This window comes from Somniosus microcephalus, chromosome 5 (assembly GCF_052327205.1).
Source record: "Somniosus microcephalus isolate GS21.2 chromosome 5, FLI_Smic_1.0, whole genome shotgun sequence".
Taxonomy (NCBI): domain Eukaryota; kingdom Metazoa; phylum Chordata; class Chondrichthyes; order Squaliformes; family Somniosidae; genus Somniosus; species Somniosus microcephalus.
Window position 1 is genome coordinate 15,637,126 of NC_140991.1, and position 71,027 is coordinate 15,708,152.

The following is a 71,027-nucleotide window of genomic DNA, read 5'->3' on the forward strand; positions in this document are numbered from 1 at the left end:
TTCAAGCCCCACTCCAGGGACTTGAGCACATAAAGCCAGGTTGACAGTGCAGTGCTGAGGGAGTGCGTGCGGCACTGTCGGAGGTGCCGCCTTTCGGATGAGACGTTAAACCGAGGCCCTGTCTGCATGCTCAGGTGGACGTAAAAGATCCCACGGCACTATTTCAAAAAAGAGCAGGGGGAGTTCTCCCTGGTGTCCGGGTTAATATTTATCCCTCAATCAACATCACCAAAACAGATTATCTGGTCATTATCACATTACTGTTTGTGGGAGTTTGCTGTGTGCAAATTGGCTGCCTCGTTTCCCACATTACAACAATGACTCCAATTCAACGAGTACTTAATTGGCTGTAAAGCGCTTTGCGACGTCCGGTGGTCGTGAAAGGCGTTGTATAAATGCAAGTCTTTTCTCTCCACACACATACATATTTAAAAAAAAATAAGCTCAACCTTTATTTTGAAAACTGTGTTTGCCATTTGCTGCAGTGCAATGTTTTAAAATGTCAAATGTTCTCTCAACCTTGGTGTTGAGCCAGTGTCTCATTAAAGGCGCAGTGCCTTCATTTAAAAAAAAAGTATGACCATTATTTTGAGGGGGAGGAATGGCCCCTTTGCCATTGTTACATTAACAGTGTATATCAAGACCGTTTATATTTGTTATGTGCTTGTAAACAGTTTTTAAAACGTTTTGACAGCTTTCGACGGTGCTACTTTAAGAGGATTGAGCTACCACTGTTTTCGGGATACAGCAGATACGGAAGAGCTGAACGATGTCAGCGTACTGCTGACACATGGTATTATCATGCTGCTCTCATCTTCCAGAACCAAGTGATTACTGATCACTTGCCGATTATAGTGACACTCCTAGTTAAAAGCAGCAAAATGTACATCATACTCCAGGTAAGTTCATTTTGTGTATGTGTTATTGTTCTGAGACAGTAGCTAGCTTGGCTGGTGGCTTAACTCCACCGATGCTGCCTGGCCTGCTGAGTTTTTCCAGCATTTTCTGTTATTTTGGCTGGTGGCTAATTGGGTAAATGAATTACGTAGTTTTTTAAAAATTTGTTCATGGGACCTGGGCGTTGCTGGCAAGGCCAGCATTTATTGCCCATCCCTGGCACTAAGCCAGTCAATATGGCCCAGATTATACCTCTAATCTCAGCTAACTTCGTCAATCTCAGTTGGAGATTGATGGGATGCTGCAGTTGGTTTTGGTGCCCCTGAACCGGGCAGGGGCAAAATCAGCCAGGGTTTCAACTATCCTAATGCCCTTGCTATAAGTCATACAGTACAGAAGGAGGCCATTCGGCCCATAATGGCTGTGCCGGCTCGTTGAAAGAGCTATTCAATTAGTCCCACTCCCCTGATCTTTCCCCATATAGCCCTGCAAATTTCCCCCCCCTTTCAAGTATTTATCCAATTCCCTTTTGAAAGTTATTATTGAACCTGCTTCCACCGCCCTTTTAGGCAGTGCATTCCAGATCACAACAACTCACAGCGTAAGAAACATTCTCCACATCTCCCCACCACCCCCGGTTCTCTCGCCAATTATCTTAAATCTGGTTACCCTCCCGCCAGTGGTAAGTTTCTCCCAATCTACTCTTATCAAAACCCCTTCTTCATTTTGAACATTTCTATTAAATCTCCCCTTAACCTTCGCTGCTCCAAGGAGCACAACCCCAGCTTCTCCAGTCTCTCCACGTAACTGAAGTCCCTCATCCCTGGTACCGTTCTGGTAAATCTTCTCTGCATCCTCTCCAAGGCTTAGCTGTCAAACTCTCCATAGTCCGAATTGCCTGCCTCCACTCACTGTCAGCTGAAGAATGACCGACTCTAGTGTGAAATCATAACTAAACGTCCACTGCTACCATCAGGAGAAGAAGGGCTGAGCCAGATTGACATTGGTAACCTCAGTTTGTGCACCGAGACCAAAGCATATATAGAAATACTTTTCACTCTAAATTATTAGAATTTTGCAAATAAAATATTTATGCAAATGTTTGCAGCTTTCTAAGAGGGGAATATTGTTTACCCTGTTCATGGCCAGTGATTATTTTTACCCATTTCAGTGGCACTGAGAAAGTGGAAATAACTACTAAAATAGTTTTACTGTTTTAGTTCATTTGTATGTTCTGCTATTTTCTTCTCTTCAAAACCCCTGCCCTTCCCCTGATTGCCAGCATCACACGCACACACTCAGCCATGGAGAGAATTGGACGTGCCCAGGAGTCACTCTTAATACAATTTTTTTTAATGTAATTTTTTTTCCCCAACTCATTTCAATTTTTCTTTTCTAAAGACACTGACTCAAGCTGGGGGTAGGAATTGACAGACACCTGCAGTTTGCTGGCACTTTGCCCAGTGGTTAGTCTTCATCCATTAGACTGATTGTTGGCAAGCTTTTCAGTTATGGGGCAATCATAAGCACGTCGATTGGAGACACCATTCGAATTTGATTTCTTCTTTAAATAAAAACAAAACAAGGCCTTTTTGAGGGAAGCGAGTGTCTGATGGGAAGGGGAAGAGGAAAACTGGTTGATTTGGGAGGGGGGGGTGGGTGTGGTTCTGGCCTTTGGGCACCCATCCTTCGGAAGTGTGTAGATGGTGGGTAATTGGGGGGGAGGTGAGTGATGGTGGAGGGGAGAATAAGGGGCTGAATGTGTCATTCATGGGTGATCAACTAATTTATCAGATATTTGGAGTGGGTTGGGACACATGCACACAGTTTCCAACGCAAGACAGCGAGCAGGAGTGAGAATTCTGGCTTTTTAAAAAATCATTCTTAAGGTTGGTGAGTCCAAGTGTAGAGCCAGTACTGCCACCCTAGCTGAGATTGCTTAACTCCACAAAGTCTTGTGGTGTATATGGATTAGCAGCACACTGCACAGTGCAGATACCCACTCATTCATTGGGGCACTGAGATGACTGCGAGTTGTGTATATAATTAAAAAAAGACTTTTTTTTACCAACTTCTGATAAATTGCAATTTCTCACGTCTGAACTACCCAAAAGTCTTGCATAAAATCATAATGATTTTAGATGGGGTTCTTTTCTCCTCTCCTGTAGAGACACATTAACTGATTGAAAGATTGAGAGAAACCAGTGCAGACAGCTGTTGGGAAATGGACCGATACAATGAGTTAAAACTTCTGCTGAAGAAGTGGGAGACTTCGTTCTTTCAGGAGCACAAGCGGAAGCCAAATAAGGTAAGTGCTGAGCACAAAGTGTCAACGGTTCGAAAACCCACCAGAAACGCTGTCTGATCAAGCTAGCAGCTCCTAAAGTCACTGGCTCCACAGCTTCCAGTAGGCATTAGTCCTAGGGAGGCGACCAACAAAAATAAACTGACCTATGAAGGAGCCCTTAGCTTGTGGGGACGTTCAATATTTTAAGAGAGAATTTGCATTGACATTCACATCCTCAGGATATCCCGCAGTGCTTCACAACCAATGAAGTACTTTTTTTTAAAGTATATTCACTGTTGTTCTGTGGCCACAGCAAGAGCCCGTAAACAGTATGTGAAAAGAATGAGCAGTTAATCTGTGGGGCTTTTCACTACATGTTTATTGAGCAGCTGTATTTATGCGGTGGCATAGTGGTTAGCACTGTTGCCTCACAGCGCCAGGGACCTGGGTTCAAATCCGGCCTCAGGTGACTGTCTGTGTGGAGTTTGCACATTCTCCCCGTGTTTGCGTGGGTTTCCTCCGGGTGCTCCGGTTTCCTCCCACAGTCCAAAGATGTGCGGGTTAGGTTGATTGGCCATGATAAAAATTGGCCCTTCGTGTTAGGGGGGATTAAATATGTGGGGTTACGGGGATAGGGCTTGGGTGGGATGGCTGTCGGTGTAGGGACCGGGTGTTAGGGTTTGGATGATCAGCCATGATCTCGTTGAATGGCGGAGCAGGCTCGAAGGGCCGAATGGCCTACTCCTGCTCCTAGTTTCTATGTTTCTATGTTTACTGTTTTGAAACCTGTAAATGGCTGGCCACCTAATCAATTTATGAGACACGTACAGTTTTTTTTATGTCCTCTTGTTCTGGAATATCTTCCAAGGAATTTGGAGCAATATCTTGGATTGGATTGCTCGATGACAACAGTCAATCTCAGGCCCTCAGGGGATATGAGGCAAATCATAGACTCTCTCTGGTACCAGAGTCACATAAGAAATAAGTGACAGTGTTTCAAGAATTGGTTTAATATTGAGGGTTAACACGGGAGACGTAACTTAATAGGCGAAAGTTGCTTAATTTAAATTACTCTAATACAATTTTTTTAAGTGCACAAATAACTTTTGGGTAGAAGATCATTGGTCCATCTAGCTAACCCTTTTATCCCACCTATCAGATTCCTTACTGTGATTCCAAAACTAATAGTCTTTTATTCTATTTACTAACAGGAACTCATCCAGTCCTCTTAAAACCTGCCATAGTTTCTGATCCTACCCCAGCTGGTTTTCCATATTTCCATCACGCTCATAATGAAAAAGTGTTGCCTGACTTACTTATCTTTTGAAACCCTTACCACTAAACATATTCCCCATGTCCTTCAATTCTGTACTCAACATAAACTTCCTGGATCTAATTCATCTGTACCACTAAAAACTTTAAAGGTCTTTTATCAAATACTCCTCCCCATTATTCTCTTTTGAAGAAAGTGACGTTCTAGGGTAAACAATCTTTCCTCATAACCCGGCCTTCTTAAGTTCAAGAGTCAGACTTGTCGCCCTCCTTGGACTCCCTTGAATAATTCTCTGTCACCTGTAATATGGAGATCAAAACTGAGCACAATACTCCACATGCAATCTCACCAAGGCCAGATGCAACCGAGTCCTGACGAAGGGTCATCGACCTGAAACATTGACTCTATTTCTCTCTCCACGGATGTTGCCTGGCCTGCTGAGTTTTTCCAGCATTTTCTGTTGTTATTTCAAAAATGACTCCTTTGACTTCTAAGTTACACCTTTAGCTGTGCATCTCCTCTACCCTTTTGGACTGCCCATGAGCACTGAACTGACTCTTTTAGTGACCTGTTCATTAAAATCCCCATATTGTTTCTGTTCTGATCCCTCAAGCACATTACAATTTAATGTGTATTCCACATTTTTGTTTCTTTTACCTAAACATAAGTTTTTACACTTATCTGCATCACTGGTAACTGCATCCAATTTGGTGTCATCTGCAAACTTGCAGATCATGCACAATACAGGAAACTTTGTGATATCCGGCACCGACGGGACCGGCGTGTTGCCGATCTATCAAAACTGCCGGACATACAAAGTTAATGTTGAAGCATACGGAGGTTTTCATCTCCGTATCTGACAACAAACACTGTTGCTTAGCAACAGCTTCTAAAGAGTCGGCTGCAGCTGCAAGCGTCTCTAGCTGAAGCTGTTGCTATAGCTACAGACCTTGCAGTGCCTGACTGGGATAAAAAAGAACAAGAACTAAAAAAAACTTATAGAAAACGGCTCCTGATTTTTGCCGTTAGATCAAGTATTCTGGACATACAACCTCCGGATAAACCAAAGTTTCCTGTATTTTAAAACTTTGCCAGTATGCGTATGGTTGTCGGTACTTGTTTCTGTGGAGGGAAAGCAATATGTGACAGCACAGAATGGCAGGTCCAGCTAATGCGGTGTATTGCCATGGCTTCAGGTAATCACAGGTTATAAAGTACGATACCGAAGTATAGTCTTTTTATTTTGTGGAGGGATGTGTGTGAAGAGGGTGCTATTGTACATGCTTGTGTCTATACAGAAAATTTACTGTTCCCCAATTTTCCCCTCGTTCAGGTGGATGTGGCTGGTGCTTCGGAGGAGACACAAAGTAAGTAATGAATGAAAGGCTTTTTCAGAACATGTGTTTCCTTAATTTAGAGGTTATTGTTGGGGGTGGGCGGGAATGAACGGAATCTTCTTTTTTTATCTACAACATCTGGGGGAACAGGGAAGAATGCATGCGGCACAGTTCCAGAGGAAAAAGTCGTCCTTGATATTTCTACTTGCAGCCTTTTCTGATTTCTTCTGTTTCTCCTATGTCATTCTGATCTCTTGGTTTTTGTCACTGAAAGCAAGACTCCTCAATGTATTGTGTTGCTTCGTATACAATAACTACAAACAGATGCCTCAGGTTGCTTTATAGGCAGTTATATTGATCCAGGGAGGGGAAGGAAGAGGGTCAGGAAAATTGAAGAGATATTAAAGAAGGGAGGGAAGTGGTAAGGCCAAGAGGCAGTTCCAGAGAGAAGGCTAAATTGTCTTAAAGAGCCACTGATGGTGAAGCGGAGGGACGGGGGAATGAACAGTAGACCTGGTATTGGAGGACTGGATGGTGCTCACAGGGACATGGGGCTAGAACAAGGTGTCTTGAGTTTGGCTTATCTGTCCCTTTTAATAATGGTGGTGTGTATGCAAGGGGGGTTTAAACATCCAGTCTGTCTTTTCCAACCACATGATGGGTCAGCGACCGGAGCCGTTGGTGCAGTGATATGTTTCAGAGGGAAGCTTCGTAGCGAGAGGGTTTACAGGAACAAGGATGTCTTACTGCAGTTGTACAGGGCCTTGGTGAGATCACACCTTGAGTATTGTGTGCAGTTTTGGTCGCCTTATCTGAGGAAGGATGTTCTCGCCATGGAGGGAGTGCAGCGAAAATTCACCAGGCTGATACCTGGGATGGCAGGAATAACGTATGAGGAGAGATTGGGTCGATTGGGCTTGTACTCGCTGGAGTTTAGAAGAATGAGAGGGGATCTCATCGAAACTTATAAAATTCTAACAGGACTAGACAGACTAGATGCTGGAAGGATGTTCCCGATGGCGGGGGAGTCCAGAACCAGGGGTCACAGTCTAAGGATAAGGGGTAAGCCATTTAGGACTGAGATGAGGAGGAATTTCTTCACCCAGAGAGTGGTGAACCTGTGGAATTCTCTACCACAGAGGGCGGTGGAGGCCAGTTCATTAAATATATTCAAGAAGGAGTTGGATATATTTCTTAAGGCTAAAGGGATCAAGGGGTATGGGGAGAAAGCAGGGACAGGGTACTGAATTTGGATGATCAGCCATGATCTCATTGAATGGCGGAGCAGGCTCGAGGGGCCGAATGACCTACTCCTGCTCCTATCTTCTATGAAGGATATGCAATCTGCTCAGTCTGGTGTGGATTAAACTAGTTTGTATTGTAATGTGTGGTAAATTAATTCTATAGTAATTGTGTGATAGATTAAATACATCGGGCCATACTGATAATTAGTATTTTCTGAATTCACAGAATTGTACAGAGAGTACAGAGCTATCAAGAAAACTAGGGAGGGACATGCTACAGAGAATGATCAAAGTACGCATTCAGATTCTACAAGGAGACCCTCACTGGACACTAGCCAAGATGAGGATAAAGAGAAGGTAGGTCTAGTTTTCTAGACGGATTTGATGGGCCGAATAGCCTCCTTCTGTGCTGTACTATTCTATGATTGTATGACTTATACACTGGGTATCACAGTAATTACAAACTGGAAATGTTCTGATCTGTAACTAGTTGGCAAATAGAACCTGACATAGGAACAGGAGGAGCCCATTCATCTCCTTGAGCCTGCTCTGCCATTCAATGAGATCATGGCTGATCTGTGCTCTAACTCCATATACCCACCTTTGCCCCATATCCCTTAATACCTTTGGTTAACAAAAAGCTATCAATCTCCGATTTAAAATTAACAATTGCTCTAGCATCAATTGCCGTTTGCAGAAGAGAGTTCCAAACCCCTACCATCCTTTATGTGTAGAAGTGTTTCCTAATTTCACTCCTGAAAGGTCTGGCTCTAATTTTTAGACTATGCCCCCTAGACCTAAAGTCCCCAACCAGCAGAAATAATATCTATCTACACTATTTGTTCCCCTTAACATCCTGAAAACTTCGATCAGATCACCCCTTAACCTTATAAATTCTAGGGAATACAACCCTAATTTGGCCCCAACACAGATCCCTACGGGACACCACTAGTCACATCCTGCCAATTTGAGTATCTACCCATTATCCCTACTCTCTGTCTCCTGCCGCTCAGCCAATTTCCTAACCAGGTCAATAATTTGCCCTCGATTCCATGGGCTTCTACCTTAGACAACAGTCCCTTATGTGGGACTTTATCAAATGCCTTCTGGACGTCCATATAAATAACATCCATAGACATTTCCCCTGTCCACTGCTTTAGGCACCTCTTCAAAAAAATGGAATCAGGTTTGTCAGACAAGACCTACCTTTCACAACCTTGCCAGCGACACTCACATCCCATAAATGAATATTTAAAAAAAAATCGATGCTGGCTCTCTCTGATCAACTGAAGATTTTCGAGGTGTTCAGTCACCCTATCCTTAATTATAGACTCTAGCAATTTCCCACAGCAGATGTTAGGCTAACTGGCCTACAATTCCCTGGTTTCCCTCTCTCGCCATTCTTAAAAAGCAGAGTGACATGCGCAATTTTCCAACCTAAAGGGACGGTTCCTGAATCTAGAGAACTTTGGAAGATTATAGTTAGGGCATCTGCAATGTGCTCACCTACATCCTTTAAAACCCTGGGATGGAAACCATCTGGTCCTGGGGATTTGTCACTCTTTAGTGTCATTATTTTCTTCATTACTGTTATTTTGCCTGTGTTAATTTTGGGGAGTCCCTGTCCCTGATTCAATATTAGTTTCCGTGGGATGTCCGGCATGCTATCCTCCTCTTCTACTGTAAATACTGACGCAAAGTAATTATTCAACATGTCCGCCATTTCCCCATCGTCATTGAGAGTATTACCGCTTTCAGTTTTCAATTCCAGTTGGTACGTATTTTTCCAATCACCTATTGGTCATCTTTTGGGACAGGCGAGAGCTGAGGCGGGAATCTGGTTTGGAAAAAAATAATCAGCTGATTTCTGTTTCCAGACTCCTGAATGTGACATTTGGGATCCCATCTAAATCGTCGGAAACAGATCGTCAAGGAGCTCGACTCAGAATCGGGGAGCTCCAAGGAGCACAGTACCCTCAAAGCATCGGCCCAGTACTATGGAATGAAATGAAGAGAAACTTGCCAGAAGCAGTGCTTGTTTCCACCCCCCCCCCCCCAACTTGACAGTGCTGACTTCTTCCTGAGATGTGATTTCATGGGTACCAGTCTCCTGCCCTTACCTCACCTCTGTGGGCATTATGTAACCCTTGATGGTAAATGTTGGGAGTTTGCTGCAGCTAAGCCCAGACCCGGCCTTGTTTAATGTCCAAGCTTGCACACTTCTATTGTGGGTTCCTGGACAACTATTGAGGGCACCTCATCATCCAACCTGACCAAGCAGGTTTCCTACTTTGCAGTCACAGCTGTTCTGTGGCTGTCTGTCTCTGTAGAACGTGTTGGTGACTTGCCCAGTGTATGTGTGTGTTTTTATTCCTCCATGGATGCTGTGTTTAACCTGGTATCATGGCTGAGATCAGGACTTCTGTATAAAGAATTAAAGAGCTTTGAAAAAATATCTTTACACAGAGGGTGGTTGGAATGTGGAATTCTCTGTCACAAACCGTTGTTGAAGTAGAGTCGATGAATTCTTTAAATATTCATCGGCGAATTCAAGGGAATTAAATAGTTGCTTGAAAAAGAGGAACATGAAGGGGGATAGGGAAGGAGCAAGAGAGTGGGATTAGACTGGGTGAATCGTGCCGAGAAAAACACCAGCACAGATTTGCTGAGCCATTTGGCCTGTTTCTGTCTTGTGCATTCTATGACTTGTGGAAGTGAAACCATGTTCTCCTGCTCTGCTGGGCACAGGAGCTGCAACATCAGTGAATTCTTTTTAATAATACTTCACAGACTTAGCAGCTTGGTTGTTGAATGTTTTGAACTTATAACAGCTGTACAAGTAAAAGACTAAAGCAAACAGCTGGTATGTTTTACAAATTCAACTTAAAAAAAATATGTTCTTTTTTGAAAGGAAAGGCCAATTTCCCTCCGTAAATCGTTGACTCCAAGAAGGCCACAGATGTCTAAAGAGATCAAGGACAGTGAAATCAACCAAGTTGTTGGGACAAAACCAGACACCCCCAAACCTTCACAAAATCTGCAGACTGCAACCAAAGAGTCTCATGATGGGTTTGACCAACTGGAATTACTGCACCCTACTCCATCAAAAATCCTCCTCGCTCCGGCACGGACTCCTCGATCTGTAAATAAATTACAACAACTGCAGCAGAATGTGGCAAGAAGGATGTCTTTGATTGACCCTGGCTGGTTAGACAGATGCCAGGGGAGAATACAACCAGGTGCAGAGTTGCCCATTTCAGGCAGCTGCTCACTACTAGCCAATGGGACAAATAGTGGGGCGTGTGATCATAGGAAGCCTTCACCTAAAGGGAAGCCTCTGTCTTTCAGTGACTCTACATCAGAAGCCAATGACAGGCCTCTAAGCTTAAATGACACTACACAGGTGGCCCGTGAGAAGCTTCTGCACCAAAGTGATGTTTTTCCTACAGTCAATAGAAGGTCCTGCCCAGTGAGTAACACTTGTACTTCAGCTGATGATGCTTCGTCATTATTGGGCAATGTCCCTTCAAAAGCTAATTGTGATGAGATTTTGCTTTCTGCTATTCCTGATATAACCAATCCTGGAAAGCCAGCAGAATCGGAGAATGATTATTTCCAGGACGCTCATACTTGCCGAACAAAGCTTGGTACAGGGAAAATACAAAATGTAATACAAAGTAGGCTGGAGTGCCAATTAAACACCGATTCAGTGACCACGGAAGAGAGAAGTTCCTGTTTGCGAGATCCTTCACGGGCGACTTGTGACGAAGTGAAACCAGACTTGGGCGCAGAGTTGAATAGGTTAAAGACTGGCTGCGAGAACTTTGCTGAAATGCTGAATCCTGGAAAAGGACAGCGAGATATAAAAACAAGCAGCAAAAAGAGACCGAGAGAGCCAAGAGCGGGCGTTAAAGAGAGTGCTGAAGCTTGTGAAGGCCTCGAAGGCAAGACCAAGAAACGTCGAAAGACGACCAAATCTTCAGACACTTCTTCAGCTCAGAAACCAAAGAAGGAGCGAACACTCAAAGCTGGCTCCAAATCTAGGGGAGATGAAAGCAGTCCCGCTGTGAATGAAGACAAGAATCCAAAAACTGAGATGCCGAGGGAGAATCTATATGGAGATGTGGAAGAAGGGAGCCTCAATTCAGAGGCGAGAAAGAGTAGTGCAGTAAGGTATGTACAGGTACGATAGCAAAATACTGCAGATGCTGGAAATCCGAAATAACAACAGAAAATGCTGGAAAAACTCCGCAGGCCAGGCAACATCCGTGGAGAGAGAAACAGAGTCAAGACAAAGGGTTTCGGAGAGAAACAGAGTCAAGACAAAGGGTTTCGACCTGAAATGTTGACTCTATTTCTCTCTCCACGGATGTTGCCTGGCCTGCTGAGTTTTTCCAGCATTTTATGTTGTTATTAAGGTATGTACAGACACTGGCCCAACCGGGTCAGATGGCAGATATATGAGAGAGGTATATCCAACTTTGCTTTTTCTTTTTTTAAAAAGCTTAATTGAACAGAACAAAATCTTACATTGGTTCTAGTTTTATCATCTCTGTTACTCAGCCAAGCGCTGGGATGGAGCCGCTTGTCCTGCTCGGGTTGGGGGAGAAATGGCACTGTATACGGGAGGGTGGAGGATGGTCTTTGAATGTGTATTTCAGTTCTTCACGGCTATCTCTCGAATGCTTGCTTTGGACTAACCTGAAGTTAATGCACCTAAGACCACCTGGGCTTATTGAATTGGACTTCCCCCATTGCTATGTTTCCCTTTCGCTGACTTCAAACCCGATTCCTCTTCCATTGGCACTCTGGCATCAACCACTAGAGGGTGCATGGGTTAACTTGCTTTCTCAATGTTAACATCCTCGAATCAGAACAGATTTCTGTATACAATCACTATATTTCCCAAAGACATCATGTGGGAAATCACATTGGCAAGCCCATTATTTCACAGCACATTATGCTTATATAACCATGTGCTGTGTCATTACACTGCAGTGCCCTCCAACATTATCTCTTTTGTAAATGCAATTAAGATTTCATGTAATATTTGGGACACTCATTGTAGCAAAGATCTTGTTCGGGTAGGCTTATTACCCAAGTAAATGTGGCTTAGCTATGTAAAATAATTGCAAGATTATAATCTAATTAAGAGTTTTGGGTGCTTTTTATAAGGAATAATGGAAGTGGTTTCAGGGCTGTTATTTGAAGTTTGTGTTCCTAAGATTGTCTGGATTGGCCTTTGAGGGAGTGCAGTGTAGGTTTACCAGAATGATACCCCGACTTCAAGTTACGAGGAGAGATTAAACAAATTCGGCTGTATTCCTTATAAATTAGACAGTTATGGGGTGATCTGATCAAAGTGTTCAAGATATTAAGGGGAACAGATAGGGTAGATAGAGAGAAACTCTTTCCGCTGGTTGGGGATTCTAGGACTAGGGGGCAGAGTCTAAAAATTAGAGTCAGACCTTTCAGGAGTGAAATGAGGAAACACTTCTACACACAAAGGGTGGAAGAAGTTTGTCACTCTCTTCCGCAAACGGCAATTGGTGCTAGATCAATTGTTAATTTTAAATCGGAGATCGATAGCTTTTTGTTAACCTAAGGTATTAAGGGATATGGGCCACAGGTGGGTATATGGAGTTAGGTTGCAGATCAGCCATGATCTCATTGAATGGCGGAGCAGGCTCGAGGGGCTGAATGGCCTCCTCCTGTTCCTATGTGCTTATGGATTCAAGTTACCCATCATTGGAGATTTTTGCTTTTAAAATAAAGCTTAACCTAAACACAGGAAATTAATTAGTTATATTATTTTTTTAAACTTCTTTGACCCTTTTAAATGTATAACCCAAACATATTTTAAAAGTATATTTTTTATTTAAAGTTTTTTTTTAAATAAAATTGTCCTTCAGATTAAAACAAAGGATTTGAATCCAGGAGGTCTGAATAGTGCTATCTTTGGATCTGACTTATCGAGCACTGAAGAGGCAATCTGTAGAGGGGAGGTGCAGACAGGCAGGCGAGTAGGGAACATCAAGAAGCATTAAACCATTGTGTTATGTTTTCTAAAGAATGCGCATGACTGTCTGTCTTAGAAACAGTGCAGCAAAGAGCGGGACTGAAGCCAGTAGTAACACAATCCATCTTGCTTTTATTTGAAAAGCACAGTTCAGCTCCATGTCGGTGGTTGTATAGAGGGTCCTGAGCATCTGGAGCACTCTTTCATAAATATAACAGCGAGTTACATTTCAAGTAGAAATCTGGAACTCTCTCACCCAAAAGGTTGTGGATGCTGAGACAATTGGAGCTTTCAAGGCTGAGGTCGACAGATTTTTGTTGGTTAAATTCTGGCCTCTTGCGCATCCCCCGTTTTCATCACTCCACCATTGGCGGCCGTGCCATCAACTGTCTAGGCCCTAAGCCCTGGAATAGTGCGGCTCATGTACACGAATGCTGAGCAGGTGGGAGAAAGGGAAAAAGTTAGGGTGGGGGGAAGAAAAGAAAAGGATTCTTTTGGATGATTCTTTTAAGACAGATAAAGGCGAAGTGATTTGGAGAGGTAGTTCCAGGGTTTAGTAGCTGAATGCAGCCATGGATGATAGAGCAGAGAACAGAGAGTAAGCCAGTGTTGGAGGAGCCTGTATGGGCATATGGTTTGAGCAGATCAGTAAGGCAGAAAGTGGAAAGGCCAAGATTGAATTAAAAGTGAGGTAATAATCCTGATAGCCATGCACCACTGGCACCCACTGAATTGATAAGACTGGGGGTGGTGGGAGTTCAGGCGAGAACACAGGCAGCAGCTTTCTGAACGAGTTGTCGTTTGTGGAGGTGGGGAGGGCATGAGGAATCGAACCTCGATTAGGAGGCTTCAGCCCTGGGAGAGGAGATCCAGGGAAGAGGCGGGTAATGTTACTGAAGTGAAAGATAGTAGCCTTGATACTGGAGTGACAGCTCAGCTCGGGGTCGAGAGGTGCACCAAGGTTCCACACTTCTGAATATAACCTGTGGCGGCAGCTGTGGGACCCAAAGAGGATGGATTCACCTCAGTCGACTTTAAGCTGGAATAAATTTCAGCTCAGCTACTTCTTAATGTCTGTTGGGGACCCTTTGTTCTGGATCATGTCTCTGAGGGGTAGCTGATAAATAAATACACCAGGATCAGACATTAACTGCTCCACTTGCATTGGATCCACAGCAGTCTATTAGTAAATAATCATGAACAACCTCTACAGATAGTGGTATTTGACACCAGAGCAGACCATAGTGTCTTGCCGATGACCAACACTACGTACTGCAAATAATCATCGACATTACAACACAGAAGGTGATAATTTCATCTGTTGCGCCTGTTCAATTGGAGCTTTCTATCCTAATCCCGCTTTCCTGCCTTTTCCCTTTATCCTTTTTATATTTTCTTATTTTCAATGTTTATCCAATTCTGTTCAAATGATTTTATAGTCTCTACTTTTAATAGTGGTAAAAGTATCATGTTGTAATAAAAAAGCAAAATACTGCAGATGCTGGAAATCTGAAATAAAAACAGAAAATGCTGGAAATACTCAGCAGGTCAGGCAGCATCTGTGGAGAGAGATTAACGTTTCAGGTCGATGACCCTTCGTCAGAACTGGGAAAAAGTTAGAGATGTAACAGGTTTTTAAGCAAGTGTAGGGGCAGGGAAAGGGGGGGAGGGGAGGAAAGAACAAAAGGGAAGGTCTGTGATAGGGTGGAAGGCAGGAGCGATTAAATGACAAAAGGGATGATGGTACAAGGCCAAAGGAGATGGTAATGGGACGAGTTAAGAAACAAAAGATGGGTCTAGAGGAGGTGTAAATGGGAATAACAGAATCATCAGCAACAGCTGCTGTCAGGAAACAAATGGGGGCAGAGATTATGATCTGAAATTGTTGAACTTGATGTTGAGTCCAGAAGACTGTAAAGTGCCTAATAGAAAGATGTTGTGCTGTTCCTCGAGCTCACGCTGAGCTTCATTGGAACAGTGTAAGAGGCCGAGGACAGAGCGCCAAGAGTGTGTGAGGCGGAGAAGTAATTCTTCCTTCCACCTTATCACAGACCTTCCCTTTTGTTCTTTCCTCCCCTCCCTCCTTTCCCTGCCACAGAATGGATGGATTCAACAGCCTATATCTGTGCTATAACATTCTGTGACTCATTGTATGATCATTAACTTTCTTGATACACAAGTGATTTCCTAAAAAAAAATTCAATTATATTAGTCAAGCTTCACCTCTGCTTTTGCAGACCCATGCAGACTGTACCTGATTAGTCCATTACTTTCCAAGTGTTCACTAATTTCATCCCAAATCATGCAGACTTTTTGAACCATGTTTCTCTAATCCTAACCTTCCTGGCTTTCGCAATACATGAGCTTCTAGAGATCACAATAGATAAGTGGAAAGGATTGCAGGGCTATAACTCCAACCTCTTGGCTTGAACGTTAACTTATGAGCCTGACTACTGAGCACTACTTTATAACATACATCCAACCTCCACTTAAATTGCTGCTTCAATCACTCCTGGTATTGGTTACTTTTATTATGAACTAGCTGGGGGGCCCGGCGTTGCCAAGGCTTTTTTGTAAAACGGCAGTTTGAAGGATTAGGCCCCGCCCACCCCGTAGGATTGGTCAACCATCAAGTCAATCAACGCTAATGAGCGGATTCCCCCGTAGGATTGGTCAGCGTTTTTTGTATACTGTCCGAACAATTTTTGTCTGACCAAAAAGTAAATACGCCTATGACACTCCCCTAATCATAAGCTTTCTTTTGGTCTAACATATGTGCAGGTACGCTCTATAACTTTTGAGTGTATAGCGGACATACACACAGAGACAGACGGGCGGATCCTTTTTTATAGATAACTAGCTGAAGTGCCCAGTGGTGCCAAGGCTTTTTCGAGGGCATGTTGTTGTTGGAAGAGAGAGAGAGAGAGAGCGACTGGGGGGGGTGGGGGAGGGAGGGAGGGCGGGGGGGGAAGGGAAGTGGGGGGAGAGAGGGGGGGAAGGGAAGTGGGGGGAGAGAGGGGGGGAAGGGAAGTGGGGGGAGAGAGGGGGGAAGGGGAGAGGGGGGAAGGGAAGTGGGGGGAAAGGGGGGGGAAGGGAAGTGGTAGAGGGGGGAAGGGAAGTGGGGGGAGAGGGGGGGGAAGGGAAGGGGGGGAGAGGGGGGGAAGGGAAGTGGGGGGAGAGGGGGGGGAAGGGAAGTGGGGGGAGGGGGGGAAGGGAAGTGGGGGGAGGGGGGGAAGGGAAGTGGGGGGGAAGGGAAGTGGGGGGAGAGGGGGGAAGGGAAGTGGAGGGAGAGGGGGGGAAGGGAAGTGGGGGGAGAGGGGGGGAAGGGAAGTGGGGGGAGGGGGGGGAAGGGAAGTGGGGGGAGGGGGGGGAAGGGAAGTGGGGGGAGGGGGGGGAAGGGAAGTGGGGGGAGGGGGAAGGGAAGTGGGGGGAGGGGGGGGAGGGAAGTGGGGGGAAGGGGAGGGAGGGGGGGAAGGGGAGAGGGGGGGAAGGGAAGTGGGGGGAGAGGGGGGGAAGGGAAGTGGGGGAGAGGGGGGGAAGGGAAGTGGGGGGAGAGGGGGGGAAGGGAAGTGGGGGAAGGGAAGTGGGGGGAGAGAGGGGGGGAAGGGAAGTGGGAGGAGAGGGGGGGAAGGGAAGTGGGGGGAGAGAGGGGGAAGGGAAGTGGGGGGGAGAGAGGGGGGAAGGGAAGTGGGGGGAGAGAGGGGGAAGGGAAGTGGGGGGAGAGAGGGAGGGAAGTGGGGGGGAGAGAGGGGGGGAAGGGAAGTGGGGGGGAGAGAGGGGGGAAGGGAAGTGGGGGGAGAGGGGGGGAAGGGAAGTGGGGGGAGAGAGGGGGGGAAGGGAAGTGGGGGGAGAGAGGGGGGGAAGGGAAGTGGGGGGAGAGAGGGGGGGAGGGGGGAAGGGAAGTGGGGGGAGAGAGGGGGGGAAGGGAAGTGGGGGGAGAGAGGGGGGGAGGGGGGAAGGGAAGTGGGGGGAGAGAGGGGGGGAAGGGAAGTGGGGGGAGAGAGGAGGGGGGAGGGAGGGGGGGCGGGTCGCGGCCCACCCCCCCACCCCGAGGGTCGCGCCCCCCCCCCCACCCCGAGGGTCGCCCCCCCCACCCCGAGAGTCGCCCCCACCCCGAGGGTCGCGCCCCCCCCACCGAGGGTCGCCCCCCCCCACCCCGAGGGTCGCGCCCCCCCCCCCGAGGGTCGCCCCCCCAAGGGTCGCGCCCCCCCCCCCCCGAGGTGAAGACCGCCGATTGCGGCTGTGCGAGACGGCCGGGGGCCCGGTTGCCAGGTTGACACTCAGCAAGCCCCGCCTCCCGGCCAAGCCAGAGAGAGACGCCGCGTCTCAGCTCCTGCGCGCGCACCCTAGCGGCGCTGGGCTGAGGCTCGGCCCTCCAGCCTTCGAGTGGGGCCGGGAGGTGCCTAGCTCGGGCGTGGGTGTGAAGGAGAAGCCGAGGCTTCGAGGCCTACCTGGAAAAACGGGGAAAGGTAGGAAAATTAATGAGATTAGATAAGTTAATTACTTTCTAAATCATTTTTTTTTAAAACAATATGTGTTTTAAAAGCAACGTTTTTTTTTTAAGACGCAGAAAGCGGGAAAAAGAAAGGAAAAGTTTGGAATCAAGATGGCGGCGACTCCCCTCGGTTCAGAACGATAAGGCCCGGCCACACACGCACCGATTGGCCCGGCGGCACACGCCAGCAACCCGGCGTACGATTGGTCGAGCTCGAGGTCACTCTGTCGCTAATGAGCGGATAATGAGATGCTAATGAGCGGAACGTTGAAGGTTTTTGGGATACCGCGGGCGCAATTTTAGCCCGGCCGAAACGTAAATACGCTTAAAACCGTCTCGGAAGCGTAAGCTTTCTTTGGCGGTAACGCGCGCGTAGGTACGCCCTGTAACTTTCGAGCGCATAGCCCGACAGACGCACAGGCGATGACAGACAGACAGACAGATGTACCGATTTATATATATATAGATAGATAGATATAGATGTGTTAACAATATGGGGTGGCTTTCTTTTGTGGCAGGTTTGTACCAGAAGCTAGTGTCAGTGCAGACACTGCCCATTCACTTCATGCCATTTACACATGATGATCGCAGGGCATTAACTAATAACTGACCTCATTAGTGAAAGCTTACTGAGAAATCATTTCTGTTGCTGACTAGAGGTTTACATTATCGGCGAATTGAGCCCTGGCTGCTTCATCGGTCTTCTCTGACGCTGCCAATTTGTCTTTGCTTATAATATATTTTAGGGTCGCGCCTCCTAAAAAGGATGGAAACTTTGTGAGGATCAACCTAAAGAAGAAATCACATGTCAAAGGTGGGGTGTTAAGAGGAGCATATCTTCGCAAACAGGTACTGTATTCGAATGGACTTTTGCGGCAGAATTTTTTGTTTAATTCATTTATGGAATGTGGGTGTTGCTGGCAAGGCCAGCATTTATTGCCCATCCCTAATTGCCGTTGAGAAGGTGGTGGTGAGCCGCCTTCATGAACCGCTGCAGTCCGTGTGGTGAAGGTACTCCCACAGTGCTGTTAGGGAGGGAGTTCTAGGATTTTGACAGCGGCAGTGAAGGAGTGGCGATATATTTCCAATTTCCATGTCAGGATGGTGTGTGACTTGGAGGGGAACTTGGAGGTGGTGGTGTTCCCATGCACCTGCTGCCCTTGTCCTTCTAGGTGGTAGAGGTTGTGGGTTTGGGAGGTGCTGTCGAAGAAGGCTTGACGTTACTAAGCATATAAGTCATGTCATTTGTTTGATGAATATAGAAGTAGAAACTTCTCCCTTTTGAAGTGATAAAGTTTTCACTGATGCAGAATTTGGAAACAATGCTCCAAATTTTTGATCTGCCTCTCTAGACAGCAGCTGCAATATTTTAGTTTTCTTTGGAATGCTGCAGAATTACAGTTCTAGAAAGATGTTTGTAAAATGGGCAAGGACCTGAATGTTGATAGTGTCAGACAGTGATGCCTACCAAAAAAAACTTCTTTTGGGTTATGTGAATGTTGCCTGAGATTTAATCAATCACATCACATGGGGAAGTAACCATTACTTGGTGATGCTAATGAACAACGTTAAACATTAAAACAATCGGTCTCGAGCGTTTAGTATGTTGTCAGAGCGTTTTGTGTTCTACCATAGTTCATTAATGTACTTTTTTCTGGTGCTGCGGCTTCCAAAGGCCTGGAAGCAGAAATTACAGATGAAAGGGGAACGTTTTGGTGGTGGAGGTGGTGGCGGTCGTTTTAACAGGAATGGAGACACGTGTTTCCGCTGTGGAGGAACAGGTCACTGGGCAAAGAACTGCAGGGGTCAAGGTAAGTGCTATAGTAGGGGGTGATTTACAGCCAAATACAGAGGGAAAAACAAGTCAGCTGGGAAGGCAGAGCAAATATGTGAAGGCAAAAGAGAATATGGCAGGGCTGGAAGGCATTTATTTTAATGCAAGGAGTCTTGCAAATAAGGTGGATGAACTGAAGTTGTTGTTGAACACATGGGAGTACGATATTGTTGCTATCACGGAGACATGGTTGAGGGAGGGTCAGGACTGGCAGCTCAATATTCCGGGATATAGAATCTTCAGGCGAGACAGAGGGGGGTGTAAAAGGGGAGGGGGTGTTGCAATATTAATTAAGGAGTCAATTACTGCTGTAAGGAGGGATGATATATTAGCGGGTTCCTCTAATGAGGCCATATGGGTAGAACTTAAAAACAAAAAGGGGGCAAGCACTTTGCTGGGAGTGTACTATAGGCCCCCAAACAGTCAGGGGGAGATAGAGGAACAGATATGTAGGCAAATCTCAGAAAAGTGCGAAAATAATAGGGTAATAATAGTGGGGGATTTCAACTTCCCCAATATAAATTGGGATAGTCAGAGTGTGACAGGCTTAGAGGGTGCAGAATTCTTAAAGTGCATCCAGGAGAGCTTTTTGAGCCAACATGTAGAAAGTCCTACAAGAGAGGGGGCGGTACTGGACCTAATTTTAGGGAATGTAGCCGGGCAAGTGGTGGAAGTGTCAGTAGGAGAGCATTTTGGCGACAGTGACCATAATTCGGTGAGATTTAAGGTGGTCATGGAAAAGGACAAAGACGGCCCGGAAATAAGGGTTCTAAATTGGGGGAAGGCCGATTTTAATATGATAAGGTAGGATCTGGCCAAAGTGGACTGGGAGCAGCTACTTATAGGAAAATCCACATCAAAACAGTGGGAGACTTTCAGAAGGGAAATAGAGAGAGTACAACGCCAACATGTTCCTGTAAAGGTCAAGGGTGGGACCAACAAGCAAAGGGAACCTTGGATGACAAGGGATATACAAAAATGCATTAGGAATAAAAGGGGGGCTTTTGGCAGTTACAAAAGACTAAAGACGGAAGAAGCCCTAGAGGAGTATAAAAAGTGCAGGGGCGTACTTAAAAAATAAATTAGGAGGGCGAGGAGGGGCCATGAAACAACACTGGCGAGCAAAATAAAGGAAAATCCTAAGATGTTTTATAAGTATATTAAGGGCAAGAGGATAACCAGGGAAAGGGTAGGGCCCATTAGGGACCAAAGTGGCAATCTGTGTGTAGAGCCAGATGAGGTAGGCGGGGTTTTAAATGAATTTTTTGCATCTGTGTTCACTATGGAGAAAGACGATGCAGACATAGAAATCGGGCAAGGGGACTGTGACATACTTGAACATATTAGCATCGAGAGGGAGGAGGTGCTAGCGGTTTTAGCAGGCCAAAAAGTGGATAAATCCCCAGGCCCGGACGAGATGTATCCCAGGCTGCTGTGGGAGGCAAAGGAGGAGATTGCAGGGGCTCTGACACACATTTTCAGAACCTCTCTGGCCACAGGGGATGTACCAGAGGACTGGAGAACAGCTAACGTAGTACCATTATTCAAGAAGGGTAGCAGGGATAAACCAGGGAATTACAGGCCAGTGAGCCTAACATCTGTGGTAGGGAAATTATTGGAAAAAATTCTGAGGGACAAAATTAGTCTCCACTTGGAGAGGCAAGGATTAATCGGGGATAGTCAGCATGGCTTTGTCAAGGGTAAATCATGTCTGACAAATCTGATTGAATTTTTCGAGGGGGTGGATGAGGGAAATGCTGTGGATGTGGTTTACATGGACTTCAGTAAAGCTTTTGACAAAGTCCCGCATAGGAGACTGGTCAAGAAGGTAAGAGCCCATGGGATCCAGGGTGCCTTGGCGCGTTGGATCCTAAACTGGCTGAGTGGCAGGAGGCAGAGAGTGATGGTCGAAGGTTGCTTTTGTGACTGGAAGCCTGTGTCCAGTGGGGTACCTCAGGGATCGGTGCTGGGTCCCTTGTTGTTTGTGATCTACATAAATGATTTGGATGAGAATGTAAAAGGTATGATCAGTAAGTTCGCAGATGACACGAAAATTGGTGGGGTGGTAAATTGCGAGGAGGAAAGCCTCAGGCTACAGGACGATATAAACGGGTTGGTCAGATGGGCGGAAAAGTGGCAAATGGAATTTAACCCTGAAAAGTGCGAGGTGATGCATTTTGGACGGACAAATAAGGCAAGGGAATACACAATGAGTGGTAGGACCCTAGGAAGTACAGAGGGTCAGAGGGACCTTGGTGTACATGTACATAGATCCCTGAAGGCAGCGGAACAGGTAGATAAGGTGGTTAAAAAGGCATATGGGATACTTGCCTTCATTAGCCGAGGCATAGAATATAAGAGCAGGGAGGTTATGATGGAGCTGTACAAAACGCTGGTGAGGCCACAGCTGGAGTACTGTGTGCAGTTCTGGTCGCCTCACTATAGGAAGGATGTGATTGCTTTGGAGAGGGTGCAGAGAAGATTCACCAGGATGTTACCTGGGATGGAGCGCCTCAGCTATGAAGAGAGGCTGGACAGGCTGGGGTTGTTTTCCTTGGAGCAAAGAAGGCTGAGGGGGGACCTGATTGAGGTGTACAAAATGATGAGGGGCATAGATAGGGTAGATAAAGAGGAACTTTTCCCCTTAGTAGGGGGGTCAATAACAAGGGGGCATAGATTCAGGGTAAGGGGCAGGAGATTTAGAGGGGATTTGAGGAGGAACTTCTTCACCCAGAGGGTGGTTGGAATGTGGAACTCAATGCCTGAAAGGGTGGTAGAGGCAGGAACCCTCACAACATTCAAGAAGCATTTGGATGAGCACTTGAAATGCCATTGCATACAAGGCTATGGACCAAATGCTGGAAAATGGGATTAGACTGGACAGGGATGGATGGGCGGCGCAGACACGATGGGCCGAAGGGCCTCTTTCTGTGCTGTAAAACTCTATGACATTGCGATGAAGTTCTTCTGCTTCAGAGGTTTGACATAATGTTTTTTTAAAACACTAGAAATTCGGTGCATTTGCGCATCACATTCGCACCCCCGGCTCGCACCGGGTGCAGCGCCCCGTTTTCGTCCCGCCTGCAAAATTGGCCCGTGCCCCCTGAATCTGCGCTGGGCGATTTCAGGGGGCGGGAATGGAGCGGCAGGAGGCTCGCAGGGTGCTAACTAAAGTGGAGGTGGCGGGCGCGGAAAAAACAAATCGACCGACTTACTTGTCGCGGCCCATTTCATCTTTGATCGCGGGGTCCGTGCTGCGATCTGGCAGCCCAGCACTCCTCGGGGCTTGGGCCCTCCTCCTTAAGGAAGGGAAGAGTCTTTCCATGCGGCAGCGCTACGTAGCCCAGTGCGCAGCGCTGCAGAACGCACCGCCCTGATATCCAGGGTTAGTGCTCTAAGAAGGAAGCGGAGCGCTAGTGCTCCACCTCCCTCTTGAGGTGCTAAAACTGAAGTTAGCGATTGCCGACGCTATTTTTCGCCCAAGCAATCTTAGCAACCCAAAATGGTCGCTAACGAATTTTTCCCCCAAAGACCCCGATATTTACAGGGATGCCGAGAGGCTGCAATCAGCAGCCTGACCTATGGGCGGGAGCACAAGCAAGCGGTAGGAGGCTGGTTATATTTCCAGCACCAGAATGCAGGCACAACTGATGATGTTTATTTGCAAATGGTTTTGAGCCAGTAGGTCTCGATTTTAACTGTCCCCACCTGGCAGAACCTGGGGTGAGGGGAGGTGAAGTTAAAATAACAGGTGTCAGTTACCTCCACCGAACCCGCTTCCTTCCTGCCATGTTGCGATAATAACCTGCTCGTGGGGCAGGAGGTGTTCTGATGTCTGTAATACCAAAGAGCTGCCCTACCCCCTCCCCAGTCACAATACAAGAAACACTTTTCCTCAGGACTCTGTCGTAGCCCACCTTAATTAATGTCACTCCTTATCTCTAAATTGAACATTTTACAGTAACCCTAGCCAATATAACTCCTTGTTTCTGGACTGGATATTTTACAATGCAGTAACGATGCTTAACATCACTTCTTATCTCTGGAAAGTGCAGTAATTTTGGTTTTGTCATTCCTTCCCTCAGGACTTAGCACTGGGCTTAAAGCAGTATCTGAGGAGAAAGTGGAAACTTCTGAGATGATGGATAATGATATTTCTCCTTTACCAACCCTGGAGGAGGTGGCACGTTTAACGTCTATGTGCGGCACTGTGAGGGGTAAGAGGACACTAGAGGGACTGCTGACCAAGACATAGAAACATAGAAGATAGGAGCAGGAGTAGGCCATTCGGCCCCTCGAGCCTGCTCCGCCATTTAATGAGATCATGGCTGATCATCCAAATTCAGTACCCTGTCCCTGCCTTCTCCCCTTATCCCTTGATCCCTTTAGCCTTTAAGAAATATATCTAACTCCTTCTTGAATATATTTAATGAATTGGCCTCAACTGCCTTTTGTGGTAGAGAATTCCACAGGTTGACCACTCTCTGGGTGAAGAAATTCCTCCTCATCTCTGTCCTAAATGGCTTACCCCTTATCCTTAGACTGTGACCCCTGGTTCTGGACTCCCCCGCCATCGGGAACATCCTTCCTGCATCTAGTCTGTCTAGTCCTGTTAGAATTTTATAAGTTTCAATGAGATCCCCACTCATTCTTCTAAACTCCAGTGAATATAAGCCCAATCGACCCAATCTCTCCTCATACGTCATTCCTGCCATCCCAGGTATTAGTCTGGTGAATCTTCGCTGCACTTCCTCCATGGCAAGAACATCCTTCCTCAGATAAGGCGACCAAAACTGCACACAATACTCAAGATGTGGTCTCACCAAGGCCCTGTACAACTGCAGCAAGACATCCTTGCTCCTGTACTCGAATCCTCTCGCTACGAAGGCCAACATACCATTTGCCTTCTTAACCGCCTGCTGCACCTGCATGCTTACCTTCAGCGACGGGTGCACAAGGACACCCAGGTCTCGTTGCGCTTCCCCTTCTCCCAATCTATTGCCGTTCAGATAATCTGCCTTCCTGTTTTTTGCCACCAAAATAAACTCTCATTTATCCACATTATACTGCATCTGCCATGCATCTGCCCAATCACCCAACCTGTCCAAATCATACTGGAGTTTCTCGGCATCCTCCTCACAGCACACACGCCCACCCAGACAAAGTCCTTTTTTAAATCGTACTAAGTAAAGGAAAAGGGTGGAGGAAAAAGCTTTGTGAAACCGCATTTTGTATGTGCGTTGGAGGGAAAGAGACTACTGTTGACCTAATTCAGTGATGTCAATACTAACAAAGTCACCTGTTAATTGCTCGTTAATTGGTGGCTTGCAGCTTGGAACAGAGCAAGGCTTGCCCCGCTGCAATATGATTGACTTTCCTATTTAAAACAATAAAAAGAAAGAATTTATATAGCACCTTTTACAACCTCAGGATGTCCCAAAGCGCTTTACAGCCAATGAACTACTTTTGAAGTGCAGTCACTGTTATAAGGTAGGAAACACGGCAGCCAATTTGCGCACAGCAAGCGCCCACAAACAGCAATGAGATAATAACCAGCTAATCTGTTTTTGTGATGTTGATCATTGGATAAATATTGGCCAGGACATTGGGGATAACTCCCCTGCTCTTCGAAATAGTGCCATGGGATCTTTTACGTCCACCTGAGAGAGCAGACGGAGCCTCGATTTAATGTCTCTTCTGAAAGACAGCATCTCTGACAGTGCAGCACTCCTTCAGCACTGCACTGGAGTGTCAGTCTAGATTTTTGTGTTCAAGTCTCTGGAGTGAGACTCAAACCCACAACCTTCTGACTCGGAGGCGAGAGTGCTACCAAATGAGCCATGGCTGACACCGTGGATTTCAAGGCACATTTCAGATATGGGAAGGACAGGTAAACCTTAGTAATGTTCTTCAGGATCCATGGGTGGATTGGCTCCCCCGAATGGGCACGGGATTTTTCCCGCCAAAGGAGGGTGCCGATAATACAGCACTATGGAACCGTTCATGGGGACACTCAGGAAATCTCCCGATTTCCCATATAGCCAGTCCACTCCGGTTTGGGTCATTTTCTTGGAGTTTCCCTTCTACGCCTGTAATCTAGGGAGTGAGTTAGAAAAACACCAGGGTCTATTTTAACTATTTTAACCTCAATGGAAAGGAATATTGGGTGGTGTGTAAATTGGGAGCCCGCTTCCCGTCAGACGAAAGCAGTTAAAATCAACCCCGTTGTGTTTTATTTTAATATAATTACAATTTAGGGCTGCTGACTGTGAAGTTATGACCAATATTTCTTTACCTAAACTGGTCCTTAATTAGTGACCCAGAAATATAGGGGTAGATTTTGCCGAACCTGTCGGGAAGAAGGCGGGACTTCCCCTTTTGGGTTTTTGACCCGCCTACTTCGACGTCTGGCCAATCCGTGCGATTTTCCATTGATTGACCTTGTTGAGCCCGCCCAGCGGGCTCAGCAGGCCAATTAAGGGCCACCCGGCAACAGGTGACGTCACAGATTGACATTTCATCTGTCAAGAGTTCTTGACAGATGAAATATCAGTGTCTCACAGCTGTTTGAAGCTGTCAAACACTGACACTCTGAGTTCTAAGCTGAGTCAGTCTGCACAGACTCAGAACTCTCACCGGCACTCAAAGCTGAAGGCTGTCACTTTTGACAGATCGCAGCCGTTCAGCTTTAAGTGCCGGCTGAATGATGCGCTCCCGACGGCTACAGGAAGAAAGGCTGTTAAGGTAAGTACAGGTAAGTAAAAGTTCTTTACACATTTTAGACACACCAAACACACTTACCTTTGCACTCATGCACCCATCACTCACCTGAGCGCCGACATCGCGATCCCTCCAACTCCTTCAACCCGACGGCCCGCCTGCTCTACCTGGCGTGGTTTGGAGCTGTCGGGAAACCCACACAAAACCCCCTCAAAATAGGGATTAGTCTAAAAACTGCCTGTTAACTACCTGTTAACAGGCAGTTAAGTGGCACTAATCCCTTCCCGCCTGGTTTCGGCGGGTCCCAGTGCGGGGTGGGTACCCGCCGCCCCTGAAACATACGTGGGGCGGGGTTTTGGGCAGGATGGTGTCGGGACCCCCAAATTCGGGATTTCCCCCCCCCCCCCCCCCCCCACACACGCCTGAAACCCCGCCTAACGGCTCCCCGAAAAACTAGCCCATAATGTTTAACCTTTGTTCTTACCTGTAACCAGGGGAATGTTTTTGGGTATCACCCCTTCATTGCAGGTATCTCGGCCCCAGAAGATTCAAGGAAACGGCTTGAACCGATGCCTGCTGCTGAGGTCCTACTGAACACCATTCGTCCCACATTTGAGCAGCCAGCAGCTCTGCCACCCATGGAACCTCTGTACAGCCTTGGGGAGGATGGAAAGGTCATAGGTACGACATCTAATTGAGTTTCAACAGCCCCCTGCAGTCTATGTAGGCTTTCCTTGACAGAACGTGCCTGTGAAACTTGCATAAGAACGTAAGAAATAGGAGCAGGAGTAGGCCATTCGGCCCTTCGAGCCTGTTCCGCCATTCAATAAGATCATGGCTGATCATCTACCTCAACTCCACCTTCCCGCCCTATCCCCTGATCCCTTGATTCCCTTAAAATCCCAAAAAACTATGTATCGCTGCCTTGAATATACTCAACGCCTGAGCCTCCACAGCCCTCTGGGGTAGAGAATTCCAAAGATTCACCGCCCTCTGAGTGAAGAAATTGCTCCTCATCTCAGTCCTAAATGGCCGACCCATAAACCCAGAAAAAGCCTTCACATTTTGCAGTTAATATGCAGCTGATGCTTTACATTGTGTAGTGCTTGGCTGTCTGGCTGCCTTAGCTTATTCTTGTTACTGGGTAGCACTAATTTAAAGCATATTCTGACTATTTCATGGAACAGTTATGCTGCTGTTCCTGTACATAGCCACCGACTAGTTGAAGCTATTGCAATGCAATAAAATGCAAGAAATTTGTTACAGTTTCTAACCAAACCCCTCCCCCAAAAATAACATGCAGCTACAATAACATGCACACTGAGGTTTATAGTGAGCCCATGGAAAGAAGTAAAGTCCAATATTATTGTTTCAGACACTTTGCTTCCATCACATTAGCTCTCTAAATCAATTCCCAGAAGAAATTGAGGTCGAGGAATGATTGCCGTAGCTCAAAGATTGAATCCTGCCTTGTTCATTGGCTCAGCGAGCTTAACCAGCTGAGCCATTTGGATCAGGATGGCCCGGAGTTTGAACACTAGCTGTGCTGACGTGGCTGATCACAGCCACAGCAATAGTCGGTACGCTACAATTGGCCTCAGTCCCTCAGGGGAAGTTGCAGTTCTCTTCCCACCCCCTCTCATCCATCGCCTTACTTCCCCCAACTTAGTCCCATTGCATTCCTTGCCCCTTTACCTTCTCCTTAACTTTTTTTTATAAATTACACTGCCTTTTGAAATGTTCAAGGCTCCGTTTAAGATCAGAATACATGCAGTGCTAGCTCTTCCCTGTCAATTCTCTCTGCACCAGGAGTAGGGGAGCAGGATAATGTCTGCTGATTCAGTTTGTTTTATCCTCTTGTAACAATGTAAGTTATTCAGTGTTCGTTCGGGTTCCAACGCAGGGAAAGAAAACATTTATTAGGTCTTGGATGTAAGAATCGTCAAAGCAAGAGCATTAACTCACACTCTATATGTGAGAACATTCAGGGTAAGTTAGTGACAACTTGAGGATTCAGCATTTTTATGCTGAAAACTATTGTCTAGAAAAATCTGAATTGCTGAACTACAAGTACTATGCATACTAAAAATGAAAAATACATTTTTATTACGAAACACAATCAAGGCTCAGTCTTGATCTTGTTGGTTGAGATCTCCACTAGTGGGACAGTCCTTCCCACCGAACCCAGGAGGACAGAATAGTGGATGGGGTGGAGTGATGCTCTTATTTATGGAAAAATATGAGGCAAAAGTAAGGAAGAAAAGACTTGCAATATACAGCGCCTTTCACAACCTCAGGACGTCCCAAAGCGCTTTACAGCCAATGAAGAACGTTTGAAGTGTAGTCACTGTTGTAATGCAGGAAACACGGCAACCAATTTGCACACTGCAAGATCCCACAAACAGCACTGTGATAATGGCCAGATAATCTCTCTTTTTAAGAGATGTTGATTTTGGGATATTGGCCAGGACACCGGGGATAACTCCCCAGCTCTTCTTTGAAATAGTGACGTGGGATCTTTTGAGTCCACCTGTCGGAGCAGACGGTTTAACATCTCATCCGAAAGACGGCTCTTCCCTCAGTCCTGCACTGGGAGTGTCAGCCTAGATTTTTGTGCTCCAGTCTCTGGAGTGGGACTTGAACCCACAACCTTCTGACTCGGGCGAGAGCGCTACCCACTGAGCCACGGCTGACACTAAAGTAAGGATTTGGGTTGTGCTTCATTTAGTAATGTTTATTACCCTCTCTGTCAGCTACTCCAGCAGAAGTTCACGAAGCCCTGACAGAGCTCGGGTACCGTTCATTCAGAGCGGGCCAGGAATTGACGGTTATGAGGATTTTATCAGGTACGTGAGTAAAGGAACTTTTCAGGCTGCGTGTTCACATTTCAGTAGAGTACTTACTAATGGTAATAGTATGTGCAGTCCCTCTCATCTCTTTAATTACTTAGAATCAAACAGCATAGAAGGAGGAGAATTTCCTTTTGAAAGTTCTTATTGAATCTACTTCCACCACCCTTTCAGGCAGTACATTCCAGATTGTAAGAACTTGTGTGGGGGGAAAAAATCGAATCTCCTGGCTGGTTCTTTTGCCAATGACCTTAAATCTGTTTCCTCTGGTTACCGACCCTCCTGCCAGTGGAAATGGTTTCTCCCTGTCTACTCTCTCAAAATCCTTCATGATTTTGAACACTTCTATTAAATCTCCCCTTAACCTTCTCTGCTCTAAGGAGAACAACCCCAGCTTGTTAAGAAATTACTTTGTGTACACCCCGTGTAGATTGCTTTTATGTGGTGGATGTTGTCTTCAACTCTCCCTTAACATACGCAGGCCAATTTACGGCGTGTAATCACTTCCCTGCTGATTGAGAAGTTGGTGTGCATTAGGAGGGTTGCTTGTGGACTGATTCTTCAGGCAGCATAGATATGTTTAGGGTGTTGTAAATGGACTGGCTTGTCAGGAGATAGCGTTTGTTTAATTTGTTCTCAGGATGTGGGTGATGCTGGCAAGGCTGTATTCATTCCCCATCCCCAGTTGCTTTGAGAAGGCCTTCCAATGAGAAGATTGTGATGGGCCTTCTGCTTCATAGCAGAGTTTGTACAACTGAGTGACTTGCTGAGCCGCTTCCAAGGACATTAAGAGTCAACCACATACATAATGTGGGATTTGAGTCACGTGTCGGCTGGCAGGTTCCCTTCCCTGAAGGGTGAACCAGTTAAGATTTTTGTGACAGTCCGGCAACTTTCATAGTTTGGTGCTCATAGAAGATAGGAGCAGGAGTAGGCCATTCGGCCCCTCGAGCCTGCTCCTCCATTCAATGAGATCATGGCTGATCATCCAAATTCAGTACCCTGTCCCTGCATTCTCCCCATATCCCTTGATCCCTTTAGCCTTAAGAAATATATCTAACTCCTTCTTGATTATATTTAATGAATTGGCCTCAACTGCCTTCTGTGGTAGAGAATTCCACAGGTTCACCACTCTCTGGGTGAAGAAATTCCTCCTCATCTCTGTCCTAAATGGCTTACCCCTTATCCTTAGACTGTGACCCCTGGTTCTGGACTCCCCCGCCATCGGGAACAACTTTCCTGCATCTAGTCTGTCTAGTCCTGTTAGAATTTTATAAGTTTCAATGAGATCCCCTCTCATTCTTCTGAACTCCAGCGAATATAAGCCCAATCGATCAATCTCTCCTCATACGTAATTCCTGCCATCCCAGGTATCACTCTGGTGAATCTTCACTGCACTCCCTCCATGGCAAGAACATCCTTCCTCAGATAAGGTGACCAAAACTGCACACAATACTCAAGGTGTGGTCTCACCAAGGCCCTGTACAACTGCAGCAAGACATCCTTGCTCCTGTACTCGAATCCTCTCGCTATGAAGGCCAACATACCATTTGCCTTCTTAACCGCCTGCTGCACCTGCATGCTTACCTTCAGCGACTGGTGCACAAGGACACCCAGGTCTCGTTGCACTTCCCCTTCTTCCAATCTATTGCCATTCAGATAATAATCTGCCTTCCTGTTTTTGCCACCAAAGTGGATAACCTCGTATTTATCCACATTATACTGCATCTGCCCAATCACCCAACCTGTCCAAATCATACTGGAGTTTCTCTGCATCCTCCTCACAGCACACACGCCCACCCAGCTTTGTGTCGTCTGCAAACTTGGAGATATTACATCTAGTTCCCTCGTCTAGATCATTTATATATATTGTGAATAGCTGGGGTCCTAGGACCGATCCTTGCGGTACCCCACTAGTCACTGCCTGCCACTCGGAAAACGACCCGTTTATTCCAACTCTTTGCTTCCTGTCTGCCAACCAGTTCTCTATCGAAGTCAGTACCTTACCCCCAATCCCATGTGCTTTAACTTTGCATGCTAATCTCTTATGCGGGACCTTATCGAAAGCCTTCTGAAAGTCCAAATACACCACATCCACTGGTTCTCCCTTATCTATTCTACCAGTTACATCCTCAAAAATTCCAGTAGATTAGTCAAGCACGATTTACCTTTTGTAAATCCATGTTGACTTTGTCCGATCCTGTCACTGTTTTCCAAGTGCTCTACTATTACATCTTTTATAATGGACTCTAGCATTTTCCCCACTACCGATGTCAGGCTTACCGGTCTGTAATTCCCCGTTTTCTCTCTACCACCTTTTTTAAATAGTGGGGTTACATTAGCTATCCTCCAATCCGTGGGAACTGTGCCAGAGTCTATAGAATGTTGGAAGATGACCAGCAATACATCTACTATTTCTGGGGCCACTTCCTTAAGTACCCTAGGATGTAGATTATCAGGCCCTGGGGATTTATCGGCCTTCAATCCCGTCAATTTCCCTAACACCATTTCCCTACAAATACTGATCACTAATTACCAGATTTATTAAATTTGATTCACATTTTGCCGTGGTGGGACTCTCAAATCTGGATTGCTGGTCCAGGAGCATAAGCACTGCTCTAGATGGGATTCCTCCCATTTGGCCAGTGAACTAATGGGTGTTCTTAGTTGCACAGCCAGTGAGAAGATTGCTGGTTCTATTCCCTGGTAAAGTGTGAGGTTACATCCAGTTAATCGCCAACAGTTTCCCTGTGTTCACTTGGGAGCCCGTAAACTTTGACTGTTGCCAACATATGCCTCAGTTCTTTTGGTTTAGGTAAAGGGATGTGTCTCTACAATGAGAGGATGTGTAATCTATATCTGGCTATTTTGTGGTTCTTTCAATCATTTCATGTGGAAAAAATTTCTGTCTGCCTGGATTTCATACAGTTCACTTAAGTAGCTTTTAAAGTAGATGCTATTCTTTTCACTTAACAGAAATTGGTGAAATTCCATTTACGTAAATAAGGCAGGTTATTGTCCATGAATTGACTGATAAAGGATTCCTTCTGACTGAGCCGGGGGAGGCAAAACGTTTGAAATATTAATGAATGCAGCACTTGTCAGACGGATGTGTAATTTCCATTTATGGTCAAGTGTGAATTAGTTTAGTGGAAAATGCTGTACGGAAATATTGTTACAACCACAAATATTGTTTATTCACATGTGAAGATGGTAAGCATTTTGATTGCCTGATTACTTCAAAAAGGGTACATCTTTATAATTTAGGAACCTTCTAATGCTCTTGAGTTTTACTGTTCATCTTTGCTGTTAATATGTATGGAAGGTGTATACAACCTGGTGCCTACATATGCACCACCAGAATATGGCTAATAGTCAACTGTCCAATATATTTATTTTTAATTTGTACAAAGTAGTCTGAAGGTGGGATATTTTCCATCATCCGATTTGCCATTAAAAGTTGTCGGCATCTGCAGATGTGTCCAGTAAATAAATGACCACAATCGGGTAATGGACCTGTGTTACGCTGATCTCAACACAGCAGAGAATAAAGATGCAGGTTTCAGTCTGAAGTTACAGAAATTCATCCAACTGTTTGTACAACAGAAAGGTGTTAGGAGCAGTTGCGAAATGTAAGAGTTTGATTTGGAGATTTTTAGGGTTTCAGCATTTCTTGGTCACCTTATCAAAAGAAATTCTCCTTTTAATTTTAAAAGAATGATATATGCCAGCATATCTCCTATGATGGTGATTGCAGTGATTGAGTGTCACTGACTAATGGTGATTGAATAAGCAAAATTGTATTTTTATTACAAAATATTATGGGAGTATTATTATGTTTGTTTACCTGTACACTCAATTTCATGTTTTGCCTTTTTCAAAGTGTAGGATAGAGTGGAGGCATGTGGCGCAAGGAGGGGGAAGATCACTGGGGAGCGGGGTAATTGGAGAAGCGCTGGTTGCCGGCATGAAATAGGTGCAGGAAATGATCCCTGCGCCCGAAGGGATCAGCCCGAGAGGATTGGGTCTTACCATTTTATGGGAGGAGGTGAATGAGAATGAAGGCTGGAAACTTTCATGAATTCCCTCCGCTTGGAAATTTTAAAAGAGCACTGAGCTGGGAAGTCATAAAATCATAGAATGATTACAGCGCAGAAGGAGCCTGGCCGGATCTCTGCAAGAGCACTTCAGCTAGTCCCACTCCCCGCCCTTTTCCCCATAGCCCTGCAAATTTCTTTCCTTCAGATACTTATCCTTCACACTTCCCTGCATTAAATTCCATTCTCTGCTTATAATGCAACTGTCGACAATATGTGGAAACCCACATGCGGAAAGAAAGCTCCACAGCCAGAGGGAGGAAAGGTACGGGCACCCGGTGTGGAAAGGTACGGGCACCCGGTGTGGAAAGGTACGGGCACCCGGTGTGGAAAGGTACGGGCACCCGGTGTGGAAAGGTACGGGCACCCGGTGTGGAAAGGTACGGGCACCCGGTGTGGAAAGGTACGGGCACCCGGTGTGGAAAGGTACGGGCACCCGGTGTGGAATGTGGGAGCTGCAAGAGGCAGGAAGGAAGGAGAGGGAAAGTCTCCGTGCTAAGGTTCCTTTCTGTCCTGAATTCTTGGTTCCTGAATGCTTTGTATTTTAAAATGAGTTATATCTCCAGTGTACTTCAGCTCGACCAATTAATTAAAAGTTGAAGTCGTTGTTAAATGCAATCCTTTCAGGGATTCCTGATGCTCTGTTACGGTGTCTGTTCTGTTCTCTGCCCCAAACTAGGCCTTTCTACCTTGGTTGTGCTCTCCACTGGACTGGGGAAATCTTTTTGCTACCAGCTGCCTGCGTACCTGTATGGCAAGAGGTCAAAGTGCATCACCTTGGTGATTTCACCCCTTGTCTCACTGATGGACGACCAGGTGAGGTTTTCGGTTCCTCTTTCAGTTTTCTACACCCATTTTTTTTTGTTTAAAGAGTAGCCCTGGCTGTATTCTCAAATTTTAAAAAAAGGCACCTGTTAGTAACCCAAAAGTTACTAACTCCAGTTCTGTTCAAACCCATGACTGTTATAAAACAAATGATACCATGAAGTAGATTTCACCCCATGACCGGATGAGGTACCAGTCCCCTTTCAATTGCTTCAGTCACAGATCTAAGCTATGTGCATTCTGCATGAGGTAGTGTTACTGTCATCATTTATCCCTCAACCAACATCACTAAATGGATACAAAGGCAAAATACTGTGGATGCTGGACATCTGAAATATAAATACTCAACAGATCAAGCAGCATCTGTGGAGAGAGAAACAGAGTTAATGTTTCAGACCTTTCGTCAGAACTGGAAAATCTGGTCATTTATCTCATTACTGTTTGTGGGATCTTGCTGTGCACAAATTGGCTGCCGCGTTTCCTACATTACAGCAGAGACTGCACCTCAAAAGTACTTAGTTGGCTGTGATGCACTTTAAGATGTCCTGAGGCCATGAAAATGCTATATAAATGCACATTCATGTTTTCTTTACTGTGTATCAGATATGAGGGTATTTTATATTTCTCTAGGAAGGAACCACAGTGTACATTGTAAGAGTTGTTTGTGCTCTGTCAGATTATTGGTGTGAAACCACCTTACTTAGTGTATTTATTTTGTACCTTTTCTCCAGGTGTCCGGGCTCCCTTCCAATCTAAAGGCTGTTTGTATCCACTCCAGTATGACGAGGACACAGAGAGAAGCAGCTATTGCAAAGGTCAGATGGAGATTCAGTGGATAATTGTGGTCATTGAATGTGGAGGATGACAAGCTGATCTCATCGCAGCTGTTCTTGCACGTGCTTATAGAATCATACAAGACAGGAGGCCATTCGGCCCATCGCGCCTGTGCCAGCTCTTTGAAACCTATCCAATTAGTTTCACTCCCCTGCTCTTTCCCCATAGCCTGGTAAATTTTCCCCTTCAAGTAATTACCCAATTCCCTTTTGAAAGTTACGATTGAATCTGCTCCCACCGCCCTTTCAGGCAGTGCGCGAGTGATTTTATTTAATGGTATACTTCAGCATCTTGCATGGAAAGAATCCCTATTATTTCAGTCACTCTGTTGTATATGTGGATGTCAGTTTTACATTACAATCCAGAGAAAATGTTCATTTTTTTGGTACCGATGCCACCAACCAGTGCCATTTACAACTGAAAACATTTAGATCGGTGGCAATGCTGTCATCAGCATAGAGGCAAGTGGTGACTCCATTGCAATCCTTCTGAATACTGTCGCTGAGGCATTCTGAAGAGCAATATTATCAGCACTCCAAAAGCATTTGTTAGAAAATATGCTGATTCAAAAAAATACCTGGTGTTGGAATATGCTAAGGAGGAGGTTTGAGTCCCTAGTACAGCTAGGTAATTTCAAACGACCCCGTGCATGCTCTCTGTACAAATGATCACTTCTCAGAACCAATCCAAATACTTCTAATTCTTTTATATTTTGCTGCCTCATTCCTTTGGGCAGTGAAAACTTTTACTTCTGTCACAAATATGTTAGTTTTCCCTTTTGGAATTTCCTGATTTACAGTAAATATGGGGGTTGGCGGGGGGGGGTGTGGGGAGGTTGGGAGGTGAGAAAAGGTTAACTCCCTGCCTTAGCAAAGAAACACTTTTCCTAAACCTGTGTGGGTGTATCCTCGTTACTCTCCATAAGCATAGTTGCTGACCTCGCTGTGTTAAGGTATCTTCTTGGAGATCAGATTAATTAAGAAAGGGAAGATAGATTATGAAAGTAAACTAGCAAAAATATAAAAACAGATAGCAAGAGTTTCTACAGTTATATAAAAAGAAAAAGGGTGGCTAAAGTGAATGTTGGTCCCTTAGAGGACGAGACCGGGAAATTAGTAGTGGGGAACATGGAGATGGCAAATACGCTGAACAAATATTTTGTATCCGTCTTTACAGTAGAGGACACTAAAAATATCCCAACACTGGACAAACAGGGGGCTATGGGGGGGAGGAGCTAAACACGATTAAAATCACTAAGGAGATGGTACTCGGTAAGATAATGGGACTTAAGGCGGATAAATCCCCTGGACCTGATGGCTTATATCCTAGGGTCTTGAGAGAAGTAGCGGTAGGGATTGCGGATGCATTGGTAATTTTTCAAAACTCCCTGGATTCAGGAAAGGTCCCAGCAGATTGGAAAACTGCTAATGTAACGCCCTTATTTAAAAAGGGAGATAGACAAAAGGCTGGAAACTATAGACCAGTTAGCCTAACATCTGTGGTTGGTAAAATGTTGGAGTCCATTATTAAGGAAGCAGTAACAGGACATTTGGATAAGCATCATTTAATCGGACAGAGTCAGCATGGTTTTATGAAGGGGAAGTCATGTTTGAAAAATTTGCTCGCATTCTTTGAGGATGTAACAAACAGGGTGGATAAAGGGGAACCAGTGGATGTGGTGTATTTGGACTTCCAAAAGGCATTTGACAAGGTGCCACACAAGATTACTGCGCAAGATAAAAAATCACGGGATTGGGGGTAATATACTGGCATGGGTGGAAGATTGGCTATCTAACAGAAGGCAGAGAGTTGGGATAAATGGTTCATTCTCGGGTTGGCAATCAGTAACTAGTGGTGTTCCGCAGGGGTCAGTGCTGGGACCCCAACTCTTTACAATCTATATTAACGATTTGGAGGAGGGGACCAAGTGCAACGTATCCAAGTTTTCTGACGATACAAAGATGGGAGGGAAAGCAGTGAGTGAGGAGGACATAAAAAACCTGCAAAAGGACATAGACAGGCTAAGTGAGTGGGCAGAAATTTGGCAGATGGAATATAATGTTGGAAAGTGTGAGGTTATGCACTTTGGCAGAAAAAATCAAAGAGCAAGTTATTATCTAAATGGAAAGAAACTGCAAAGTGCTACAGTACAAAGGGATCTGGGGGTCCTGGTGCATGAAACACAGAAGGTTAGTATGCAGGTACAGCAGCTGATCAGGAAGGCCAATGGAATCTTGGCTTTTATTGCAAGGGGGATGGAGTATAAAAGCAGGGAAGTCTTGCTTCAGTTATACAGGGTACTGGTGAGGCCACACCTGGAATACTGCGTACAGTTTTGGTTTCCATATTTAAGAAAAGATATACTTGCTCTCGAGGCAGTTCAGAGAAGGTTCACTTGGTTGATTCCGGAGATGAGGGGGTTGATTTATGAGGAAAGGTTGAGTAGGTTGGGCCTCTACTCATTGGAATTCAGAAGAATGAGAGGCGATCTTATCGAAACATATAAGATTGTGAGGGGGCTTGATCCGGTGGATGCGGGGAGGATGTTTCCACTGATGGGTGAGACTAGAACTAGGGGGCATAATCTTAGAATAAGGGGCTGCCGTTTCAAAACTGAGATGAGGAGAAACTTCTTCACTCAGAGGGTAATAAATCTATGGCATTTGCTACCTCAGAGAGCTGTGGAAGCTGCGACATTAAATAAATTTAAAACAGAGATAGTTTCCTAGCTGATAAGGGAATTAGGGGTTACGGGGAGCGGGCAGGGAAGTGGACGTGAGTCTAGGTTCGGATCAGCCATGATCCTATTGAATGGCGGAGCAGGCCCGAGGGGCCGTATGGCCTACTCCTGCTCCTACTTCTTACGTTCTTATGTGGGACAGATCAGATGGAGAGTTGCCGTGGTGATTCTTGTCGTCTTATTTCTCAGCCCTTTGCTCCAGGTTATGTGGCTGGCCACTGCTTGGCACCTTCTTCTCTCTGTCCCAGTAATGAAGTAGTCCATGCCTGCATGCAGCAAGACCTGGACCATTGGCTTGTGCTAATAAGTGGCAAGTAACATTTGCGCCACACAAGTGCCAGGCAGTGACCATCTCCAACAAGAGATAGTCTAATGACCTCTCCATAACATTCAGTGGCATTACCAGTGTCTATAATCCCCAACCTTCAACATCATGGGGGGTCACCATTTACCAGAAACTCAGCTGGACCAGCTGTGGCTACAAGAGTAGGTCAGAGGCTGGGTGTTCTGCGGTGAGTGGCTCACCTCCTGACTCCCCAAAGCCTTTGCACCACCTACATGGCACAAGTCTGGAGTACTGTGGAGATGGAATACTCTCCACTTGCCTGGATGGGTGCAGCTGCAACAACACTCAAGAAACTCGGCACCATCCAGGACAAATAAGTCCACTTGATCAGTACCCCATCCACCACCTTAAACATCTACTTCCTCCACCACCGGAGCACCGTGACTGTGGTGTGCACTCTCCACAGGATGCACTGCAGCAACTTCACAAGGCTTCTTCGACAGCACCTGGATGGTTGGTAGGAAGAGGGGTGTGATGTTGAGGTGAATGACCAAGTTGCTGCCGAGCAGAGGAGGCTTTACCTTACCTGAGAATGCTCAGCGCTGGCACTGGGTGCCATCGTGCTGAATTCTTTCACCTTGATGAACACAGAATGCACTCCCAGCAGGTGAATTAAAACAAACCGGATGGCAGTAAGAAACTTTTGTTTTGAATTTAATAGGACGTCATTTCAGATTTCCTCCAATTCATGTGTTCACCTTTGAGTCCACAGGTGAAAGAGGGGAAGGTGCATGTTCTGCTGCTCTCCCCAGAAGCGCTCGTTGGTGGTGGCCGGGCCGGATCGAGCTGTCTCCCGCCTGCACACGAGCTTCCCCCGGTGGCTTTCGCTTGTATCGATGAGGCGCACTGCGTCTCGGAATGGTCGCACAACTTCAGACCGTGCTACCTCCGTCTGTGCAAGGTAAGGGAGGAGCAGCTCACTGCAGCTATGATCAGAAGGGAAACCATCTGAATTCAAATTAGGCATCTAACCACTTTATGTTCAGATTTCTATTTCTGCCCTCCTCCTGAAAATGCTTGCTGGGAGTGTATGACCTTTGCCCATTCTTCAAGTGGGACAATGTTGGCCTTGCCCAGTTTCCGCCCTAACGCATTTCCCAGAAGGACTCACTGGCTGGCAATAAGCAGTGGAAACCCTGGACGATTCCCACCACCTGCTGCCAGTTGTAGGCTCCTCAGTGCTGCCCCTGGCTGCGATGAGCCAACATGACACAGACCTAATGGCCCAGAAATTCGGGTCCTCACGGGTGAGTGCGCGCTGGGTACTCACGCGTAGGCCCAACGAAGGTGCTGGTTCCGTGCATGCACTGCGCATGTGCGGGAAACCGGAACTTCGTTCCCTTAAAGGAAGAGGTTCACAGGTCGAACGCGTGCGCCGGAGAGGCAGCGCGTGCGCCTGGAACTTATGTTTATTTTGCAGGTTTCTCCGGGAGGGTAAGTCTCCAGGAGCTACGCTTGTAAAAAGCAGTCGCAAGGCCTGCTTTTAACAAGTTAAGTGGTGAATTAAGTAAAATTAAAACATTTTTTTCACAGGTTTATTATTTTTAAATACTTTAAAGAAAGGTAAGTTTATTTTTAACCCCGTTAGAAACTGTAATTAATTTTTTCAAAAATGTAAATTATTGTTTAAAATAGTTATTTTATGTAATTTATAGTTATTTTAAAAATGTGATTTTTTAAAATTTATTTGAAGTTTGAGTTATGTTTTGGGGCTGAATTGTATTTATAATTTTGACAGCTCTTCCTGTCAAATTTATGAATGGGCATTCCCTGCTACAATTAGCTCTTCATGGCCCACGTGATCCCAGGGGACGCTTCGAACTAACTGCGCCCCTGGGATACGTAAGCACTGCACGCCGGCAGTTGGAGGAGGCCCAGGATCGGAATCCCACGCGGGCCCACAGCTTAACGGCCGGCGCGCTAAGTAAGTGCAGGTCGGAGGCTTGCACCCGCGGGAAGCCCCCGACCCGAATTTCTGGGTCATTATGAACCTATGATTTTTCTGAACAGACAACACACTTTCCTAAATAAATTATTAATCATAAAACCTAACAGAATGTTGTCCTTTATCTGAAAAGGTTTTGGAATACAGAAATACTTCAATTATATAAAGCCTTGGTTAGACCCCATCTGGCGTACTGTGTTCAGTTTTGGGTACCGAACCTCAGGAAAGATACATCAACCTTGGATAGGATACAGCATATTCACTAGAATTATACCAGGGATTAAAGGGTGAAATTATGAGGACAGGTTGGATTAAACATGGCTTGTATACCCTTGAGTTTGGAAGATTGAGGGGGTGATCCGATCGAGGTCTTTAATGTGATAAAGGGACTTGATAGGGTAGATAAAGAGAAACCATTTCCTCCGGTGGGGGAACCCAGAACAAGGGGCCATAATCTTAAGATTAGTGCTCGGCCGTTCAGGAGTGAAATCAGGAAGCACTTCTTCACACAAAGTGTAGTGGATATCTGGAACTCTCTTCCCCCAAAAGGCTGTGGGTTCTGGGTCAATTGAAAGTTTTAAGACTGAGAACGATAGATCTTTGTTCGGTAAGGGTGTTAAGGGATATGGAGCCAAGGCGGATAAATGGAGTTAAGATACAAATCAGCCATGATCTAATGAAATGGCGGAACAGGCTCAAGAGGGAGATGGGGTTGGGGGGAGAGAAAGAGTTAAAATTGACCCCTCAGTATCTGGAGAGACAAAAAATAATGGACACTTGGGTGAGGTATCATAGGATAGCCAGTGCCAATGGAACTGAACCCAATCATAAGTTAGCACCTTCAGGGAATGAGGAAAAAAAATAAAGATGTGTGTTAAAGTCACTCACTGAAGACTATTGCCTGCTGTTGTCAGTTAGGCAGCAGGCTAATTAAAACTCTCTTTTCTCGGTTATGACTGGTCTTTAACCAGTGGATTAACATTCACTTTAAATTATGTACATCGGTAACACTAGAAAGCAATTTTTAGCTTTTTAATATTTTTGTTCCTCGGCACATGTATTTTGTGTCTGATCTGCAGGTCCTGAAGGAACGTTTGGGAGTGAAGTGCCTGCTGGGATTGACGGCCACTGCCACACTAGCAACAGCCCAGAACATCGCACATCACCTCGGGATCCAGGAGGTAGAAGGGATAGCTGTACGTTCTGCGGATGTGCCAGCCAATTTGTTCCTCAGTGTGTCTACAGACAGAGACCGAGACCAGGTAAAGGCCTGTACTGGCTGTTAATAGCACACTGTAGGAGGGAAGAGAACAACTCGTAATCTGGTGGTTCGAGTACAACAGCCCCATTCTAAAATAAAAGCTGGTCCTATAGGCAGGAGGACATACAACTGATACTTTCCTCCGAAAGCGACCAATTTTTCAGCATGTCACCTCTTCGGGTTGTGTTTTATACCAGTGTACTGGCTTTCGGTAAATTCTTTAACTGTGTTCTCGCCCTAGGCCCTTGTAGCTTTGATCCGAGGCGACCGGTTTGCCTCCTTAGATTCCATTATTGTCTACTGCACCCGGCGAGAGGAGACGACCCGCATCGCAGCCCTGCTTCGCACGTGCCTTCAGGGAGTAACGCTGAAGGAGCCACCATTACAACCGAACAAGGAGGAGGAGATGCCTGAAGAAATCCTAGCAAAAAGAAAGAAAGCCCTGGGTAAGGCTCCTATGTTGCAGGAGCGCGAGATCCGAGGAAAACTGCACAAACTTAGATTTTGAAATTATGTTGTTTCTTTGGGATAGAAATTGGAATGCATTGTGCCCGATGTTTGGGTGCAAAATGGACACAAAGCATACCAATTTAGCAGTGTGATGGCCTGCGCCCAATCTGTGCAGGTGTGGTCCCACTGCTAAATTCGTGGGGCCCTTTGTTTAGGCTTCTCAGATGGGCACCTAAAACAGGCATTGGACCCCAACGCCTGTTTAAAGACCCCATCGAGAAATTTGTTGGCAATGAGTGGGGCAGAGAAAGGAGACGTGGCTGATATCTAGTGTCAGAGGACTGAGTTATGAGGATAGGGTCAGCCTGGAAAGGAAAGAATGCGAGAGGACCATTCATAGGTATTTAAAATACCAAGTGGAATCAATTCATCTGGAGCACTATTCCAAGTTAAACTTGCATGGTACGACAAAGAGACACAGGTTTAAACTCATAAAAGACCCAGTTCAACACTGATGTCGGGAAGCGCGACACACAGAAGAGTGACAAATAACTGGAATGCTGGTTAAGGTAGTGGAAGCAAAGTCTCTGGAATCATTGAAGAGGCAGTTCAGTGTTTTAATGGGTGGGGAGTGGGGAAGAATAGGATCAGCTGGACGGGCTTTCTACTTAACCTTTGCGACAGACTTGCGTACTTAGCAGCAAAGGTCACTCAATTATATTCATTCCCTCCTTAGTCCTGAGGCCAGTTGTAGCACTCGTGCTGCCACTCTTCCGGAGATCAGTTAAACCAGTACCAGCTGGGGATTGAACTGGTCTGTGTGACTCAGTGCCAATCCTGGGCAGTGTATTCGACAACTCGAACAATTGGGAGGCTTAAATAAAAGTTTTTTTTTTTAAGTTGCCTTTGATGACATTAGAAAAGTATGTTCACACACATGATTTTTGTTCTTGGGTGGGGGTGGGGAGGGAAGGCTCTATACAGGCGATTTTCTTTTAAACTTTTTTTTTTTAAAAACAGCTAAAAAGAAAGTGAGGCGGCCTTTAAAGTGGATTGCTGATTGCTACCATGCTGGGATGTCAGCTGGTGAGCGAAGGAGAATCCAGAACAACTTCATGAGTGGTCAGCTGCGTATTGTGGTGGCAACGGTAGCGTTTGGCATGGGATTGGATAAGTCAGATGTCCGTGGAATCGTGCACTACAATATGCCAAAGGGCTTTGAGAGCTACGTGCAAGAGATCGGCCGCGCTGGGAGAGATGGGAAGCCAGCCCATTGCCATCTCTTCCTCGACCCGGAGGTGAGGATAAACCTGTTTGTATTATTTGCTTTCTTTTCTGAAATCTTCTCCTCTCCCTCCTTCTGAAAGCAATCACTGTCTCGCTGAGGCATGCGCCCTTGGGTGGCAGTAATCTAAGTGGCCACTATTTGGATTTACTGGAATGGTACCAGGGATGAGGGACTTCAGTTATGTGTTGAGACTAGATAAACTGGGATTGTTCTCCTTAGAGCAGCGACGGTTATGGGGAGATTTAATAGAATCAAAGTCGTGAAGGGTTTTGATAGAGTAAATAAGGAGAAAGTGTTTCCACTGGCAATCACATAGATTTAATATAATTAGCAAAAGAACCAGAGGAGAGTTGAGAATTTTTTTTTTACGCAGCGAGTCGTTATGATCTGGAATGCACTGCCTGAAAGGGCGGTGGACGCAGATTCAATAGTAACTTTCAAAAGGGAATTGGATAAATACTTGAAAAGGAAAAAAATTGCAGAGCTATGGGGAAGAACAGGGCAGTGGGGCGAACTGGATGGTTCTTTCAAAGAGCCGGCACAGGCACGATGGGCCAAATGGTCGTCTCCTGTGCTGTATGATTCTATTCACCTGTGAAACTTAACACTGGGTGTGGATAGACTATTTTACTGTAGAGGACATTGCCGCAGAGTCTGATCCTACTGTTATCTGAAATCAAACTGGCACACTTCCAACAGGTGAAACATGAAGGTGATCGGGAGCAAGAAAGCTACCTTTTTTTCATTCTCTTCCCCCTCCCCGAGAACACTGGACACTCGAGCCAATTGTAATGCCACTATTTCTGCCCCAATTGAGATCAACTAAGTCAGAAATCAAGCAGGAATCAAACCTCCGAGCTGGTGTCTACCTGCAAGTTCTTAGGGGAGCCAAACATCTCTGTCCAAAAACTAAAATTTAAAAAACATTTTCCAAATTTCTCCCTCCCTGTTTTTGAAGATGTTGATTGATGCAATGTTATACTTGCATGGTACCACCAGCCCTCAGATAAGAACATAAGAAACAGGAGCAGGAGTAGGCCATTTGGACCTTCCAGCCTGCTCCACCATTCAATAAGATCATGGCTGACCTTCTACCTCATCTCCACCTTTCTGCACTATCCCCATATCCTTTGATTCCCTTAATATTCAAAAATCTATCGATCTCTGTCTTGAATATACTCAACGACTGAGCCTCCACAGCCCTCTGGGGTAGAGAATTCCAAAGATTCACCACCCTCTGAGTGAATAAATCTCTCCTCATCAGTCCTAAATGGCCGACCCCTTATTCTGAGACTGTGACCCCTGGTTCTAGACTCCCCAGCCAGGGGAAACATCCACCCTGCATCTACCCTGTCAAATCCTGTAAGAATTTTATATGTTTCAATGAGATCACCTCTCATTCTTCTAAACTCTAGAGAATATAGGCCTAGTCTACTCAATCTCTCCTCATAGGACAGTCCCCCCATCCCAGAAATCAGTCTGGTAAATCTTTGTTGCACTCCCTCTATGGCAAGTATATCCATCCTTAGGTAAGGAGACCAAAACTGTCCACAATACTCCAGGTGTGGTCTCACCAGGGCCCTATATATTGGCAGTAAGATGTATTTACTCTTATACTCAAATCCTCTTGTAATAAAGGCCAACATATCATTTGCTTTCCTAATTGCTTGCTGTACCTGCATGTTAACTTTCAGTGATTTGTGTACAAGGATACCCAGGTCCCGTTGTACATCAACATTTCCCAATCTCTCTCCATTTAAAAAATATTCAGTTTTTCTATTTTTCCTACCAAAGTGCATAACTTCACATTTCTCCACATTATATTCCATTTGCCATGTTCTTGCCCACTCACTTAGCCTGTCTATATCCCCTCGAAGCCTCTTTGCATCCTCCTCACAACTTACATTCCCACCCAGCTTTGTATCATCAGCAAACTTGGATATATTACATTTGGTCCCCTCATCCAAATCATTGATATAGATTGTGAATAGCTGAGGCCCAAGCACTGATCCTTGCGGTACCCCACTAGTTTTAGCCTGTCAACCCGAAAATGACTCGTTTATTCCTACTCTCAGTTTTCTGTCCATTAACCAATCCTCAATCCATGCAAGTATATTACCCCCAATCCTATGAGCCCTAATTTTGTTTAATAACCTCTTGTGTGTCACCTTATCGAATGCCTTCTGAAAATCCAAATACACCACATCCACTGGTTCCCCCATATCTATTCTGCTAGTTACAACCTCAAAAAACTCTAACAGATTCATCAAACACGATTTCCCTTTCATAAATCCGTGTTGACTCTGCCCAATCCTATTATTATTTTCTAAGTGCCCTGTTACCACGTCCTTAATAATAGATTCTAGCATTTTCCCTGCTACTGGTGTCAGGCTAACTGGTCTGTAGTTCCCCGTTTTCTCTCTCCCTCCTTTCTTAAATAGTGGGGTTACATTTGCTACCTTCCAATCTCACCCAAGTGACTGTGCTTCATGTGTGACCTTATCCAGCAAATGTTGGCAAACTATTTCACAGTGGGGGCATCACAGTTGAGCACCCTGTCTTAACCTGAAGCACACTAGAACCCTAAGGGTAACTGGCAAACTAGACTTAATGAGGCTAGGGTTTAATCAAAGGGTTTAGATGACATGACTTTTATATCTGTCAATATATCTATTAATATATATTAAAAATCTCGTGTCTATGTGCACTTATGTTATATGTTATAATGGAAACTGCCTATGAAAGCTTCTTATGCTGGCACTAGTGGGAGTGTGTAATTACAGTTTGACAAGAATACATAGGCAGCTTCCATTACGTGTGGACATAGGATTTATGATGGAAGTAAAAAAAGACCAAATGCATGACTTTAAAATAGGGATTGAATTATGCCCGATTGCCCTGATCCAATTATCGCCAGCCCATTACACACGGGGAAATCAATGCCTTTACATGGTGAGAGAGTGGGGAAGAGAGTAGAAAGAAACGTTAATTACAAAAAGAGACCGCTTAAATGTAATTATGTCCACGTATCTGCAAAAGCAAGTACAGCACACTTATATTGAGCTCCTAGCAGAGAACTAAATGTTACATCAACTTAATATTCTAAACTTAAAGCCCAGAGAAAAAATAAAGTAAGGCATTGAAATAATGGTTATTATGGTAATCTAATTTTCTGGGCAGCCAATCTTAAAATATAAAATTGATCTACAGCATGAATGTTTTCTATCTTTAATAAATAAAATGCTCATGTGAATCGAGTTTATTTTCTGTTTTCTAACGACAATATAATCACAAGTACGATTGCAAAAACGACAGTATAATCACAATGTACTTTACCAAATAGTTCTGTGGAATTTTTGTTTCATGACATTATACTCCTACTGAAGCACAGATGGTTACAAAGCTTGTCTTCCCCAAGTATTAGCTTTAACTCGCCGAGAACCGAGCACCATTTGATTTACAAATAGTCCTTCCTTATCACATCCAATCAAGAAACCTGTAAGCTTAAAACCGTGTTAAATGTTGCAGCGCCCATCTTACTGATCCACACTACTTCTGCCAAAATTCTTCCCCCGAAGGGCGAGGTTTGCGATGCATCTTACAGCGCTGGTTGACACTTTGTGGCACAGCCCGGCATTGGCGATGTACTGAGCGGCCAGACTGTGAAGTCTTTCAGCGCCGAAGGTGTTAAAATGACCGGGCAGCACTTTGCGGACGAGGCCGCTGTCCACCAGGCCCATGAGCTCTCTGCAGCTCTGGCTGTAGTCACTGATGCTGCTGTAAGGGAGCCAGTCGATCATGGCTCCCTCGTACGCCACATCGCCGCTGAAGAGGAGGCCGTGCTGCCGGTCGTGGAGGCAGATGCTGCCTCTGGAGTGGCCGGGCATGTGGAGCACGGCGAGCTGCCGGTCTCCCAGGCTGATGATGTCCCCGTCGTCCAGTATCTGGGCCGGCTGCACGGCCCGCACCCTGTAGCCGCCGGCCCTCCAGCCCGGCTCGGGCCGCCGGCTGATCTCGCCGTCGCTCAGCCAGGTCACCGCCTCGAAGTTGTCTCCCCGCGACAAGGCGCCCGCCTCGGCCCGGTGCACGGCCACCCGGTCGAAGTGGTGCAGGCCGCCCGAGTGGTCGAAGTGGACGTGGGTGGCGACGGCCAGCAGCGGCCTGGAGCCGGCCAGGCCCGACTCCCGCAGGTAGGCGGGCAGGCTGCGCAGGCCCAGGCCGGCGTCCACCACCAGGTCCCGGTGCGAGCCCTGCAGCAGCCACATGTTGGCGCGGTTCCCCGACTCGAAGAAGCGCTCTCGGATCAGGTACAGCCCGTCCGCCACCTCCTGCCGCCAGAACCAGTCCTGGTCCGACCCCATCCCGGCCTCCGCACAGGACACTGGCTTCCCAACCCTCCCGGATTACCCTGCACCAATTCAACGCTAATCTCCAGGGCACTGCTGCCAGCAACCCAGGAGAACAATCAGAGGTTTTTTTTAAAAGTGTATTTTCTTTGAATACTTTTAATTATTAAAAAGTCAAGAATCATCCAATTGGGTAATTAAAGAAAAAACAAAAGCAAAATACCGCGGATGCTGGAAATCTGAAATAAAAACAGAAAATGCTGGAAATACTCAACAGGCCAGGCAGCATCTGTGGAGAGAGAAACCGAGTTAACATTTCAGGTCGATGATGCTTCAGAACTGACGAAGGGCCTGAAACGTCAACTCAGTTTCTCTCTCCACAGCAGGAAACTTTTTTTATCCGGCACCGATGGGACCGGCGTGCTGCCGATTGATCAAAAAGTCCGGATTACAGAGAGGTATACTTACTAAGGTACGAGAGCCCCGTACACGGCCACAGGTGCAGGAACCCCAGTTACACGGCCACAGATCCAGGAGTCCCTGTTGCACGGCAACAGGTACAGGAACCCCGGTTACACGGCCACTAATATAAGGTAAAACTTACTTGAACCTACTCCTGAATTTTGCCGGTTGAGAGATTTCCGGTTAATTTAGGTGCTGGTTAAAAGAGTCTGCTTGCCTTCCAATTCTTGGGGGAGGGCGGTAAGCTGCCAGGGTGGACGTTTCAGGCGACCGATGGCGGAAGTGTGAGGGTGGGGCGTTTGGAGGCAATGATCCCATTAAGCTCCGCGGCCGCGCTGCAGTCTGGAGGTCCCGCGCAGGCCGCTCAGTGGCTTTACAGTGGAAAACCACGCATGTGTGGATATTTGAATGGGCTGCACAGCCCGTTAAAGGGGACTGCGCACCCAAAAACATTAGCGGGAACATTGGCTAGAGGCGGGAAGTGGCATGGTGAAACGTCTAGGAGTACGTCCAACCAGAGTTGGCAACCCTAACCACGTGTGTTTGTGTATTTGAGTAAAATGTTTACATAATGGTTTAGATGTATAACATTCTAAAATATTTGGGCATTCTCATCCTGCACACACACGTCTTTTTCGCAATTTAAGTTTTAACTAGCATCCTTCGTTATCTGTTTGGTTCTGGGGTTTTTTTCTGCTCAGGGCGGAGATATGAATGAGCTACGACGTCACATCTATTCCGACACCGTGGATTATTACACCGTCAAGAAACTGGTACAGAAAGTATTCCCGCCCTGCAAGTGCTGTGAAATTCATCAGAAACAGCAGGAAATCATCAGTGTAAGTCACAAAACTTGCTTTTCCAAAAATAGGTGATTTTTCCTGTTCATTTTAATCGTTAGCAATACTAGCTGGCTTTGATGTATTGTCCAGTGCAACACTAAGTCATAGTTAAGTTTTTATATCCAATTTAAAAACCTGGGGTGTTTTGGGTGTTTATCAGTTTTTATTTTTATGAAATATTGGGGGAAAGATTAGAGCCCAAAAAGACCGTTGAAGATTGGTTAAAATCAGTTTTTTATTTTAAGCATCATTGAACCTCAAGAATCAACCAAGTGACCAAAATGACTTGGTTAATGATGGAGCAGCTCACAATTGCAGTTTATGGATGCCACTTTTATGACATCAATAACAGTTCCAAAAATAGAAACATAGAAGATAGGAGCAGGAGTCGGCCATTCGGCCCTTCGAGCCTGCTCCGCCATTCAGTGAGATCATGGCTGATCATTCAAATTCAGTACCCTGTCCCTGCCTTCTCCCCATATCCCTTGATCCCTTTAGCCTTAAGAAATATATCCAACTCTTTCTTGAATATATTTAATGAACTGGCCTCCACCGCCCTCTGTGGCAGAGAATTCCACAGGTTCACCACTCTCTGGGTGAAGAAATTCCTCCTCATTTCAGTCCTAAATGTCCTACCCCTTATCCTTAGACTATGACCCCTGGTTCTGGACTCCCCGACCATCGGGAACATCCTTCCAGCATCTAGTCTGTCCAAGCCTGACAGAATTTTATAGGTTTCGATGAGATCCCCTCTCAATCTTCTAAACTCCAGTGAGTATAAGCCCAATCGACACAATCTCTCCTCATACGTCATTCCTGCCATCCCAGGTATCAGCCTGGTGAATCTTCGCTGCACTCCTTCCATGGCAAGAACGTCCTTCCTCAGATAAGGCGACCAAAACTGCACACGATACTCAAGGTGCGGTCTCACCAAGGCCCTGTACAACTGTAGCAAGACATCCTTGTTCCTGTACTCGAACCCACTTGCTACGAAGGCCAACATGCCATTTGCCTTCTTAACCGCCTGCTGCACCTGCATGCTTACCTTCAGCGACTGGTGCACAAGAACACCCAGGTCTCTTTGCACTTCCCCTTCTCCCAATCTATTGCCATTCAAATACTAATGTGCCTTCCTGTATTTGCCACCAAAGTGGATAACCTTACATTTATCCACATTATAGTGCATTTGCCATGTTTCTGCCCAATCACCTAACCTGTCCAAATTGTACTGGAGTTTCATGACATCCTCCTCACAGCATACCTTCCCACCCGGCTGTGTGTGGTCTGCAAATTTGGAGATATTACATCCAATTCCCTCGTCCAGATCATTAATATATATTGTGAACAGCTGGGGTCCTAGGACCGATCCTTGCGGTACCCCACTAGTCACTGCCTGCCACTCGGAAAATGACCCGTTTATTCCAACTCTTTGCTTTCTGTCCGCCAACCAGTTCCCTATCCAAGTCAATACCTTGCCCCCAATCCCATGTGCCTTAATTTTGCACGCTAATCTCTTATGCGGGACCTTATCGAAAGCCTTCTGAAAGTCCAAATACACCACATCCACTGGTTCTCCCTTATCTATTTTACCAGTTACATCCTCAAAAAGTTCCAGTAGATTAGTCAAGCATGATTTACCTTTTGTAAATCCATGTTGACTTTCTCCGATCCGGTCACTGCTTTCCAAGTGCTCTGCTATTACATCTTTTATAATCGACTCTAGCATTTTCCCCACTACCGATGTCAGGCTTACCGGTCTATAATTCCCCGCTTTTTCTCTGCCACCTTTTTTGAATAGTGGGGTAACATTAGCTACCCTCCAATCCATGGGTACTGTTCCAGAGTCTATTGAGTTCTGGAAGATGACCAGCAATACATCTACTATTTCTAGGGCCACTTCCTTAAGTACCCTGGGATGTAGATTATCAGGCCCTGGGGATTTATCGGCCTTCAGTCTCATCAATTTTCCGAACACCATTTCCCTACAAATACTGATTTCTTTCAGTTCCTCCCTTTCATCAGACCCTATGTTCCCCGGCGTCTCTGGGAGGTTATTTGTGTCCTCCTTTGTGAAGACAGAACCAAAATATGTATTTAGTTGGTCTGCCATTTCTTTGTTCCCCACTATAAATTCCCCTGATTCTGACTGCAAGGGACCTACGCTTGACTTCACCAATCTTTTTCTCTTCACATATCTATAAAAGCTTTTACAGTCAGTTTTTATGTTCCCTGAAAGCTTACTCTCATTCTATTTTCCCTTTCTTAATTAATCCCTTTGTCCTCCTTTGTTGAATCCTGAACTGCTCCCAATCCTCTGGATTATTGCTTTTTCTGGCCAATTTGTATGTCCTCTCCTTGGATCTTATGCTATCCCTAATTTCCCTTGTTACCCACGGTTGAGTCACCTTTTTTGTTTTATTTTTGTGCCAAACTGGGATGAACAACTTCTGTAGTTCATCCATTCGGTCTTTGAATGTTTGCCATTGCCTATCCACCGTCACCCCTTTGAGTGCCATTCCCCAATCAATCCTACCCAACTCGCTCCTCAGACCATCGTAGTTTCCTTTATTTAAATTGAGGACCCTTGTTTCTGAGTCAACTACTTCATTCTCCATCTTAATGAAGAATTCGATCATATTATGATCGCTCCGACCCAAGAGGCCTCGTACAACAAGATTGCTAATTAATCCTTTCTCGTTACATAATACCCAGTCTAAGATGGCCTGATCTCTGGTTGGTTCCTCGACATATTGGTCCAGGAAACCATCCCGTAAACACTCCAGGAATTCCTCCTCCACAGTATTGTTACCAATTTGGTTAGCCCAATCTATATGTAGATTAAAGTCACCCATGATGACTGCTGTGGCTTTATTGCACGCTTCTTTAATTTCCCTTTTAATGCCACCCCCAACCTCCGCCTTACTGTTAGGAGGTCTATATACCACTTCCACTAATGTTTTTTTCCCCTTCGTATTTCTCAATTCTACCCATACAGATTCCACATCATCAGAGCTAATATCCTTCATTACAATTGTGTTAATCCCTTCTTTAACCAGTAATGCTACCCCACCTCCCTTTCCTTTTTGCCTATCTTTCCTGAATATCAAATACCCCTGGATGTTGAGTTCCCAGTCTTGGCCATCCTTGAGCCACGTTTCCGTAATCTCAACCAAATCATATTCGTTTACCTCTATTTGCGCAGCCAATTCATCCACCTTATTACAAATGCTCCTCGCATTAAGACACAAAGCCTTCAGGCTTGTTTTTTTAACGCTCTTAGACCTATTAGAATTATTATTTACTGTGGCCATGTTTGATTTAAACCGTTGATTTCTCTGACTGCCACTTTTGTTTTTCTCCTTCCTATCTTTTGCTTTTATCCTTGTTTCCCTTTCCTCTGTCTCCCTGCTCAGGTTCCCAACCCCCTTCCATTTTAGTTTAAACCCTCCCCCACAGCACTAGCAAACAAACCCCCTAGGACATCGGTTCCAGCCCTGCCAGTAATGCAATTTAAGACCATAGTGGAATCAATAAAATAGAGACCAAATAAAGGTTGTAGTAGAGAGACAATTTGGAAGCTGAGGGTGAGGGTCTTGTGTCCTGATTTCCCAGAATTGTACGCTGTTTTAGCCCATTCAATTTATACTGTAAATGCCAACAGTGGCAGAAGGTAAGAGTTCTGATTATTTTCTCCCACTGACAGTGTGGGGCTATAGCGGATGATGAGATGATGGAGATCCCTGATCCGTCTGAGGAAACGTCCCCTGAGGAGGCTCAGCCCCTCGAAGAATTCGACGGGAGTTCTCCGAGGATCTGCCACAGGCACGAGAGGGCAATGCCAATTCAGACAACCGTAGAAATGTTGGATATCCGAGAGGAAGGTAAGCGGCCGTGCTTATTGTCCCAGTGCCAACTTTCCTGGGGTCGGATATCTGTGCTTAAAAACGTTCAATTGTTTTATATTTAATATGAAAGGAAACTGAACTTAACAAAAAAGTGCTGATTGTGAGCAGTATTTTTCACTGGTGATCTAACCTTTGTAATGCCCGTGCTCTTGTGGTGCTGACCAGGTAACAAGGGGAAAGTGGTGTTTGACGGGATGTCGGTTCTGTACGGCTGGTTCTAACACTCCTGCACACTTTTTACTTGCAGGAATTGAGACTTTGCTCTGTTACCTGGAGCTGCACCCTCAGCACTGGGTGGAGTTGATGCACCCAACCTTTTCAACCTGTCGCCTCACATGTTACAGCGGACCCATGCAGCTAAGAACCACGGCTAGAAGGTAAATGTTGTGCCCACTGTAGTTGGGTCACTGTGGTTGATGGTAAAGGCCTCTGTGGTGTAACCATTAGCAGAAAGGCTTTCACTGCAGAGTTGAGTGTCGTCCGTTGAAAAAGGAACACGTGAGAGTACCTCACAATAAAAGGTGAGCATTTTGTTTCAGAGTCGCACAGATGGTAGGTTGTGATGAACATGACTGGTTAAAATTCGATCGCCACAAACATGTTAAGGCTGGAAATTGTTACTTTGTGAGGCAGCGAAGTATATAAAGCAACGTGCCATGTCATGAGTGGAGCCGTGCAGAGGAAGTTTTACTGTGCTCTAGTCCATACCCAACTTGTGTTGGTGGGGGACAAAATATCTTTTTCACTTCAATTCATAACTGTTTTCAACAACAACTGGCATTTATATAGAGCCTTTAAGTAGTAAAACGTCCCAAGGTGTCCAAGGTTTACTTCACTGCTTTCTTGCTGCACCTGGTCCATTGTGGCCTCTTGCAGCTCCTCCCCATTCCATCGACTGACACCTCATCTATACCAAAGAGTGAATTCTGCGCCATTCTCAGACTCGTTTCCTTTAGTTGAAGCTGGAGTAACTATTTTTGTGATAATAGGCCCCAAGTTTCCAGGGTCCCCGCTCCACTGCCATAAGTGTGACTCCTGACTATCTGCAGCAGATGACATTGACCCCCATCTCAAATCCCAGGGGCTGGGGTCCCTCGCCTACAGCAGCACCTTCCCTGTAGAAGCCCTGAGAATCGTAATGTCATCCTGCAGCTCTGACTAGGGGAGCCAGTGGCCATTTACAGGCCAATGGGGACATTTTCAAACAAATGTAGTTACATCCCAAAGACGCATCTTATGGCCACAATTGGGTATTCAGTCTCCCGGGGATCAATTACTGCTCCTCCCTCAACCTTTTGGAGCCAGCTTTTAAAAGGCATGGCTTCTGCAGGTTCTAACAAGGTTGTAATGGGTGGAATTCCCGAGGTAGCCCAGGAACACCCTACACACTCTGTCTAGACAAAAGAAGAACAGGCGGAAATCTTGTTTACCCTCTGCCAATCACAGTTTGGGACAGAGCCTAAATGGCACGGAAGCTAGGCAGATCCAGGGTCCCACCGCAAATTCTTGCCTTTCCCCCAGCCCCGCCCCCTTGGGGTGACCTACCCGCTTTACACCCTTTCAATCCATAGGAATTTCAGCCCCATAAGGTTAGGCAAGTCTTTTTTGTAATTTGTCAAGTAACTGCATATTGAAACTTTGATATCCTAGGAGGCTCAAAGTGTCTTTGATATCCTAGGAGGCTGAAGGTGTTTAATCTCCATCTTTCCTTTGTTTGAAGGTGCCCTCCTGTGGCCGTGGCCCTCGCCAAGGAGCGCTTGTCCGGTGTGGATCACACCCATTCCAGTTCAGTAGAGTTTGACGTGGTGGAACTCGCAGATTCAATGGGATGGGAGCTGCTCCCAGTCAAACGAGAACTAAGGCAACTACAGTGGACAATGACTCAGTCCAAGCAAGGTGAGCGTCAAGGGAAGTTGAGCTTGGTCAAGCTGAGAATCTCATGTAGGGAATCTGGGATAATCCTCAGACTTCTACCCTCTACGTCGTGTATTCGGTCTAGAATCAGAATGGAAGTCGGCAGAGAGATTTTGAGGAGTAATCTCCTCAAAATCTCTTTGCTGACTTCTATTCTGATCTTTCCTATGTCGTTGGTTCCTACATGAACCATTTCTGTCTGTTTTCCCTCCCTTTGACAATTTTTTTCCATTAAGTCCTGGGAGCTGGGAGGCACCATACCATTTGGGACTCCCAGTCATGGCTGCAAAAGCTGTCTATTCAGCAATTCTAGAATTCCCCACCGCTATCACTCTCCTGTTCCCATGGCTAGTGTTTCGCCTTTTGCCGTGAAGTAAATATTTGCTTCATAGTGCCATGGTATTTTCTTGATTGGCCTTGCTTATGCCGTCTTCCTTGCCTTCTTCATAGACATAGAATTGTGTACATTTTGGACAATCCCAGTCCCATAAGGTTTTGCTGTACTGGTTATTCCTCCTCCTCCTGTGGGTGGTCACTGATTTATTTTCCTCTGCATCACCATTTATCTCATTGTTTGGGTTGCACCTTCTGGAATATGTCCGCTGGAAACCATTCCTCCAGGTATGTTGCCGAATGTAGCCGGCCGGCCCTCCACTTGAGCAACGCAACTTTCTGCCACTTTGTGAAATGTACTCCGGTTACTTTGCAGATCCAGCACATACCACAATGTGAGTGCTCCACACTTCACTCGCCCAGCTCCTTATCCTGCTATTTCTATGCTACTCTAGACTTAATTAATTAGAGCACATTTTCACTTGCCTGCCTGGTCGTACAACATCAGGCCCCCACTCTGTCCTGGCCAAAGTCACTTGGTTACTTTCTCTCGGCAAAACTCGCTCCGTCAACCTCTTGCTGCTCAAGAAGCCTCTTGTGACCTTATTATCTGACTACAAGAATCCCAACTAATGATTCACTCAGGAATTCACTCCGTTCTCTTCGCCGTTCCGATTGTACATTCCAGTGCATTCATTTTTCAGCTGATCTTCATTTCAAAGACCTCACACAATGTGATTACTACAGTGCACTTACAACACAGCCACCAACTCCTGCTCCAGCCAAACTTGCTTTCTACCTTCCCTTGGCAAAAGCTCGCTTTGTCGGGATCCCGCTCAGTCAGCCTTGCATGGCTCCAACTTGGGTTTCTTGTTGTATTGACTCAGTTATCTTGTATTTTTACTCTTTCTGTGATTTGGTAGGATTTCAGGGCACAGGGAAGAGTGGAGTGCTGGTGGAATTCAGTAACCTGTCCTTCCACTTTCGATCGTATGGCGATCTCCGCCACCAGGAACTAGACGCAGTCTGCGAATTCCTGCACCAGCGAGTCTTGGCCCACGAGAGGACTGCACTAAACCGCCTCAAAGCTTCCTTCAAGTCATTTCACAGGTGGGCATCATCCTCCTGTAAAAGGCAGGTTACGGTAGTCAAGTAGGTGAGCACCATCTTGCAGTGAGGGGGAGAAGGTTGCACTAGTCACTTGGGCGAATGGCATTTTACAGTAAATCGAGGTAGTCCAGTAGGTTGGTGTCATTCTACAGTAATGACGGAGTTGTGCAAATGGCTGACCTGCGTTAAATGAGGTCATCAAGCAATTGGGTGGCAATCAGTAGTAACAATGAGCACTGAAGCAGATGGCCATTATCCTGCAGTAAGTTAATTGGGTGTTAACCTGGCTCCTCACTGACTTGCATACCAGTAATTCTATTTAGTAGAGTTGGAGTGGGTCCATGAGTTGATGATAAAAGTATGGCATTCTGTGAAGTGGTTTAATTAATGACTGGCTCTGTCTGTCCGTTTGTCTCTCTCTCTCGCTCTCTCCATCTTCCAGTGTGGCCTTTAAGAACTGCAGCATCTGTGCAGACGCTGTTGATGTGGAAAAGAGCTCGTGCTTAAAGCAGCTGCTGAAGGACTATTTTGACCAGAAGAACGACCAGGATCAAAGCATGAATTACCCAGAGCAAGAGGAGGACGACCTGAACAAAGTGAAGGTTTGTGTGAACTCGTGGCCTTTATAGGCGCTGCTTGGGAAGCAGGCAGTGGGTGTGTTATAATGAGCTGGGTGAACAGTGTATTTCTGTTAGAAGCCGAGGTCCAGTCACTTTGAAACTAAAAGGAATGTGACAATTTAAGAACCTTGTGGTGACGATGTTGACAATGAGCAGCATTTAAATTCGCAGTGAGTGTTGTATCGGGCAATAGCAACAGAAAACGCTGGAAAAACTCAGCGGGCCAGGGCAACATCCTTGGAGAGAGAAACAAGAGTTAACGTTTCAGGTCGAAACCCTTCGTCAGAACTGAGAAAAAAGCAGGAAATGAAACAGATTATCAGTTGTATCGGGCAATTGGTTGGAGGTGGGGCGGAACTTATAGCAGGACTCACAGCAAACAGCGTCTTATTTAAACAGACTCCCTACCCCGAACTACAGCAAACCGAACTTGCAGCGATCTCCCGATAAAAGCAGGAAAATGCAGTGAGTGGAGCTTAGTTACATGTGTGTAAAATCAATCCCAGTCACTGACAGCAGTGCGGTCTCCAGTCCTGATTGACGGGGGAATTACTCAATCATCTCCATTCTGGCCGGGACTTGTGGTGTCACTGTATGCAGCCTTTAAAAATACATCTCGGGAGGGATGGAAGGTGTTGAAAGACTTCACCCAATGGTGTCTCTTTGTTTCAGTTCAAAGACTGGGAGAATCACATCCAAGCTGACATCCGCCAGTTCTTGTCTATTCGCCTTGACGAAAAATTCTCAGGCAGAGCAATCGCAAGAATATTTCATGGGATCGGTGAGGCACTTACTTATTCATGTCTTTAAAAACTTTAAAAAATTTGTTTCCATCGTTTAGCTTTGAGGCCTCGTGAAATAGGAGTGAATTTGTAATGTCACTTTTTTTCTTGCCAATTTTCTCTTCTCCCTTTCCTTTTCTCCTTCCTGGATTATGGTTCCTCATATACCAGTTTGCCTCTGGTAGCTCATCCAACTGCCTATTATTCACGTGTGAGCTTTGAGAGGGTGTCATCCAGTGAGTGCGTGAGCCCAAACTCGTCCTCTCCTGACTGACAGACACACACTCTTCCAACAGGGTTACTGGAATGTGATCAGGCGTGGGAACCCTGGCTAATTTTGTTTTCATTTGCTATCCCTGGTTGCCCCGATGGCATAAAAGTCAAATCGCAAAGTGTGGGACTGGAGTCACACGTGGGCCAGACCGGGTTACGACAGCGGCGTCCCTTCCCTGAAGGAAAATAGTGAACCAGTTGGGTTTTTAATCGCACTCTGGCAGCTTTCATGGTCATTTTTTGGCACTAGCCCACAAACTACCAGCTTTAATTCATTCGTTTTCACACCTTGTGATTGTGGGACCTCTGGGTTGCTGGTCCAGTACCATAACCACAAGGCATAGAAAAATAGGAGCAGGAGTAGGCCCTTCGAGCCTGCTCCGCCATTCAATATGATCATAGCTGACCCTCTATCTCAATACCATATTCCCACTCTCTCCCCATACCCCTTGATGCCTTTTGTGTCTAGAAAAGGCACCCTTTGTATTGCATCTATCTGCTCAGGCTGTAATCAGTTACCTTAGTACAGACCTGGGATTGAGGTGTGCGTGTGTGTCCACACCACATCATTCCATTATTGCCCTCTCCCTCACACATGCCTTGTTCTCATAGATGGAGTGTGTGTAGAATCCCAGGTGGTGCTTTCAATTCAAATGGTTCATTAAAAGCTGAAGTTTGGTTCATTGTCGGGTAGGAACATGGAAACCAAACAGCTGTTGAATATTTTCTATTAATAGAATAACACTTTCCTGACCTTCTCCTCACCTAGAAAGCCCGTGCTATCCAGCTCAAGTTTATGGACGGGACCGAAGATTCTGGCGAAAGTATCTCAAGTTTGACTTCAACAAAATAATACAGATTGCGACGGAGGAAATTATCAGAATGAAGTAAAGCAGTGAGTGAGACTTGCTTTGGCAGCAGGATTCCTGGGATGGACTGTGCGTCACCTGACACCGTTAGTGGTACCGTCAGTGTTGTAGTTACTTCTAAATATTCCGCAAATTCTGTGGTCCAGAAATGAGGGATTCAACACCTATTTTTGGAGGCAACAATCCATTAGCATTGCATCGATGTACAACATGGCTTTGGCACTATGGGTTCACTCGTGACTCTCGACTTTGATGCTCCAGGTGTCATTCAGCGCCTGCTTGGGTGTGGGATATTGACTCGCCTGGATTTCAGGACTGTTCCCTGTTCTCTTCTTGCCTTCCAGCCCAAAGAAAGGCAAGGGATTGTCATTAGGAAGCAGGGCTATCCCAGCTTCCGTGTAACAAGAGGACGGAGCCTCTTGAAATAGAACTTGCACATTAAACTTTGGTCCGGTACAGAAGTGCCTGGCTTCCTCTGAGGAAACAGTGCCCACAGTGGTACGATTCAAATCAGGAGCTCACAGGTGGGCGGGCACCCAAATCATGTCACATGTCTTGTGTAGCAGGACCCTCAAGCAAGGGATCGTGACCTTTGACAAAACATTAATGAATAATAAAGCACTCGTCGTAACTGTCGTCACAGGTGAGCTGTTTTGGTAACTATTTCTTGTCACTAGTTTGTGCTGTGCAGAAGCCACTAAACAAATCTAGAATAATAAAAACAAGATACTGAAACACAGTAAGATCATCAACATCTGTGAAGAAGGGTCGGCTAATTCACCTGGGCTGGGCCCTTTGTCAAAAGTGCTGCCCTGAAGGGTCTACACCCTAAACATTCATCTGTCTTTTCTCTTTATAGTTGTTGATGGTCATGCTGTGTCTCTCTGGAACTTTCTATTTATTATTTTGGGTTTTCAGCTTTTTAATTTTCCCCTTTTTTATAAATCTAAGCCCATCTGGCAATTAAAAGTCTTTAAAACAGAGTTGCAAACAACAATGTTTTTAGTGGGGACATGCAGGTAATTTTAATACCCCTTCTGAGCACAATGTGATTTATGAGAGTAAATTAATGAAGGTCAGTGAGAGCCAAGAGTGATTCAGCAATCGTGTCTTCCAAGTGTGGTTATTAATTCAGTTACCTCCATCGAAACAGCCTTCACTGCTGCCGTCCTCACTACAGTAATGGCTGCACAGAGGCCTGTGAGCCCGTGTTTATTGAATGGTGCTTCCTGTACCAAGAACAATATTCCCGAGGTGCCACAGTGTTCACAGCTCGTAGTTTTACGCTGTGCCTGCGCACTGTCTTGTGTCTCATACACATTTGTGCCTTAAATTAGAAATTATTTTTGTTGAACTTTTGTGCCACTGGGGAACTAAACGCCAAAAAGTAACTCTTTTGTACTTTTGTATAGGTATTATTTTTCCAAATAAATTTTGCTATGAGAAAGATTGATTACGCGCATCTTGCATCCTTTTATTGTTCTTACACTACATCAGCACTGTGTATATCAAAGCAATATTCAAAATGGGGGGTGGACTGCAATGCACTAAACCTTTTGGATCACTAGGATAGCTGTTCCACCATTTCAAGCTACCCTGGGAACCATCCCGTACAGAGTAAGGTCAGTAGCGTAAACCTGTATTACTGAAAGCTCCAAGGGAGGTGGTGTGGGAGACAGGGTAGGATGTGGTGTGACTAGGTTATTATTGCGGAGTTTCCTGTGTGTTGCCCGTGCTTTGGACAGTTTTACTTGGACTGGTGCCATTTGTAACACGAATACCACCACTTCAGATGAGTTCAGCTAAATTGGCACAGAAAGAACTTGCATTTATATAGTGCCTTTCACGGACTCAGCATATCCCAAAGCGCTTTACAGCCATACAAGTACTTCTAAAGTGTAGTCACTGTTGTAATGTAGGAAAACGCAGCAGCCAATTTGCACACAGCAAGCTCCCACAAACAACAATGAAATAATGACCAGGTAATCTGTTTTAGTGATGTTGATTGAGGGATAAAGTTGGCCAGGACACCGAGGAGAACTCTCCTGCTCTTCTTCAAAGTGTCTTCGGATGTTTTATGTCCAACTGAGAGGGCAGACGGGGTCTCGAATTAATGTCTCCTCCGAAAGTGGCACCTCTGACCGTGCAGCACTCCCTCAGTGCACTGCGAGTGTCAGCCTAGATTATATGCTCAAGCCTCTGGAGTGGGACTTGAGCCCACGACTTCAAGTCAGAGGCCAGACTGCTACCACCAATCCACAGCTAACATAAGAATTAGGAGCAAGAACAGGCCATACGACCCCTCGAGCCTGATCTGCCATTCAATAAGATCATGGCTGATCTTCGACCTCAGCTCCGCTTTCCCTCCTGATCCTCTCATCCCTTGAGTCCAAAAATCTATCTCAGCCTTGAATATACTCAACGATTCAGCATCCCCAGCCCTTTGGGTAGAGAATGCCAAAGATTCTCAACCCTCTTGAGTGAAGAAATTCCTCCTCATCTCAGTCTTAAACGGCCAACCCCTTATCCTGAGACTATGCCCTCTAGTTCTAGACTCTCCAGCCAGGGGAAACAACCTCTCCGCATCAACCCTGTCAATCCCCCTCAGAATTTTATATCTTTTAATGAGATCACACCTCATTCTTCTAAACTCCAGAGAGTATCGACCCAATCCCTCCTCATAAGACAACTCTCATCCCAGGAATCAATCGAGTGAACCTTCATTGCACTGCCTTGAAGGCAAGTATATCCTTCCTCAGTTAAGGAGACCAGAGCTGTGCCCAGTACTCCAGGTGTGGTCTGACCAAGGCCCTGTATAATTGTAGCAAGACTTCCTTACTCTTATACTCCAACCCCCTAGCAATAAAAGCCAACATGCCATTTGCTGGAGGAGCAAATGGATTTGGGTGTCCAGGTACACATATCACTAAAATCGAGTGCACAGGTACAAAAAGGCTAATGGAGTGTTGGCCTTTATCTCAAGGGGCCGGAATACAAAGGGGAGGAAGTTAGGCTTCATTTGTATAGCGCCTGGATCAGACCCCATCTGGTGTACTGTTCAGTTTTGGGCACTGTATCTCAGGAAGGATATATTGATCTTGAAGTGGGTGGAGCACAGATTCACCAGAATGATACCAGGGTTTAAAGGGTTAAATTATGATGACAGGTTGCATAGACGCCTTGAATTTAGAAGATTGAGGGGTGATCTGATTGAAGTGTTTAAAACAATACAAGGATTCGATAGAGTAGACTGAGAAAGTATTTCCTCTTGTGGGGAATCAAGAACAAGGTGTTAGAGATTAAGTATGAGAAATAGTAAAAGGAATCCATCTGGTATCAAAATAATTTGTTTATGGACAAGGGCAGCAGGTGCATGGGAACACCACCACCACCAGGTCACACACCATCCTGACTTAGAAATATATCGCTGGGTCAAAATCCTGGAACTCCCTCCCTAACAGCACTGTGGGAGTACCTTCACCACATGGACTGCAGTGGTTCAAGAAGGCGGCTCACCACAAGCTTCTCAAGGGCAATTCGGGATGGGCAATCAATGCTAGCCGTACCGGCAACGCCCAGATCCCATCAACAAATTTTAAAAAATACTAAGTTCCATTTTATATTACACTCTATAATTAAAAATCGAAGACTGCAAATATAGCAGACAATGGTTAACAGTACTACTTCTGTCGAGGCCGTGAGCAGCCTGCTTCTGGGCCAGGCTACACGGTTTACATTTAGAGCTTAAGTTATCTGTAACTAACCAAAGTAATACATTCTATGCCATGTTAACCCTAAATACCAGCTTGCTAGTCTTGGGATGTCAGATAGAGATAAATGTTTAGAACGGCAGGAACCTCTTGATAAAGACCGGTGAGAATTAGTACAAAGTTCATCAAGACCATGTGAAATAATGTAGTTAGAGATATCAAAATGGCAACAGTGTAATGTGGGGTTGGGAGATGAAGAAGGGAGGCATCTGGAGGGTTGAGCTCCACCGACTAACGCTCGTATCTTCTGCGGCAAAGCATCCTTTGTAATCTCGGTGTTGGCTGTGCGTATGTAACATTTAACTTTTAATAAACAAGCAAAGTGTTTGATTCCGTGTCCAAGAATTCATTCTTGGTTTATAGGCAATATAAAATTACAAAAATACATTTCCGAACAAAGGGAACAATCTTAAAATTAGAGTCAGGCCATTTAGGACTGAAATATTTCATACAAAGAGTAGAAATAAGGAATTCTCCCCCCCAAAAAGCTGTGGATGCTGGGGGGTCAATTGAAGCTCTCAAGACTGAGGTCGAAAACATTTTATTAGGTAAGGGTATCATGGAATATGGAGCAAAGGTGGATAAATGGAGTTGAGGTACACATCAGCTACAATCTAACTGAATGGCAGAATGAGTTTGAAGGGGTGAATGGCCTCATGCTATTCCTATGATCCAGTTCAAGCACTTGCATCAAGCCCAATGATATAGAAAAGATAAATCCAGAATACAGTATCACAAAAGTAGCACCAGGGACACCGGATCAAGTGGCGGTGGACCTGGGACTGGATTGAGGAGCACAGCCGAGTATAAAAGCGGCGGCAGTGAGCGAGGCCCGACCATAGCGGCGGACCTGGGTGTGGAGTGAGGAGTGCGGCGGAGTATAAAAGCGGCGGCAGCGAACGAGGCTTACCAATTCAGCAGCGGGAGAGAGGTAAAAAGTAATCAAAGTGTGACGTCACCAGGAAGCAGGTAAGTGATTGGTTGGTGAGTATTTCGCTCTTTTTTAAACTTTAACTCAGCGGTCTATAGTTACTAAGGTCTCTCTGGTGGTAAACCATTTAACTGTAGTGTAATTAGTGGGATTGATTGATTTAATTTAAATTCAATTAATTAAAGGGTAAGTCATGGCAAGACAGCCCGGCCACGTGGTATGCTCCTCCTGCGATATGTGGGAACTCGGGGACACTTCCTATGTCCCTGACAACTACATGTGCAGGAAGTGCATCCAGCTGCAGCTACTGACAGACCACATTGCGGCACTGGAGCTGTGATTGGATGCGTACTGGAGTGTTCGCGATGCTCGGGACGATGTGAATAGCACGTTTACGGAGTTGGACACACCGCAGGTAGAGGTTGGACAGGAAGAAAGGGAAAGGGTGACCAACAGGCAGAGTACTAGGCGCAGGCAGGTAGTGCAGGGATCCCCTGTGGACATCCCCCTCAAACAGATCAGGAAGGACAGGCAGGAAGGAAGGGGAGGTGGGGTGGCTATGTTAATAAAGGAAGGAATCACTGTAATACAGAGAAATGATATTGGGTCAAAAGATCAGGATAATGAAACCGTTTGGGTGGAGGTAAGGAATAATAAGGGGAAAAAAACACTAGTGGGCGTAGTCTATAGGCCTCCGAACAGTGGCAACTCTGTTGGACGGAGTATCAATCAGGAAATAGTTGAGGCTTGTAATAAGGGAACATCTATAATTATGGGGGATTTTAACTATCATATTAATTGGACAAAACAAATTGGGTAGGGCTGCCTTGAGGATGAGTTCATTGAGTGTATTAGGGATGGGTTTCTTGAGCAGTATATAACTGAACCGACCAGGGGGCAAGCAACCTTAGATTTGGTCCTGTGTAACAAGACAGGATTAATTAAAAATGTCCTAGTAAAGGATCCCCTTGAATATGGAATTCAACCATGTTATGGTCACTCATTCCAATTAGAGGGTGAGAAGGTTGGATCTCAAACAAGCGTGCTAAGCTTGAATAAAGGAGACTATGAAGGTATGAGAGCGGAATTGAGTAGAGTGGATTGGGAAAATAGATTAAAGGGTAAGACGATACATGATCAGTGGTGTACATTTAAGGAGTTATTTTACAACTTCCAAAAAATATATATTCCACTGAAAAGAAAAGGGTGTAAAAGAAAAGACAGCCATCCGTGGCTAAGTAAAGAAATTAAGGATAGTATTTGACTAAAAACAAGGGCATATAAGGTAGCCAAATCTAGTGGGAGGATAGAGGATTGGGAAAACTTTAAAAGGCAGCAAAAAATAACAAAAAGATTGATTAAGAAAGGGAAGATAGATTATGAATAAATTAGCAAAAAATATAAAAACAGATAGTAAGAGTTTTTATAGTTATATAAAAAGAAAAAGGGTGGCTAAAGTAAATGTTGGTTCCTTAGAGGATGAGACCGGGAAATTAATGGTGGGAAATATGGAGATGGCAAAAACACAATGAATATTTTATATCAGTCTTTACAGTAGAAGACACTAAGAATATCCCAACACTGGACAAACAGGGGGCTAAAGGGGGGGAGGAGCTAAACACAATCAAAATCACTAAGGAAGTGGTACTCGGTAAAATAATGGGACTCAAGGCGGATAAATCACCTGGACCTGATGGCTTACATCCTAGGGTCTTGAGGGAAGTGGCGGTAGGGATTGTGGATGCATTGGTAATAATTTTCCAAAACTCCCTGGACTCGGCAAAGGTCCCGGCAGACTGGAAAACTGCTAATGTAACACTCTTATTTAAAAAGGGCAGTAACAGGACATTTGGATAATCATAATTTAATAGGACAAAGTCAGCATGGTTTTATGAAGGGGAAGTCATGTTTGACAAATTTGCTGGAGTTCTTTGAGGAAGTAACATATAGGGTGGATAAAGGGGAACCAGTGGACGTAGTGTATTTAGGCTTCCAAAAGGCATTTGACAAGGTGCCACACAAAAGATTATTGCTTAAGATAAAAAATCACGGGATTGGGGGTAATATTCTGGCATGGATAGAGGATTGGCTATCTAACAGAAGGCAGAGAGTTGGGATAAATGGTTCATTCTCAGACTGGCAATCAGTAACTAGTGGTGTTCCACAGGGGTCAGTGCTGGGTCCCCAGCTCTTTACAATCTATATTAACGATTTGGAGGAGGGGACCGAGTGTAACATATCAAAGTTTGCAGATGATACTAAGATGGGAGGGAAAGTAGTGAGTGAGGAGGACATAAAAAACCTGCAAGGGGACATAGACAGGCTAAGTAAGTGGGCAGAGATTTGGCAGATGGAATACAATACTGGAAAGTGTGAGGTTATGCACTTTGGCAGGAAAAATCATAGAGCAAGTTATTATCTTAATGGCAAGAAACTGGAAAGTACTGAAGTACAAAGGGATCTGGGGGTCCTGGTGCACGAAACTCAAAAGGTTAGTATGCAGGTGCATCAAGTGATTAAGAAGGCCAATGGAATGTTGGCTTTCATTGCTAGGGGGATAGAATATAAAAATAGGGAGGTATTGCTTCAGTTGTACAAGGTATTGGTGAGACCGCACCTGGAATACTGCATACAGTTTTGGTGTCCATACTTAAGAAAGGACATACTTGCTCTTGAGTCAGTACAAAGGAGGTTCACTAGGTTAATCCTGGGGATGAGGGGATGGAAATATGAGGAGAGGTTGAGTAGATTGGGACTCTACTCATTGGAGTTCAGAAGAATGAGAGGCGATCTTATTGAAACATATAAGATTGTGAAGGGGTTGGATCGGGTGGATGCGGGGAAGATGTTCCCGACGATGGGTGAAACTAGAACTAGGGGGCATAGTCTTAGAATAAGGGGCTGCTCTTTCAAAACTGAGATGAGGAGGAACTACTTCACTCAGAGGGTGGTAGGTCCATGGAATATGCTGCCCCAAAAAGCTGTAGAAGCTACATCATTACATAAATTTAAAACAGAAATAGACAGTTTCCTAGAAGTAAAGGGAATTAAGGGTTACGGGGAGCGGGCAGGAATTTGGATATGAGTCTAGGTTCGGATCGGTCATGGCCCTGTGGGTAGCGGAGCGGGCCCAGGGGCCGTGTAGCCTGATCCTGCTCCTATTTCGTGTGTCTAATTCTGTTAGATTCAGGAGATGGTTCTGTGATAGTGGATTGGCGGTTAGGATCAGATCAGCCATGATCTTATTGAATGGCGGAGCAGGCTCGAGGGGCTGATTGGCCTACTCCTGCTCCTATTTCTTATGTAAGTTCCTAGGACATTGGAGCTGGTTCTGGGGGAGGTGGGACCAGTTCAAACTGGACGGTTTGCACCTGGGCAGGGCTGGAACCAATGTCCTCGGGGGAGTGTTTGCTGGTGCTCTGGGGGAGGGTTTAAACTAAAACGGCAGGGGTTTGGGAACCTGAGCAGGGAGACAGAGGAAAGGGAAATAAGGATGAAAGCAAAAGATAGGAAGGAGCAAAAACAAAAGTGGCAGTCAGAGAAATCAACGGTTTAAATAAAACATGGCCACAGTAAATAATAATTCTAATAGGTTTAAGAGCATTAAAAAAACAAGGCTGAAGGCTTTGTGTCTTAATGCGAGGAGCATTCGTAATAAGGTGGATGAATTGGCTGCGCAAATAGAGGTAAACGAATATGATTTGGTTGGGATTACGGAAACATGGCTCAAGGATGGCCAAGGCTAGGAACTCAACATCCAGGGGTATTCGATATTCAGGAAAGATAGGCAAAAAGGAAAGGGAGGTGGGGTAGCATTGCTGGTTAAAGGGATTAACACAATTGTAAGGAAGGATATTAGCTCTGATGATGTGGAATCTGTATGGGTAGAATTGAGAAATACTAAGGGGCAGAAAACGTTAGTGGAAGTGGTATTTAGACCTCCAAACAGTAAGGCGGAGGTTAGGGATGGCATTAAAAGGGAAATTAAAGAAGCGTGCAATAAGGGCACAGCAGTCATCATGGGTGACTTTAATCTACATATAGATTGGGCTAACCAAATTAGTAACAATACTGTGGAGGAGGAATTCCTGGAGTGTTTACAGGATGGTTTCCTGGACCAATGTGTCGAGGAACCAACCAGAGATCAGGCCATCTTAGACTGGGTATTATGTAACGAGAAAGGATTAATAAGCAATCTTGTTGTACGAGGCCCCTTGGGTCGGAGCGAACATAATATGATCGAATTCTTCATTAAGATGGAGAATGAAGTAGTTGACTCAGAGACTAGGGTCCTAAATTCAAATAAAGGAAACTACGATGGTCTGAGGAGCGACTTGGGTAGGATTGATTGGGGAATGTCACTCAAAGGGTTGACAGTGGATAGGCAATGGCAAACATTCAAAGACCGAATGGATGAACTACAGAATTTGTTCATCCCAGTTTGGCATAAAAATAAAACATAAAAAGTGACTAAACCATGGCTAACAAAGGAAATTAGGGATTGCATAAGATCCAAGGAGAGGACATATAAATTGACCAGAAAAAGCAATAATGCTGAGGATTGGGAGCAGTTTAGGATTCAACAAAGGAGGACAAAGGGATTAATTAAGAAGGGGAAAATAGAATATGAGAGTAAGCTTTCAGGGAACATAAAAACAGACTGTAAAAGCTTTTATATAGATATATGTGAAGAGAAAAAGATTGGTGAAGTCAAGCGTAGGTCCTTTGCAGTCAGAATCAGGGGAATTTATAATGGGGAACAAAGAAATGGCAGACCAACTAAATACATATTTTGGTTCTGTCTTCACAAAGGAGGACACAAATAACCTCCCAGAGATGCCGGGGAACATAAGGTCTGATGAAAGGGTGGAACTGAAAGAAATCAGTATTTGTAGGGAAATGGTGTTAGGAAAATTGATGGGACTGAAGGCCGATAAATCCCCAGGGCCTGATAATCTACATCCTAGGGTACTTAAGGAAGTGGCCCTAGAAATAGTAGATGCATTGCTGGTCATCTTCCAGAACTCGATAGACTCTGGAACAGTACCCATGGATTGGAGGGTAGCTAATGTTACCCCACTATTCAAAAAAGGTGGTAGAGAAAAAGTGGGGAATTTTTGACCGGTAAGCCTGACATCGGTAGTGGGGAAAATACTAGAGTCCATTATTTGAATGGCAATAGATTGGGAGAAGGGGAAGTGCAAAGAGACCTGGGTGTTCTTGTGCACCAGTCGCTGAAGGTAAGCATGCAGGTGCAGCAGGCGGTTAAGGCGGCAAATGGTATGTTGGCCTTCGTAGCAAGAGGGTTCAAGTACAGGAACAAGGATGTCTTGCTGCAGTTGTACAGGGCCTTGGTGAGACCGCACCTTGAGTATTGTGTGCAGTTTTGGTCGCCTTACCTGAGGAAGGACGTTCTTGCCATGGAGGGAGTGCTGCGAAGATTCACCAGGCTGATCCCTGGGATGGCAGGAATGACGTATGAGGAGAGATTGTGTCGATTGGGCTTATACTCACTGGAGTTTAGAAGATTGAGAGGGGATCTCATTGAAACCTATAAAATTCTGTCAGGCTTGGACAGACTAGATGCAGGAAGGATGTTTCCGATGGCCGGGGAGTCCAGAACCAGGGGTCATAGTCTACGGATAAGGGGTAAGCCAATTAGGACTGAAATGAGGAGGAATTTCTTCACCCAGTGGTGAACCTGTGGAATTCTCTGCCACAGAGGGCGGTGGAGGCCAGTTCATTAAATATATTCAAGAAGGAGTTGGATATATTCCTTAAGGCTAAAGGGATCAAGGGATATGGAGAGAAGGCAGGGACAGGGTACTGAATTTGGATGATCAGCCATGATCTCATTGAATGGCCTACTCCTGCACCTATCTTCTATGTTTCTATGAAAAAGGCAAATGGGTTGAACAGTCTCCTCTCTAACCCAGCTGCAAAGGCCATTGTAACTTTTAAGTATCTTTATTGCTGTAATATTAAGCATCGTGTGAGTTGAAAACATTTTTAAAAATGGCTAGTCCAAACCTGTAAATAGGCAGAATAGCGCAAGATGAAAATCAACACGGTTAAGCTACTGCACACTGGAAGGTAAAAGCTGGGCCACATACATAATGCAGGAATGGTGTCAAACTAGCAGAGGCTGAAGCTGAAAGAGATCCCAGAATATTAGACCATGGCACTTGCCAAGTATGGTCCCTGTGAAGAAGCAAATTGAACACTGCATTGTTATCTCAGTAAATCCACATCATACACGGGACGGCGCATTAACACTGTATGGCGCGCTGGGCAGTTTTGGACACCAAGACGCACAGAATATATTCAAGTCCCGGCGCCAGTATAGAGGTTAACCACGAGACAGACCACTAGCATCAGAGGACTGAGTTACAAAGAAGAACGGCAGAGGCTTGGACTGTTCAGCTTTGAAAGGATGGAGTTCAGAAGGGATCTTAAAAAAGCTACATAAGATATTAAATGATACAGGAAAGATAAATCCAGGACACTCCATCAAGGTATATCATGAAAGTGGGACTAAGGATACAGAATCAAACAGGCTAAAGACAAATTTCTGACCAATGTCAGAGATATCTATCTTAGGAAGTACACAAAACTCAAATGCATGTTTTATTTGTTTGCTCATTTATTTATTTATACATACATATGTTTTATTTAAATCAATTCTCCAATCTCCTTTCTACGACATGATGTAATTGGCAAAAGAACCAGAGGGGAGATGAGGAAACATTGTTTAACGCAGCGAGTTGTTGTGATCGGGAATGCGCTGCCTGAAAGGGTGGTGGAAGCAGATTCAATAGTAACTTTCAAATGGAATTGGAAAGATTTACAGGGCTATGGGGAAAGAGTAGGGGAGTGGGACTAATTGGATCAAAGAGCCAGTACCGGCACGATGGGCTAAATGGCCTCCTTCTGTGCTGTCAGATTTTATGATTTCATGGTTATAAGTTGGTCAAGTGTGAGCCTCGACAGACTATTCAACCACCACAGTCTAGCCTGCTTCCTGACCCCACACTCCCGGCACTGGATTGGATAGCAGGAGTCACTGGCTGATGAGCAGTCAATGGAAGGGGTGACATAAGAAACACAAGCAGGATTCGGCCAATCAACCCCTCGAGCCTGCTCCGCCATTCAATAAGATCATGGCTGATCCAATCTTGCCCTCAACACCACTTTCCCGCGCTCTCGCCATACCCCTTGACACCGGGAACACCGTTCACCTTCCTAGCCCTAAGGCACAAAGTCAATTGTAGCGTCCCGGCCGAGATTAGCTAACTCCGCACAGACCATGGCCAGAACCTGGAGTCATCCTGGCTCGGGCTCCTGCAGCAGGCTGCCCAGTTTGTTCAAAAGCGTTTCGCTTTTCTCCCTTTGACTTCTGTTGACTGACAGCACCAACTGTCGACTTCAGCAGCTGACCGCCCATGGCCCAGGGCCACCTGACAGTCGCTGGCTAGGAGTTACAAGAGGGAGCCCTGGGGCCCTGAGGCCACACTGTGTTCAAGAACTCACGAGCTTGAGGGAGTGGGAGGTGAATCTCTCTCAGTGCCATCTGCCCTTTCAAACCTTTTTATAACAAAACAGGAGCATCTTACTCCTCTAGTCCTGATAACTGGACCCAGGGGTGAAAATAAAATATGCCACAAAGCATTCACAATTCAATTTGGGAAAATAAACTTTAATAAATCAAACAGCAGTTAGAGTTGTTTCAATGAGTGAAGAATGGGTCATGTAGCCAAGGGAATGCAGATACTGCACAGGGAGACTCCCAACAGTTCATGGCTGGAAAATCACTAACGTCTCAGTTTTAAAAACCAAAACCAGCTCCTGTTGTAAACAAACATTCACAGTTTGGATGAGGCAGCTTAAGCCAGTCAACATTACATGGGAAGGCAAAATTTAAAAAGTCCAAGTACAGAAATCACTGGGTCTGGAATACAAAGGGGAGGAAAGTTATGCTACAGTTATATAAAACTCTGGTCAGACCCCATCTGGAGTCACTGTGTTCAGTTCTGGGCCCCGCACCTCAGGAAGGATACATTGGCCTTGGAGTGGGTTCAGCGCAGATTCACCAGAATGATACTGGGGTTAAAAGGGTTAAATTATACAGA

At 45.4% G+C, this 71,027-nt stretch overlaps 4 protein-coding genes across 4 annotated transcripts in view; 2 read left to right on the top strand and 2 right to left on the bottom strand.

Moving 5' to 3' along the window:
• Positions 1-656: 656 nt before the first annotated feature.
• On the top strand, positions 657-8,948 carry LOC147116907 (ATP-dependent DNA helicase Q4-like). Its single transcript, XM_085987188.1, has 5 exons — positions 657-899; positions 3,066-3,205; positions 5,791-5,824; positions 7,265-7,395; positions 8,916-8,948. Exons 2-5 carry the CDS (start codon positions 3,122-3,124, stop codon positions 8,946-8,948), a joined length of 282 nt encoding a protein of 93 aa, XP_085843314.1. The 5' UTR covers positions 657-899; positions 3,066-3,121.
• Positions 8,949-9,932: 984 nt separating this feature from the next.
• recql4 (RecQ helicase-like 4) lies at positions 9,933-59,650 on the top strand. Its single transcript, XM_085987357.1, has 20 exons — positions 9,933-11,211; positions 18,299-18,401; positions 19,228-19,363; positions 23,472-23,603; positions 26,635-26,787; positions 28,860-28,952; positions 33,732-33,868; positions 34,609-34,692; positions 38,510-38,698; positions 40,822-41,004; positions 41,245-41,449; positions 42,474-42,751; positions 48,251-48,388; positions 52,095-52,272; positions 52,544-52,673; positions 54,017-54,192; positions 55,467-55,653; positions 56,096-56,255; positions 56,946-57,054; positions 58,098-59,650. Exons 1-20 carry the CDS (start codon positions 9,998-10,000, stop codon positions 58,217-58,219), a joined length of 4,107 nt encoding a protein of 1,368 aa, XP_085843483.1. The 5' UTR covers positions 9,933-9,997; the 3' UTR covers positions 58,220-59,650.
• Positions 45,986-47,404, bottom strand: LOC147116909 (acyl-coenzyme A thioesterase MBLAC2-like). Its single transcript, XM_085987358.1, has one exon. It carries the CDS (start codon positions 47,100-47,102, stop codon positions 46,278-46,280), a length of 825 nt encoding a protein of 274 aa, XP_085843484.1. The 5' UTR covers positions 47,103-47,404; the 3' UTR covers positions 45,986-46,277.
• A 9,869-nt stretch (positions 59,651-69,519) lies between the features above and the next one.
• parp10 (poly(ADP-ribose) polymerase family member 10) overlaps positions 69,520-71,027 on the bottom strand; it is a 36,228-nt gene continuing 34,720 nt past the window's right edge. The window contains exon 8 of the mRNA XM_085987190.1: positions 69,520-71,027. This exon is cut by the window's right edge and continues 1,572 nt beyond it. The gene's annotated coding sequence lies outside the window, so the exon portion shown is untranslated.

Bases quoted from the DNA above. Each gene is read 5' to 3' on its own strand.
- LOC147116907 (XM_085987188.1), top strand. From the start codon at position 3,122: ATGGACCGATACAATGAGTTAAAACTTCTGCTGAAGAAGTGGGAGACT. The intron at 3,206-5,790 runs GTAAGTGCTGAG...CCCCTCGTTCAG, and splicing joins ACAAGCGGAAGCCAAATAAG to GTGGATGTGGCTGGTGCTTC. The intron at 7,396-8,915 runs GTAGGTCTAGTT...TTCTGTTTCCAG, and splicing joins AAGATGAGGATAAAGAGAAG to ACTCCTGAATGTGACATTTG.
- recql4 (XM_085987357.1), top strand. From the start codon at position 9,998: ATGTCTAAAGAGATCAAGGACAGTGAAATCAACCAAGTTGTTGGGACA. The intron at 28,953-33,731 runs GTACGTGAGTAA...GCCCCAAACTAG, and splicing joins GGTTATGAGGATTTTATCAG to GCCTTTCTACCTTGGTTGTG. The intron at 42,752-48,250 runs GTGAGGATAAAC...TTTTCTGCTCAG, and splicing joins ATCTCTTCCTCGACCCGGAG to GGCGGAGATATGAATGAGCT.
- LOC147116909 (XM_085987358.1), bottom strand. From the start codon at position 47,102: ATGGGGTCGGACCAGGACTGGTTCTGGCGGCAGGAGGTGGCGGACGGG.